General features: G+C 45.9%; 3 protein-coding genes across 14 annotated transcripts in view; 1 reads left to right on the top strand and 2 right to left on the bottom strand.

Moving 5' to 3' along the window:
- Nucleotides 1–895, top strand: part of LOC125537608 (BTB/POZ and MATH domain-containing protein 3) — an 8594-nt gene extending 7699 nt beyond the window's left edge. Inside the window, exon 5 of the mRNA XM_048700935.2 lies at nt 523–895. Coding sequence (XP_048556892.2) covers nt 523–719 — 197 coding nt within the window. The 3' untranslated portion in view covers nt 720–895. The remainder of the gene's footprint in view (nt 1–522) is intronic.
- A 20734-nt stretch (nt 896–21629) lies between these two features.
- Nucleotides 21630–25674, bottom strand: LOC125535939 (transcription factor EMB1444-like). Of its 4 annotated transcripts, none has more exons than XM_087544026.1 (10): nt 25441–25674; nt 25042–25236; nt 24879–24957; nt 24746–24787; nt 24572–24631; nt 23012–24235; nt 22833–22910; nt 22263–22373; nt 22046–22171; nt 21630–21957 (listed from the first exon to the last, which is right to left on the bottom strand). In XM_087544026.1, exons 1-10 carry the CDS (start codon nt 25530–25532, stop codon nt 21892–21894), a joined length of 2073 nt encoding a protein of 690 aa, XP_087400152.1. In that variant the 5' UTR covers nt 25533–25674; the 3' UTR covers nt 21630–21891. The 4 variants fall into 4 exon arrangements, with proteins under 4 accessions (XP_087400152.1, XP_048554977.2, XP_048554976.2 ...); XM_048699020.2 differs by having other exon boundaries at nt 22263–22376; XM_048699019.2 differs by having other exon boundaries at nt 23012–24241.
- A 1464-nt stretch (nt 25675–27138) lies between these two features.
- LOC125535938 (Pentatricopeptide repeat (PPR) superfamily protein) lies at nt 27139–32889 on the bottom strand. 9 transcript variants are annotated; one of them, XM_048699013.2, is made up of 5 exons: nt 30433–32889; nt 28012–28231; nt 27885–27927; nt 27640–27711; nt 27139–27542 (listed from the first exon to the last, which is right to left on the bottom strand). In XM_048699013.2, exon 1 carries the CDS (start codon nt 32809–32811, stop codon nt 30619–30621), a length of 2193 nt encoding a protein of 730 aa, XP_048554970.2. In that variant the 5' UTR covers nt 32812–32889; the 3' UTR covers nt 27139–27542; nt 27640–27711; nt 27885–27927; nt 28012–28231; nt 30433–30618. The 9 variants fall into 9 exon arrangements, with proteins under 9 accessions (XP_048554970.2, XP_087400151.1, XP_048554968.2 ...); XM_087544025.1 differs by having other exon boundaries at nt 27640–27720; XM_048699011.2 differs by having other exon boundaries at nt 27640–27765.
- Nucleotides 32890–72089: the final 39200 nt, after the last annotated feature.

Genomic DNA, 72089 nt, shown 5'->3' on the forward strand with positions numbered 1-72089 from the left:
TACTAAGACGTTGGGGCAGTTTAATCTAAACTGCCCCAACTTATTATTATTTAGGAATGGAGGTAGTATGATATAAGATGTTATTACAACCAATATACTCATATACTGGTTGTAATAACGTCTTATATTATGGGACAGAGGAGTATTTCACCTATTTCAAGATAAATGTGGGAGCATTACCTCCTTCAGTGAAGGAGAAGAATGCAAACCTTCAGCAGCATAATGCTGTTATCCCCATTCATTTGCCAAATGCCCTTCATATTAATTTTGAGCAGCTGATGCTCGCTTAGTACCTTCAGTTCCAGTAACCTCCCAATGTTGGGTTCGTGGTATTAGCTTTGCCTTTTGCAAATATAAGATGCCTTTTCATGGAAATTTTAGCTACCGTTGGGACTTCCCTGCTGTTTGGTGCCCAACGGAATTTTCACCATTTAGAGTCCTTTTAAAACATTTGTTTTGTTGTTATAAGAAGGGTTTAATTACCTTGAGTTGTCACCTTAGCTGTTTGGTTTTGTTGTGCAGCTGTGATGGAGACAGAAGGGTTTAATTACCTGGAGGAGACTTGCCCATCCTTGCTGTCTGATTTGTTAGCAACCGTCGCAGTAGTGGATGATGATCCTTCATCTGTTAACCGGAAAAGGGGAGTTTGTATCAACGAAGATGTGAATCCCGTTGAAAGCGTTGAGGCTAGTGACAGGCGCACCCGCAGGAGGGTTTAGGCGGAGGCTGTCAACTAATGTAGCTATTTGCTGTCTCCCATGAATTTTACTATGGCTGGAGTTATGTCAAGTGCTCTGTGACAGGAACTTTGATTTGAGTGAGAGCAACTTGTGAATAATCTCCAGCATTGACGGCTTTCTGTGGCATTAGTTGCAACTCTGCCTGTTCATTGACATATTGTATGCTGTATTTAGGTACTCCCTCCGTAAAGAAATATAAGAACATTTATAGATCACTAAAGTAGTGATCTCAACGCTCTTATATTTCTTTACGGAGGGAGTAATAAGTAATGCCGGATTCCACTGCTTTTCAAGATGGTTGTTTTCGAAATGAATGAATCTAATAAGGTAAGTTTCTATACTATGTCCAAATTGATTTTCCTCCCTTTGGGGATTTTTTGGGGCCTCCGGTTGGTTTTCCTCAGTTTGATGTATGTAATTTGGGGACATGGGTGCATCGTGTTGAAGTGTATACATGGATTGTATAGCTCTTTTCATAAGTTTGGACTTTTGGTTGTTTTTTGTAATTTATTTAAAAATTGATGTATTTGTGCTGGTCAGTGCATGAAAGCCTAACCCTCTTGAGGTTTTCTTTTTGATCGCTTTGTTTTGTTTAGTCTACCAATGGTTCTAAAATACTCACTCCGTCCCATAATATAAGATCATTTTTGAATAGGTGCCATCTGACTAGCGGGCCAAAAAACAGCCCTGATTGTCGTCAGAAGTGCAGTTCCTGGCTGCCTGACCCTCTCATGTTTTCCTTTTGCTTTCCCTCCCTCCTAGCAAAGCTTGTGCGGCACATGGTTCCTCCCTCTGGTGGTTTGTGTGTTCCCGCTGCAGCAGCCCTCTTGTGGCAGCCATTGCTGCAACATCGTGCATCCAACTCAGTGCGATTGTGGCAAAAAATGCGTTGATCCCCAAAGTGCCGGCTTGCAGTGGCGCCGAGTGCTTCGTCCCGAGGGCTGGCCTTAGAGCATCTCCAGTCGTTGGCCCCCAGGGGGGTCGCTTGAGGATGAGCCGGCGTAAAAAATCGGCATGGGGGCGAGTTGGTCCCTAGCCGCCGGCCCCAGGGCCGCCTTCAGGTGCGTTCAAAAAATAAAGGTATATAACAAATTTCGGCAAAGTTCGGCGAAGTTTGGCTAAACACGACAAATTTCGTTCAACTTGAGCATATATTTTGACAAAGTTTACGGATTTTCATTACATAGCAAATATATAAATATAACACCCACGATGCGGCTATATCTCCCACGTGTCGAGGCACGACTTAGAGACATAACCGTATGGTAACCATGTCGCAAGAGGGGCAATCTTTACACATCCCATGTACTGAATAAGGAAGGGATAAAGAGTTGCCTTACAATCGCCACTTCACACAATACATTAATATAGCATACATCATCCAGAATACAATCAAGGTCCGACTACAGAACCAACATAAATAAAAGACAATCCCAAATGCTAGATCCCCGATCGCCCCAACTAGGCTCCTCTACTGATCATCCGGAAAAGACATATAGTAACGTCCCGAATCCTCGTCGAACTCCCACTTGAGTTCGGTAGCGTCCCCTGCACTGGCATCATCGACACCTGCATCTGTGAGTCACGAGGACTCATCAAACTCATACCCTCACGATCAAGACTATTTAAGCTTAAAGGGGTAGGAAGGAGTAGTGAGGTGGAGCTGTAGCAAGCACTAGCATATATGGTGGCTAACTTACACAAAAAAGAGCGAGAAGAGAAGCAAAGCACGGTCGAGAAGTTAAAAGTGATCAAGAAGTGATCCTAAAGCTACTTACGTTCAATCACAACACGAGACCGTGTTCTCTTCCCGGACTCCGCCGAAAAGAGACCATCACAGCTACACACGCGGTTGATTCATTTTAATTAAGTTAAGTTCAAATTCTCTACAACCGGACATTAACAAATTCTCATCTGCCCATAACCGCGGGCATGGCTTTCAAAAGTTCAAAACCCTGCAGGGGTGTCCCAACTTAGCCCATCACAAGCTCTCACAGTCAACGAAGGATATTCCTTCTCGCGGGAAGACCCGATCAGTCTCGGAATCCCGGTTACAAGACATTTCGACAATGGTAAAACAAGACCAGCAAAGCCGCCTGATGTGCCGACAAATCCCGATAGGAGTCGCACGTATCTCGTTCTCAGGGCACACCGGGTGTGCTCAGATTGTCTGGGTACTACAATCGCTTGAATCAAGTGTGAGTTAATCTTCCAGATAAAATAGTGATTGACAGAATTCTCTAGTCATCATCACCAAGTTAGTAGAACTTCGTGATGAACTATAATGTGCAAGGGATAACAGAAATGATTCCCAAGCTCTTCGTGATGCTGAAATCGACGAAGGTAGAAATCAAGAAAAGCATCAAGTGTTGATGGTATACAAAACCATTAGTTTCAAGTAAAGGGACAAAGGAAGAAATGGGAACTTCAAGAAGAACGGCAAGCAAGTTGCTGCTCAAGTGAAAAAACCCAAGTCTGGACCTAAGCCTGAAACTAAGTGCTTCTACTGCAAAGGGACTTGTCACTGGAAGCGGAACTACCCCAAGTAATTGATGGATAAGAAGGATGGCAAAGTGAACATAGGTATATTTGATATACATGTTATTGATGTGTACTTTACTAGTGTTTATAGCAACCCCTCAGTATTTGATACTAGTTCACTTGCTAAGAATAGTAACTCGAAACAGGAGTTGTAGAATGAACAGAGACTAGTTAAGGGTGAAGTGACGATGTGTATTGGAAATGGTTCCAAGATTGATATGATCATCATCGCACACTCCCTATACTTTCGGGATTAGTGTTAAACCTAAAACAAATGTTATTTAGTATTTGCGTTGAGCATGAATATGATTGGATCATGTTTATTGCAATACGGTTATTCATGTAAGTTAGAGAATAATTGTTGTTCTATTTACATGAATAAAACCTTCTATGATCATACACCTAATGAAAATGGTTTGTTGGATCTCGATCATGGTGATACACATTTTCATAATATTAAAGCCAAAAGATGTAAAGTTAATAATGATAGTGCAACTTATTTGTGGCACTGCCGTTTAGGTTATATTGGTGTAAAGCGCATGAATAAAATCCATGCTGATGGGCTTTTGGAATCACTTGATTATGAATCAGTTGATACTTGCGAACCATGCCTCATGGGCAAGATGACTAAGACTCCGTTCTCCGGAACAATGGAGCGAGCAACAAATTTGTTGGAAATCATACATACTGATGTATGTGGTCCGATGAATATTGAGGCTCGCGGCAGGTATCATTATTTTCTGATCTTCACAGATGATTTGAGCAGATATGAATATATCTACTTGATGAAAGACAAGTCTGAAACATTTGAAAAGTTCAAAGAATTTCAGAGTGAAGTGAAGAATCATCGTAACAAAAATAAAAGTTTCTACGATATGATCACAGAAGTAAAATATTTGAGTTACGAGTTTGGCCTTCAGTTAAAACAATGTGAAATAGTTTCACTATTCACGCCACCTGGAACACCACAGTGTAATGGTGTGTCCGAACGTCGTAACCGTACTTTATTAGATATGGTGCGATCTATGATGTCTCTTACCAATTTACCACTACCGTTTTGGGGTTATGCATTAGAGACAGCTACATTCACGTTAAATAGGGCACCATCTAAATCCGTTGAGACAACACCGTATGAACTATGGTTTGGCAAGAAACCTAAGATGTCGTTTCTTAAAGTTTGAGGTTCCAATGCTTATGTGAAAAAGTTTCAACCTGATAAGCTCAAACCCAAATCGGAGAAGTGCGTCTTCATAGGATACCCAAAAAAAATGTTGGGTACACCTTCTATCATAGATCCGAAGGCAAGATATTCATTGCTGAGAATGGATCCTTTCTAGAGAAGGAGTTTCTCTCGAAAGAAGTGAGTGGGAGGAAATTAGAACTTGATGAGGTAACTGTACCTGCTCCCTTATTGGAAAGTAGTTCATCACAGAAATCTGTTCCTGTGACTACTACACCAATTAGTGAGGAAGCTAATGATGATGATCATGTAACTTCAAATCAAGTTACTACCGAACCTCGTAGGTAAACCAGAGTAAGATCCGCACCAGAGTGGTACGGTAATCCTGTTCTGGAGGTCATGTTACTTGACCATGACGAGCCTACGAACTATGAGGAAGCGATGATGAGCCCAGATTCCGCAAAATGGCTTGAGGCCATGAAATCTGAGATGAGATCCATGTATGAGAACAAAGTATGGACTTTGATTGACTTACCCATTGATTAGCGAGCCATTGAGATTAAATGGATCTTCAAGAGGAAGACGAACGCTGATAGTAGTGTTACTATCTACAAAGCTAGAATTGTCGCAAAAAGGTTTTCAAAAAGTTCAAGGTGTTGACTACGATGAGAGTTTCTCACTCGTATTTGTGCTTAAGTCTGTCCGAATCATGTTAGCAATTGCCGCATTTTATGAAATCTGGCAAATGGATAAACAAAACTGCATTCCTTAATGGATTTATTAAAAGAAGAGTTGTATATGATGCAACCAGAAGGTTTTGTCAATCCTAAAGGTACTAACAAAATATGTAAGCTCCAGCGATCCATCTATGGACTGGTGCAAGCATCTCGGAGTTGGAATATACGCTTTGATAAGTTGATCAACGCATATAGTTTTATACAGACTTACGGTGAAGCCTGTATTTACAAGAAAGTGAGTGGGAGCACTACAGCATTTCTGATAAGTATATGTGAATGACATATTGTTGATCGGAGATAATGTAGCATTATTCTACAAAGCATAAAGGAGTGTTTGAAAAGAGTTTTTCAAAAAAAGACCTCGGTGAAGCTGCTTACATATTGAGCATCAAGATCTATAGAGATAGATCAAGACGCTTGATAAGTTTTTCAATGAGTACATACCTTGACAAGATTTTGAAGTAGTTCAAAATGGAACAGTCAAAGAAAGAGTTCTTGCCTGTGTTACAAGGTGTGAAACTGAGTAAGACTCAAAGCCCGACCACGGGAGAAGATAGAAAGAGAATGAAAGTCATTCCCTATGCCTTGGCCATAGGTTCTATAAAATATGCCATGCTGTGTACCAGATCTATTGTATACCCTACATTGATTTTGGCAAGGGAGTACAATAGTGATCTAGGAGTAGATCACTGGACAGCGGTCAAAATTATCCTTAGTGGAATAAGGATATGTTTCTCGATTATGGAGGTGACAAAAAAAAGGTTTGTCGTAAAGGGTTACGTCGATGCAAATTTTGACACTGATCCAGATGACTCTAAATCTCAATCTGGATACATATTGAAAGTGGGAGCAATTAGCTAGAGTAGCTCCGTGCAGAGCATTGTTGACATAGACATTTACAAAATACTTACGGATCTGAATGTGGCAGACCCGTTGACTAAACTTCTCTCACAAGCAAAACATGATCACACCTTAGTACTCTTTAGGTGTTAATCACATAGCGATGTGAACTAGATTATTGACTCTAGTAAACCCTTTGGGTGTTGGTCACATGTCGATGTGAACTATGGGTGTTAATCACATGATGATGTGAACTATTGGTATTAAATCACATGGCGATGTGAACTAGATTATTGACTCTAGTGCAAGTGGGAGACTGAAGGAAATATGCCCTAGAGGCAATAATAAAGTTATTATTTATTTCCTTATATCATGATAAATGTTTATTATTCATGCTAGAATTGTATTAACCGGAAACATAATACATGTGTGAATACATAGACAAACAGAGTGTCACTAGTATGCCTCTACTTGACTAGCTCGTTGATCAAAGATGGTTATGTTTCCTAACCATAGACATGAGTTGTCATTTGATTAACGGGATCACATCATTAGGAGAATGATGTGATTGACTTGACCCATTCCGTTAGCATAGCACTTGATCGTTTAGTTTGTTGCTATTGCTTTCTTCATGACTTCTACATGTTCCTATGACTATGAGATTATGCAACTCCCGTTTACCGGAGGAACACTTTGTGTGCTACCAAACGTCACAACGTAACTGGGTGATTATAAAGGTGCTCTACAGGTGTCTCCGAAGGTACTTGTTGGGTTGGCGTATTTTGAGATTAGGATTTGTCACTCCGATTGTCGGAGAGGTATCTCTGAGCCCACTCGGTAATGCACATCACTATAAGCCTTGCAAGCATTGCAACTAATGAGTTAGTTGCGGGATGATGTGTTACAGAACGAGTAAAGAGACTTGCCGGTAACGAGATTGAACTAGGTATTGAGATACCGACGATCGAATCTCGGGCAAGTAACATACCGATGACAAAAGGAACAACGTATGTTGTTATGCGGTTTGACCGATAAAGATCTTCATAGAATATGTAGGAGCCAATATGAGCATCCAGGTTCTACTATTAGTTATTGACCGGAGACGTGTCTCGGTCATGTCTACATAGTTCTCGAACCCGTAGGGTCCGCACGCTTAAAGTTCGATGATGGTTATATTATGAGTTTATGTGTTTTGATGTACCGAAGGAGTTCGGAGTCCCGGATGAGATCGGGGACATGACGAGGAGTCTCGAAATGGTCGAGACGTAAAGATCGATATATTGGATGACTATATTCGGACATCGGAAAGGTTCCGAGTGATTCGGGTATTTTCAGGAGTACCAGGGAGTTACTGGAATTCGTATTGAGCCTTAATGGGCCATACGGGAAAGGAGAGAAAGGCCTCAAAGGGTGGCCGCACCCCTCCCCATGGGCCGGTCCGAATTGGACTAGGGAGGGGGGGGGCGCCCCCTTCCTTCCTTCTCCTTTTCCCTTCCCTTTCCTTCCCTCCTACTCCTACTACTTGGAAGGGCTCCTAGTTCTACTAGGAAAGGGGGAATCCTACTCCCGGTGGGAGTAGGACTCCCCTAGGGCGCGCCATAGAGAGGGCCGGCCCTCCTCCTCCTCCACTCCTTTATATACGGGGGCAGGGGGCACACCAAAGACACAACAATTGATCTGTGCGGTGCCCCCTCCACCATAATCCACCTCGATCATATCGTAGCGGTGCTTAGGCGAAGCCCTGCGTCGGTAGAACATCATCATCGTCACCACGCCCTCGTGCTGACGAAACTCTCCCTCAACACTCGAGTTGGATCGGAGTTCGAGGGACATCATCGAGTTGAACGTGTGCAGAACTCGGAGGTGCCGTGCGTTCGGTACTTGATCGGTCGGATCGTGAAGACGTATGACTACATCAACCGCGTTGTTCTAACGCTTCCGCTTTCGGTCTACGAGGGTACGTGGACATCACTCTCCCCTCTCGTTGCTGTGCATCACCATGATCTTGCATGTGCGTAGGAAATTTTTGAAATTACTACGTTCCCCAACACCCTCAAGTTGCCTCGAGGTGGCCCCGCAGGTTGCCCGTTTCGGACCAACACTCAAAGGAGCACTGGCCCGGAGGGGTTTAAAATAAAGATGACCCTTGAGTCTGCAGAACCCAAGGGAAGGTATATGGTGGTAGGTAGGCAAATGGTAAAACCAAGGTTGGGCCTTGCTGGAGGAGTTTTATTCAAAGCGAACTGTCAAGGGGTTCCCATAACACCCAACCGCGTAAGGAACGCAAAATCAAGGAACATAACATCGATATGACGGAAACTAGGGCGGCAAGAGTGGAACAAAACACCAGGCATAAGGCCGAGCCTTCCACCCTTTACCAAGTATATAGATGCATTAAAGTAAACAAGATATAATCATGATATCCCAACAATATCCATATTCCAACATGGAACAAACTTCAACTTCACCTGCAACTAGCAACGCTATAAGAGGGGCTGAGCAAAGCGGTAACATAGCCAAACAACGGTTTGCTAGGAAAGGTGGGTTAGAGGCTTGACATGGCAATATGGGAGGCATGATATAGCAAGTGGTAGGTATCGCGGCATAGCAATAGAGCGAGCAACTAGCAAGCAAAGATAGAAGTGATTTCGAGGGTATGATCATCTTGCCTGCAAAGTTCTCCGAGTTGACGAAAGCTTGATCCTCGTAAGCGTACTCAACGGGTTCCTCGATCACGTACTCGTCTCCCGGCTCTACCCAAAGCAAGAACACAAGCAAAGGAACAACAATCAACCACGGTGCAATGCGCAAGCAACATGATGCAAAACATGGCATGATATGCGAGATGTGATATGCAATGCATATGCGTGCTTCGGAAGGGAAAGATTGAACCAAACCTCAACTTGGAAAACTAAGTGTGCCGCTGGAAAGATGAGATGATTTCGGTCGAAATCGATATAAAGATCACCGGAATCGGATGCACGGTTTGCAAATGGCAAGAAAAACAAGAATGACACAATTCTGCGATTAACAGCACGATGCCATCTAGAATGCAACAAGAAATTAAGCTACTGCACTCCAACATAGCAACAAAGCACATGACAGTGATCTACTCCAGATGCTTGACAAAAGATGAACACTGAGCTACGACTAAATCACACAAGAGCGGGTTCAAACAAGCATGGCAAAAGTGCAAAAGATATCAGCTTCACAGACTTAGTAAAAAAAATACTAACATGCTAGGAATTAACATCAGGAAGCAATGTTTAGAGCAAGCAAACAACATGCTACATGAACTTATCATAGCAATACAAGGCATGGCATGAATCTACTAAATGCATATAACAAAAGTCCCTTACTGACCATGAGCCAAAAGGGTACAGAAAATATGATGGAGCTGGGACGGCGCGGGCGACGCAGATGGCAGGGGTGGCCGGCGGCGAGCGCGACACCGGTGAGAGGCGGGCGACAGCGGGCGCACCGCGCAACGACGGACGAGGGGAGGCGCGGGCGGCCCGGGCCGGGAGGGCCCGATCCGGGCTCCGGCGGGCCGCGAGACGGGGAGGCGGCAGCTGGCGGCGGAGCGCCAAGTGGCAGCTCAGGATTCGCGGATGGATTGGACATGTCCAGCGCGGAGAGAGGAGCGGGGCTAGGGTTGGACCCGGAATTTGGAGAGGGTTGCACATATTTATACCTAGAAGGAGGTGGGAGTGTCCAAATGGGGTGTAGTTTTTGACCACGCGATCGTGATCCGACGGCGGAGGACATGGGATAGGTTTGGAAGGGTTATTGGACTGTTTTGGAGGGGTGTTGGGCTGCAACACGCACGAGGCCTTTACGGTTCCCCGGTTAACCGTTGGAGTATCAAACGAACTCCAAATGGCACGAAACTTGACAAGAGGTCTACCGGTGGTGTACCAAGGCCGCTTGGCAAATCTCGGTCCATTCCGAGAACGTTTAACTGAAGGAAATATGCCTTAGAGGCAATAATAAAGTTATTATTTATTTCCTTATATCATGATAAATGTTTATTATTCATGCTAGAATTGTATTAACCGGAAACATAATACATGTGTGAATACATAGACAAACAGAGTGTCACTAGTATGCCTCTACTTGACTAGCTCGTTTAATCAAAGATGGTTATGTTTCCTAACCATGAACAAGGAGTTGTTATTTGATTAACGGGATCACATCATTAGGTGAATGATCTGATTGACATGACCCATTCCATTAGCTTAGCACCCGATCGTTTAGTATGTTGCTATTGCTTTCTTCATGACTTATACATGTTCCTATGACTATGAGATTATGCAACTCCCGTTTGCCGGAGGAACACTTTGTGTGCTACCAAACGTCACAACGTAAATGGGTGATTATAAAGGTGCTCTATAGGTGTCTCCAAAGGTACATGTTGGGTTGGCGTATTTCGAGATTAGGATTTGTCACTCCGATTGTCGGAGAGGTATCTCTGGGCCCTCTCGGTAATGCACATCACATAAGCCTTGCAAGCATTGCAACTAATGAATTAGTTGCGAGATGATGTATTACGGAACGAGTAAAGAGACTTGCCGGTAACGAGATTGAACTAGGTATTGAGATACTGACGATCGAATCTCGGGCAAGTAACATACCGATGACAAAGGGAACAACGTATGTTGTTATGCGGTCTGACCGATAAAGATCTTCGTAGAATATGTAGGAGCCAATATGAGCATCCAGGTTCCGCTATTGGTTATTAACCGGAGACGTGTCTCGGTCATGTCTACATTGTTCTCGAACCCGTAGGGTCCGCACGCTTAAGGTTTCGATGACAGTTATATTATGAGTTTATGAGTTTTGATGTACCGAAGTTAGTTCGGAGTCCCGGATGTGATCACGGACATGACGAGGAGTCTCGAAATGGCCGAGACATAAAGATTGATATATTGGACGGCTTTATTCGGACACCGGAAGTGTTCTGGGTGATTTCGGAGAAAACCGGAGAGTCGGAGGGTTACCGGAACCCCCCGGGAGAAGTAATGGGCCATATGGGCCTTAGTGGAGAGAGAGAGGGGCAGCCAAAGGTGGGACGCGCGCCTCCTCCCCCCTGGTCCGAATTGGACTAGGAGAGGGGGAGGGCGGCGCCCCCCTTTCCCTCTCCCTCCCCACTTCTTTCCCCCTCCTAGTAGGAGTCCTACTCCTACTAGGAGGAGGACTCCTTGGCGCGCCATAGAGGGCCAGCCGGCCTCCTCCCCTTGATCCTTTATATACGGGGGCAGGGGGCACCCCTTGACACACAAGTTGATCCATGTGATCATATTCTTAGCCGTGTGCGGTGCCCCCTTCCACCATAGTCCTCGATAATATTGTAGCGGTGCTTAGGCGAAGCCCTGCGACGGTAGTGCATCAAGATCATCACCACGCCGTCGTGCTGACGGAAATCTTCCCCGACACTTTGCTGGATCAGAGTCCGGGGATCGTCATCGAGCTGAACGTGTGCTAGAACTCGGAGGTGCCGTAGTTTCGGTGCTTGATCGGTCGGGCCATGGAGACGTATGACTACATCAACCAAACGCTTCCGTTGTCGATCTACAAGGGTAGGTAGATCACACTCTCCCCTCTCGTTGCTATGCATCACCATGATCTTGCGTGTGCGTAGGAATTTTTTTGAAATTGCTACGTTCCCCAACAGTGGCATCCGAGCCTAGGTTTTATATGTTGATGTTATATGCACGAGTAGAACACAAGTGAGTTGTGGGCGATATAAGTCATACTGCTTACCAGCATGTCATACTTTGGTTCGGCGGTATTGTTGGACGAAGCGGCCTGGACCGACATTACGCGTACGCTTACGCGAGACCGGTTCTCCCGACGTGCTTTGCACATAGGTGGCTTGCGGGTGACAGTTTCTCCAACTTTAGTTGAACCGAGTGTGGCTACGCCCGGTCCTTGCAAAGGTTAAAACAGCACCAACTTGACAAACTATCGTTGTGGTTTTGATGCGTAGGTAAGATTGGTTCTTGCTTAAGCCCGTAGCAGCCACGTAAAACTTGTAACAACAAAGTAGAGGACGTCTAACTTGTTTTTGCAGGGCATGTTGTGATGTGATATGGTCAAGACATGATGCTAAATTTTATTGTATGAGATGATCATGTTTTGTAACCGAGTTATCGGCAACTGGCAGGAGCCATATGGTTGTCGCTTTATTGTATGCAATGCAATCGCGCTGTAATGCTTTACTTTATCACTAAGCGGTAACGATAGTCGTGGAAGCATAAGATTGGCGAGACGACAACGATGCTACGATGGAGATCAAGGTGTCGCGCCGGTGACGATGGTGATCACGACGGTGCTTCGAAGATGGAGATCACAAGCACAAGATGATGATGGCCATATCATATCACTTATATTGATTGCATGTGATGTTTATCTTTTATGCATCTTATCTTGCTTTGATTGATGGTAGCATTATAAGATGATCTCTCACTAATTATCAAGAAGTGTTCTCCCTGAGTATGCACCGTTGCGAAAGTTCTTCGTGCTGAGACACCACGTGATGATCGGGTGTGATAGGCTCTACGTTCAAATACAACGGGTGCAAAACAGTTGCACACGCGGAATACTCAGGTTATACTTGACGAGCCAAGCATATACAGATATGGCCTCGGAACACGGAGACCGAAAGGTCGAGCGTGAATCATATAGTAAATATGATCAACATAGTGATGTTCACCAATAAAACTACTCCATCTCACGTGATGATCGGACATGGTTTAGTTGATTTGGATCACGTAATCACTTAGAGGATTAGAGGGATGTATATCTAAGTGGGAGTTCTCTAAGTAAATTAATTGAACCTAAATTTATCATGAAACTTAGTACCTGATAGTATCTTGCTTGTTTATGCTTGATTGTAGATAGATGGCTCGTGCTGTTGTTCCGTTGAATTTTAATGGTTCCTTGAGAAAGCAAAGTTGAAAGATGATGGTAGCAATTACACGGACTGGGTCCGTAACTTGAGGATTATCCTCATTGCTGCATAGAAGAATTACGTCCTGGAAGCACCGCTGGGTGCCAGGCCTGCTGCTGGAGCAACACCAGATGTTATGATCGTCTGGCAGAGCAAAGCCGATGACTACTCGATAGTTTAGTGTGCCATGCTTTACGGCTTAGAATCGGGACTTCAACGACGTTTTGAACGTCATGGAGCATATGAGATGTTTCAGGAGTTGAAGTTAATATTTCAAGCAAATTCCCGGATTGAGAGATATGAAGTCTCCAATAAGTTCTATAGCTGCAAGATGGAGGAGAACAGTTCTGTCAGTGAGCATATACTCAAAATGTCTGGGTATAATAATCACTTGATTCAATTGGGAGTTAATCTTCTAGATGATTGCGTCATTGACAGAATTCTCCAATCACTGCCACCAAGCTACAAGAGCTTCGTGATGAACTATAATATGCAAGGGATGAATAAGACTATTCCCGAGCTCTTCGCAATGCTGAAAGCTGCGGAGGTAGAAATCAAGAAGGAGCATCCAGTGTTGATGGTCAACAAGACCACTAGTTTCAAGAAAAAGGGCAAAGGGAAGAAGAAGGGGAACTTCAAAAAGAACGGCAAGCAAGTTGCTGCTCAAGAGAAGAAACACAAACCTGGACCTAATCCTGAAACTGAGTGCTTCTACTGCAAGCAGACTGGTCACTGGAAGCGGAACTGCCCCAAGTATTTGGCGGATAAGAAGGATGGCAAGGTGAACAAAGGTATATGTGATATACATGTTATTGATGTGTACCTTACTAATGCTCACAGTAGCACTTGGGTATTTGATACTGGTTCTGTTGCTAATATTTGCAACTCGAAACAGGGACTACGGATTAAGCGAAGATTGGCTAAGGACAAGGTGACGATGCGCGTGGGAAACGGTTCCAAAGTCGATGTGATCGCAGTCGGCACGCTACCTCTACATCTACCTTCGGGATTAATATTAGACCTAAATAATTGTTATTTGGTGTCAGCGTTAAGCATGAACATTATATCTGAATCTTGTTTGATGCGAGACGGTTATTCATTTAAATCTGAGAATAATGGTTGTTCTATTTATATGCGTAATATCTTTTATGGTCATGCACCCTTAAAGAGTGGTCTATTTTTGTTGAATCTTGATAGTAGTGACACACATATTCATAGTGTTGAAGCCAAAAGATGCAGAGTTGATAATGATAGTGCAACTTATTTGTGGCACTGCCGTTTAGGTCATATCGGTGTAAAGCGCATGAGGAAACTCCATACTGATGGACTTTTGGAGCCACTTGATTATGAATCACTTGGTACTTGCGAACCGTGCCTCATGGGCAAGATGACTAAAATACCATTCTCCGGTACTATGGAGAGAGCAACAAATTTGTTGGAAATCATACATACAGATGTATGTGGTCCGATGAATATTGAGGCTCGTGGCGGATATCGTTATTTTCTCACCTTCACAGATGACTTAAGCAGATATGGGTATATCTACTTAATGAAACATAAGTCTGAAACGTTTGAAAAGTTCAAAGAATTTTAGAGTGAAGTTGAAAATCATCGTAACAAGAAAATAAAGTTTCTACGATCTGATCGTAGAGGAGAATATTTGAGTTACGAGTTTGGTGTACATTTGAAATAATGCGGAATAGTTTCGCAACTCACGCCACCTGGAACACCACAGCGCAATGGTGTGTCCGAACGTCGTAATCGTACTTTACTAGATATGGTGCGATCTATGATGTCTCTTACTAATTTACCGCTATCGTTTTGGGGTTATGCTTTGGAGACGGCCGCATTCACGTTAAATAGGGCACCATCAAAATCCGTTGAGATGACGCCTTATGAACTATGGTTTGGCAAGAAACCAAAGTTATCGTTTCTGAAAGTTTGGGGCTGCGATGCTTATGTGAAAAAGCTTCAACCTGATAAGCTCGAACCCAAATCGGAGAAGTGTGTCTTCATAGGATATCCAAAGGAGACTATTGGATACACCTTCTATCACAGATCCGAAGGCAAGACTTTTGTTGCTAAGTTCGGAAACTTTCTGGAGAAGGAGTTTCTCTCGAAAGAAGTGAGTGGGAGGAAAGTAGAACTTGACGAGGTAACTGTACCTGCTCCCTTATTGGAAAGTAGTGCATCACAGAAAACTGTTTCAGTGACACCTACACCAGTCAGTGAGGAAGCGATGGTGAGCCCAGATTCCGCAAAATGGCTTGAAGCCATGAAATCTGAGATGGGATCCATGTATGAGAACAAAGTATGGACTTTGGTTGACTTGCCCGATGATCGGCAAGCAATTGAGAATAAATGGATCTTCAAGAAGAAGACTGACGCTGACGGTAATATTACTGTCTACAAAGCTCGACTTGTCGCAAAAGGTTTTCGGCAAGTTCAAGGAATTGACTACGATGAGACCTTCTCACCCGTAGCGATGCTTAAGTCTGTCCGAATCATGTTAGCAATTGCCGCATTTTATGATTATGAAATTTGGCAGATGGATGTCAAAACTGCATTCCTGAATGGATTTCTGGAAGAAGAGTTGTATATGATGCAACCAGAAGGTTTTGTCGATCCAAAGGGAGCTAACAAAGTGTGCAAGCTCCAGCGATCCATTTATGGACTGGTGCAAGCCTCTCGGAGTTGGAATAAACGCTTTGATAGTGTGATCAAAGCATTTGGTTTTATACAGACTTTTGGAGAAGTCTGTATTTACAAGAAAGTGAGTTGGAGCTCTGTAGCATTTCTGATGTTATATGTGGATGACATATTACTAATTGGAAATGATATAGAATTTCTGGATAGCATAAAGGGATACTTGAATAAGAGTTTTTCAATGAAAGACCTCGGTGAAGCTGCTTACATATTAGGCATTAAGATCTATAGAGATAGATCAAGACGCTTAATTGGACTTTCACAAAGCACATACCTTGACAAAGTTTTGAAGAAGTTCAAAATGGATCAAGCAAAGAAAGGGTTCTTGCTTGTGTTACAAGGTGTGAAGTTGAGCAAGACTCAATGCCCGACCACTGCAGAAGATAGAGAGAAAATGAAAGATGTTCCCTATGCTTCAGCCATAGGCTCTATCATGTATGCAATGTTGTGTACCAGACCTGATGTGTGCCTTGCTATAAGTCTAGCGGGGAGGTACCAAAGTGATCCAGGAGTGGATCACTGGACAGCGGTCAAGAACATCCTGAAATACCTGAAAAGGACTAAGGATATGTTTCTCATATATGGAGGTGACAAAGAGCTCATCGTAAAAGGTTGCGTTGATGCAAGCTTTGACACTGATCCGGACGATTCTAAATCGCAAACCGGATACGTGTTTACATTAAACGGTGGAGCTGTCAGTTGGTGCAGTTCTAAACAAAGCGTTGTAGCAGGATCTACATGTGAAGCGGAGTACATAGCTGCTTCGGAAGCAGCAAATGAAGGAGTCTGGATGAAGGAGTTCATATCCGATCTAGGTGTCATACCTAGTGCATCGGGTCCAATGAAAATCTTTTGTGACAATACTGGTGCAATTGCCTTGGCAAAGGAATCCAGATTTCACAAGAGAACCAAGCACATCAAGAGACGCTTCAATTCCATCCGGGATCTAGTCCAGGTGGGAGACATAGAGATTTGCAAGATACATATGGATCTGAATGTTGCAGACCCATTGACTAAGCCTCTTCCACGAGCAAAACATGATCAGCACCAAGGCTCCATGGGTGTTAGAATCATTACTGTGTAATCTAGATTATTGACTCTAGTGCAAGTGGGAGACTGAAGGAAATATGCCCTAGAGGCAATAATAAAGTTATTATTTATTTCCTTATATCATGATAAATGTTTATTATTCATGCTAGAATTGTATTAACCGGAAACATAATACATGTGTGAATACATAGACAAACAGAGTGTCACTAGTATGCCTCTACTTGACTAGCTCGTTTAATCAAAGATGGTTATGTTTCCTAACCATGAACAAGGATTTTTTATTTGATTAACGGGATCACATCATTAGGTGAATGATCTGATTGACATGACCCATTCCATTAGCTTAGCACTCGATCGTTTAGTATGTTGCTATTGCTTTCTTCATGACTTATACATGTTCCTATGACTATGAGATTATGCAACTCCCGTTTGCCGGAGGAACACTTTGTGTGCTACCAAACGTCACAACGTAAATGGGTGATTATAAAGATGCTCTACAGGTGTCTCCAAAGGTACATGTTGGGTTGGCGTATTTTGAGATTAGGATTTGTCACTCCGATTGTCGGAGAGGTATCTCTGGGCCCTCTCGGTAATGCACATCACATAAGCCTTGCAAGCATTGCAACTAATGAGTTAGTTGCGAGATGATGTATTACGGAACGAGTAAAGAGACTTGCCGGTAACGAGATTGAACTAGCTATTGAGATACCGACGATCGAATCTCGGGCAAGTAACATACCGATGACAAAGTGAACAACGTATGTTGTTATGCGGTCTGACCGATAAAGATCTTCGTAGAATATGTAGGAGCCAATATGAGCATCCAGGTTCCGCTATTGGTTATTGACCGAAGACGTGTCTCGGTCATGTCTACATTGTTGTCAAACCCGTAGGGTCCGCACGCTTAAGGTTTCGATGACAGTTATATTATGAGTTTATGAGTTTTGATGTACCGAAGTTAGTTCGGAGTCCCGGATGTGATCACGGACATGACGAGGAGTCTCAAAATGGTCGAGACATAAAGATTGATATATTGGACGGCTTTATTCGGACACCGGAAGTGTTCCGGATGATTTCGGAGAAAACCGGAGAGCCGGAGGGTTACCGGAAACCCCCCCCCCCCCCGGGAGAAGTAATGGGCCATATGGGCCTTAGTGGAGAGAGAGAGGGGCAGCCAAAGGTGGGCCACGCGCCTCCTCCCCCCTGGTCCGAATTGGACTAGGAGAGGGGGGGGCGGCGCCCCCCTTTCCCTCTCCCTCCCCACTGCTTTCCCCCTCCTAGTAGGAGTCCTACTCCTACTAGGAGGAAGACTCCTCCTTGGCGCGCCATAGAGGGCCGGCCCGCCTCCTCCCCTTGATCCTTTATATACGGGGGCAGTGGGCACCCCTTGACACACAAGTTGATCCACGTGATCATATTCTTAGCCGTGTGCGGTGCCCCTTTCCACCATAGTCCTCGATAATATTGTAGCGGTGCTTAGGCGAAGCCCTGCGATGGTAGTGCATCAAGATCGTCACCACGCCGTCGTGCTGACGGAACTCTTCCCCGACACTTTGCTGGATCGGAGTCCGGGGATCGTCATCGAGCTGAACGTGTGCTAGAACTCGGAGGTGCCGTAGTTTCGGTGCTTGATCGGTTGGGCCGTGGAGACGTACGACTACTTCAACCAAACGCTTCCGTTGTCGATCTACAAGGATACGTAGATCACACTCTCCCCTCTTGTTGCTATGCATCACCATGATCTTGCGTGTGCGTAGGAAATTTTTTGAAATTGCTACGTTCCCCAACATTAACACCCACACACGAAAAGAGACAAAAGGGGCGCCGGAGGACATAGGAGTGTCGGATTGCAAAACGGACAACGGAGAAAATGCTCGGATGCATGAGACGAACACGTATGCAAATGCGATACACATGATGACATGATATGAAAAGCATGACATGAACAAAATGCAAAACGAAGACAAGAACTCAACCACGAATCTCATAACTTAAAGCCAGAAATGGCAAGAGTCGGAGTACAAATATGACAAATTACATCCGGGGTGTTACAATAAACTAATCTAAAAAAGAAACTGTCTGAACACCGAGTAGCCATCGTCCTCGCCGCCATCGTCACCGCCGTCGTCATCGTCGGCCTTCTCCTCCTTGACGCGGGCGCCCCTGCTGGACCCGGCGTCGCCATGGCGGACTGGTGGCGGCGGCGGCGCGTCGCTGTCGTCGATGACGACGACTCCTTCGTCGCGGCCCCGGCGGCGCTCCGCGAAGCGCCGCAGGGCGGCGCACTGGCGCTCCCTCGCCATCTTCAGGGGGTCCTGGCGTGTCCATTCAAGGGTCACGTCATCGTCGAGCTCGACCTCGCCGTGCTCCGTCTTCACGGCGGGGAGACCCGGCTCCGCCTTCACCGATGCGAGCCCCGGCTCCGTATTTGGCTTGACGAAGTGCGGAGGAGGAGCTGATGAGGAGGCGCGCCGGCCGCCCTCGTTGATGACGATGCCAGCGCTGCGAGTGCGCCGGCCGAGCGGCGTGCCGAGTAGCGCCGGAGTGCCGGAGGAGTGCGAGGAAGAGCGCGAGGAGGAAGAGGTGGAGGAGCCGAAACTCCTTGGCGCCCATGGCATGTCGCGTCGGCGGTGCGCTGCGGCGGCCGCCCTCGCCGGGGGGTACGCCAACGGCGGGTTGTTGCCGACCTTGAGGTGCGTCAGCACGCCCTCGAGTGTGCGGCCGGGGACGCCCCACCACAGGTGGTGCCCCTTGCTGTTCTTCAGGCCGCCGACCACCGCCGCGCCGTTGGTGGATGCCAGCTGCTGCTGCTGACGACGTTGGAAGTACGCCACCCAAGCCGCGTGGTTGTCGGCGGCGTACTGGGGGAGGGAGCGCTGGGCGTTGGTGAGGGAGGAGCGCACGACCTCGACCTCGTCGGCAAAGTAGGAGGATTTAGCCACGGCGTCGGGCAACGGAGGAATGGGCACTCCCCCGTTGCTGAGCTTTCAGCCCGTCGGCCCGGCGCGCATGTCCGGCGGCGCCGGGATGTTCGCCTGGAACAGGATCCACGACTCCTGTTCGCGGAGAGTGTGGCGGCCGAAGCCGTTGGCCGCCGTCTCGTCTCCGGGGAAACACTCGGCCATCAGGAGAGGGGGAGGGAGAGGGAAGGGCTGGGCTGCGGCTCACGGGATAGGGATAGGGAGAGGGAGGGCTCGGCGGCGACGCTCGGGAGAGGTAAAGCTTGGCGGCGAGGGCGGGGCTGGTGTGGCCACAGGCGAGCGAGGCCACCGGCTCATATAGCCATGCCACGCCCGTGTGTACGCGTGCGAGGGAGGGAAGGCGTCGACGCGCCGTCCCGTGACGCGCCGCCCGTGAGGAATCAATGGCAAGGCTGACCGGCCTTGCCATTGATTCCCCTCGCGGGAAACCGAGGCGTTGGGGGAGGACGAGGTGCGGTGTCGCTGACGCGGCTGGCCCGCGGCTTTTTCGCGCCAAAACCGCTCGCCCCGGCGCCCTCGGGCCCCCCCCAGCGCGCCAGGTTCGGCCTGGGTCCGCCGGCGCTGGTTTCAGCCCAGGCCGGCGAAAATCGAGCTTCTGGGGCGCGACTGGGCCGTTTTTTCGGTGCCGACGCGAAAAAATCGTCTGGAAAGGCCTTTCTGGGGCCGCGGCTGGAGATGCTCTTATGCCCAATAGCATGGTGGCCCTTGCAGTATCAGCTCACATCATGACGGTTCCCTCACAATACCGGCTTGATGCAACGTCACCAATCGCGACAACTTCGATGACCTCGCAGTAGCGTTCCAACATCATTGGACAGCCTCGCAGCATCGAAGCGTGCTCGAAGCACTGCAACATCACCGGCTGGCGCCGCTCACAACAACACCACCTTCCACCATATAGTGGTCGCAACACCATTGCCCTGTCTTGCAGCGGCGGCCACTGGCTCTATCCTCGAGATCGCTTGGGGAGTTGCATGATGCTAGCCGGGCATGGCAACTCGTCGCGACCCATGTAGCTCCTGGCGGCCTACAGCAACGGGGCTGCCCAAGTCTTGTAGTAATCTATGCTTCGCAACTCAACTTCAGCAGCAACAATGATCCGCTCCCCTGACGTGCAGCAATCGGTGCTACGTTACGCAGCCGATGGTCTGAAGGTGGTGGGAGGAGAGCGGAAGCAGGGTGTAGTATGCTTCGTGTGAGAATAGGGATAAACGGTGGAGAAAACGATCGGTAGTGATGAGAGGATGTGGCTTTGTAGGAACACTTGTTGAAGCCAAATGCATGGGCTGAAAACTTGCTGAAAACCGCGCGTTATCAGCCAGTTAGAGTCAACTATATAAAAAAGGTTTTTTTTTCATTTTTTATTCGGTCCACCGCTCTGAGAAAGACTCTAGGTGAATCCGTGCCATCGCTGTGCCGTCCTTATTTTAATTCCAATGTTCAATTCAAAAGCCACAGCTTTCTTTGAAAATATTCAAAACCGAATCATTTGCACGTCATGTATCGTTTTGTGCATGCAATTTCCTAATATGTGTTACACAAAGAAATCACACAAACTAGACTGAGGGCAATGGAATCATTTTTCTGTTATAGACGCTCGAAAACAAGGGGCCAGATAATTTCGGATTTGGAAACCACGCGAGGACAAATGTTATAGACGCCTGGTACTTTCCTTTTTGAGGGGTCTGCTCATCCGCGCTAGCGAGCAAACATGCACTCGCTGTCACCTCCATGAATGAATAGTTTCTACTCCCTTCGTTCCGAATTACTTGTCACAGGTATGGATGTATCTAGATGTATTTTAGTTCTAGATACATCCATTTCTACGACGAGTAATTTGGAATGGAGGGAGTAGGTTGGTTGTTTTGAAATTGAATGCCCCCGCAAAAAAATCAAAAAAAATCAAATGAATAAGTAGTTTATAGGCATCTTTCATATGATGAACTTTTGGTACACAATGCATTCCTTTCACACCATAGCATTTCACAGTCCTGTGATCAAAGTATATTCTGTAACAGCATAAGCAACTCTGGGTTGCCATATGTCTCAGAGAAGGAAACAGATGTCTGCAATGAAACAGTATATTCTGTAACTGCACACTCTTATTGAAACGGAAACTGGACTAGCTGCAAGGCGGCACTTGTCTGAACACGCGGCAATGGAATCATCTCCTCTGCAAGAGGTGCATCAGTGGGCAAAGAATCTGCATCTGGTTTGTACATTTGGAAGCCTGCGAACACGCCACCAGATATGAGATTCTTAGAAACGTACGTGACTGGTCGCAGACATTCAAGCTACCAGGGAACTATGATACGTACCTCAACAACAAAGCAAGCCCAGAGCTGGCCAGAACGATGCTCCAGCTCTCCCTTCAGTATGCTGACCTCAAGGCCCTTGAACAGATGCGCAGTCTCGAAAAAGACGTCATACTCCTTGCACAATATCTGGGCACAAAATGATTTCTATGGTTCAGGTAACATGGACCGGTTACAAATGCAATGATGAAAACTAGTGCATGCAGCATTATATAGTGACCTCAATGAGAAGATGACCAGGTTCCTCGAGCTCTTCCACTCTCAGCGGGCAGTTTTCCAGCTTCTTCTTGGCCTCGTTACCGAACTTCTCATTTCTTGTTTTGTTCTGAAGCTGCTTCAGTGACATGGTATTCACTTGTTATTCGGCCACCACACTATCTTTTAAAAACTAACCTGTGGAAAAGTATGGTGCAAACTAACAGGCAATAGCACATCATGGTTTATAGATTAAGAAAATGAATAATTACTATCTCAGGAAATGAAGACAGGATACTGCACGCTTGTTTAAATATAGTAGCATACAGATCCAAGTCCAAGAAAAAAGGTTTAAATTCTCAAACTGGTCCTAACGGGTTCCACTCTAATTTTTCTCTTCTAAAATTTCTAAGTTGGAAAGACAAATGGTCAGATCTTTAGGTGGCCTTAGCTGGGAAGTACTCATAGTCCTATGGTGAGAATTCACTATGATATGAAAACGAATTCAATGAGCATTATAATTCATATCACACGATTTCTGCAAATCGTTGGTTTCTGATTTTTCAGTATCACACATAAATTTGAAGAAGCCCACCTTCTCAGCTTTCTCCGATACACTTTGGAGGAACAGCATTTGTGTTATTGTTTTGTCCAGGAGAGCATCAATGCTGCACTGTTTTTCGCAACAAGATACAATCAATGCACTTTTTGTTTGCAAACAAACACAATTGAAAAGAAGGAGATACATCAACTATTAGAACTCAGAAGCCAGACCTTTGATGCATTTGGAATGAGCTCCCTCAACTCCTTCATCCTGTCTTGAATCAGTTGCCTGTCTCTCGGTCTTGGTCTGTGCAGTTCTTTTTTTCCGCCTTCATGCTTTATTTCAACTGAAATTTCCCTGTGCATGTCTTGAATTGTATGAACCACGCATTCTTCAGTCATGGTCCTGTTGATTCCCTTCGGGAGCGAAACAGTCATTTTGGAAGTCATGAAGCCTTCTTCGACTGAGGTAAGTGAAAATTCTCGACCACCAAAGGGATCTGGGATTGCCGATTCCTCCAACCTCAGTGCATGATCTTCTCTCTGTATTTGTGTTCCGCATGAAGTCGAAGAATCCAACCTCAGTGCATGATCTTCTCTCTGTATTTGTGTTTCACTTGAAGTCGAAGAATCAGTCGAGTGATACGAGCAACTGTTTGGGATATTACCAACCTGGTTGGTTATAGCATCCACTAAGAATTCAGCATAATCATTGGTCTCGAGGTGTGAGTAAGAATATGCTTTATTTCCATTCGCTTGAAGGAGAGAGTGGCTTGTAGACTCTTGTTGTTTCAATCTACCATGCCACATGAAGCTCTCAATATCTTCCCTGGGAATTGCCTCAAGATCTTTGTGCATCTTTGAGTGAATTGAAGAATCTGAAGTTACAACATCATCATTTAAAACTAAAGTGCTGCCACATGTGTGCTCCTGATATTCTTGTGCCATATATGCCAGAATAAAATCATCAATATTATTATAATCCGCATCTTGTATGTTAATTACTGATGTGCAACTCAGTTTGCTGTTGGAATTGATCAACTTATCCATAAATGAGAGGTTTTTCATCTCCGGGTCGACCAGTGTCTTGCAGTGAGTGAGTTCAGATGGTGCTTCATGCACATTGGTCCACAGATCACTCTCATCTGAGCAAGTTGTTAGACCAATATCGTACGCTCCTGTAATGACATCTTCTAACATTGGAAACTCGGACGGAGTGAAGGGATGTGGTAGACTAAGGTGTTCAATGGTAAATAGCTGAGCAGAATTGTTGATCACATCGAATAAGTCATGGGCCAGAACATCTGCGGGATCCAACGATACATCTGCAGTAGGTCTTTTCAAAGAATTTGAGTAGCAGAACCCTGTGGCTGAAGGATTATGAGGAATTGAGGGATTGTAAATCTTATAGAACAGGTCCTTCATGTGTGTCGCCAGTGCTGAACTTTCCAAAACCTGAGGCTTGAGAATTTTTTACACTGATTAGTCACAAGTAAGAGACAGAGACCTTGTGAAGGAAGAGCCTCAATATATTCTATGTGAAGATTGTTGCACATCAAGTCTGAGCAATTGATGTTGTTTTTGCACACAATATGCTGATTATGCAGCAATAGTGTGAGTTCCCTAAACAATGCTGCTGGGGAGGTACAGAACCAGCTTGGTTTCAATCTAGAAATGGAACTGGAACTGGAACCCGCAAAAGTCTCTAAATCATGTTGATTCTCTTAAATATGATAAATGCACTAATGCATTTAGGAAACATGTGGGTACAATAATAACGACTGAACATACCATACATAAAGATCCCAGGTGAAGAACCCCATAAGGAATAACTGGTACAAGTAGAACTGTCTACAAATAAGAAATAAGAATTGCCACGTTAGCCATGCAAGTCTGCGTTTGCTGGTTGAACACAGACATACATTGTTGGAGAGGACAACTGAAGTGAAAATAAGTGGGTCTTACTTTGATTCCTGCTGCAAACTGAAATTGCCAGTCTTCGTGATACTGAAAAAAGTAAAGTTTGTGAAATCACTTAAAGTGCTATGCAAGTTCCAGAGAGTTGTGGTGTGGAACGAAAAGCGTAAATTTAGCTCACCTTGTACACCAAAGTTGAACGAAGATCACTGGAAGAAATCCAGCAATGTTGTCCCATAATGGCCACTTTACCAATAATTCTGTTGAAGTTAAAATCATTAGAGAATCAAACAGTTTATGTGACGTTGATTATAAGAAGTTGAACAACGCGCAATCATGCTTACTCTTCTCCAAGAGAATACAAATGACTAGACATGCGCAGTAATGCTGCCTCGATGGGGCAAAATGGATAGCTTTGATATTGGCCATCGTTAGAAGTAGGTGTTATTATCTGGTTGTCACCATCAGCTGGGCCCCCGTAATGATCTCTCGTGTTTTTGGTCATCTTGTCGACGTAGCCATCCTCCCAAGTCAAGATGCTGAAAGTTAATTTACAAATTATGCAACTGAAAGAGTGATAGTGATTAACGACAAATAAGACTAACAGTTGCAAAATTTTAGATGGTATTTACTTTATATGATAAGAATGTTTTTAGTCCTGTTACATTTGACGCACCAAGTTGGTTCAGTACTACTGTCCTACAGATAAGCAAAAAATCAAGAGAACAAACAGTAGGACTTACCCATGCTTCTCGCTTTTGATTGACCAAAATACTGCATACTTCCATAGACGATCAGAACACAAGCCTCGCAACGATTCTGTGTTCAACCCCATGTGCTCACAGCTCAAACATGCAACAAACACAGCAAAGAGAAGTTGCAGACTGGGAGCAAGCTGCCAGAAAATACTAGCTGCAACGGTAAGATGCGCGGCCTGCTTGCTTCCACCGTAGACAAGCTCGTCGTTTGATCAATTTGTGAGAGAAATCTAGAAGCACAACTCCCATAACTCTGCCTCCCTCACTACTCCCTTGCAGTGCAGGCCTTCCCTTTGAAGCACTTGCAAGATTAAAAGTAGGACCCACAAGAATTGCAACCACGGAAGGCAGATATCTTGGAGGTTCTGCAGGTCACTGCCATCCAAAAAACTCAGTGCCCGGGCTTATGTTCAAGCGGCAACATCTTGATGGCAGCTTGTAAAGACCTGAACACAAGAACATGAGGTTTCCCACTTGAGAGTCTGCTGCAGGTTTTTGGTTCAGAAATCATGAATAATTACTTCGAGAAACGTAGGAGAAATATAAGAGTGAAGAAATGTCCGTTGGGAAAATAGATGATCCGCTTATGCTCTCTAACTAGTACATATCTAAACATGTGGGTCATGAGATATGGAAGCTAACCAAGTTCGTACTTCTTACAGTTAATTGGCATGTCCCCTAAAGACAAAGGAATGGAGAAAAAAAAAGAGGGGGAGGCTTCACCAAGAAGAACGCTCCCCTCTTGATGTACAAGAAATCACAAAAAGGTCGCCAAGAAAAGAGTTGATTTGATTCTAGCTAGCAGAGGTTTTTATGAGACCTGGAACTTACTGGAATATGATGAATCCGCAGGAGTAAGCAAACGACAAACAGATGAGAGGTGGCGCCAAACAAGCAGGTGCTTTGAGAGTTTGAGGCGGGCCTCTTATCAACTCCACTTATATAATTTTCAAGGGAAATAACCCTTTCAGCCACCAGCTGTCCTGTTATTAGTTAAAATAAAAATAATACAGAATACGATCTACCAAAATACTAGTACTATATTCTCTGGTCTAGTAGAATTTGCAGTTAGTACAAAAGTTGAACAATCAACAATGTGCCCCAGAAAAATAGAACTGCTTTCTAGAGTATAAAAAAAACATAGAACTGCTAGTGCAGAGTGGAAGACATATCATATCATATCAGCATCAGGATATGAATATACTAATTCAAGTTGAAGACCCAAGGCAACGTGGCAGGGAAACGAGTTAGCACTAACGTTAAGCTTAAAACAAGGAGTTGGTAGGTACTGGACTCCAGCTAGCCCTGTGATAAGTCAAAACGTTCTATATTGGTTTGTGGTTTTCCTTTTGCAGAATGAGTCAACTTCTTCCATCACCAAACATGACATACAATAAGAAGCAACTGCACCGCCATACGACATCGAATAAAACACAGAACAATACAACAAGGTAGGGGTGGGGGGGGGGGGGGGGGTGGGGGGGGGGGGGATAAACACTCCATGATGTATCAGTAGTACCTAGTCCTGATTTTGATTGAAAAGGGCCAAAAGGCCTATATTTAGTATTCGCTCTCCTGTATATCGTGATGACATAAGCTAATAAGGATCCAGCACGGCCAAAGGGGATGCACCTGCTGATCAGTTTTAGAAAACGTCTAAATAAAGAAATGGAAACCACTCTCTGTCTGCATATGTGTTGTTTATTTTGATTCCATACTTGTGGTTCAGTTGGTCCAGTCGTAGAATACTTCAACTGGAGGATGATTACATTATCTGATGCCAACATCATTTCCCTACATTATCTCCTTTTATCAAATCATAACTCAGGCAACTCTTGAATGCCTTCTCAAGTCAGCCACAACTTCTTTCTGTCAAGAGTCAACCAAGCCTGGTAGCAAGTAGATGGGCATGCACTCAGATTTCTCATGGTATTTTACTTCCATAATTTACTCTTCTTCCAGACCCGGAATGAATTTAAGCGTGATGCCACATAATAGGCCTCTCAGTACAACTTTACAAAGTTACAGGTGCAGCTGGAAGTTAACTAAGGAAAATTCTGGTTCCTGGAATAGATATTGCAGCAAACCTGCAAGTTTAATAATGAACTATGAGTCATCTTGTTATGAGCGAGTGTAAAAACTATACATGTACAGTCATCAAGGCTAATAGCCAGTTATACACACCTCCTCGGTTCCAGCTACAAGGAAATAGGCACTGTCCTGCTGTTGATTCGACAAAATGAGCACAATGTTCAACTGTAAGAACTACTCAGTTAATCAGTTCCAAACTTGCAAACCAAGTGCTACATCCTGGTGAGATTTTATCACCTCAAAAGTAAACATCAGTCAAGTTTCAAGCTTGCACCTCTATGTATAGAGCCATGCTAGAACCTTGGAAGAAAACTATAACTAGAAGAAATTGTTTGTACCTTGTTTGAATCCTCAGCTCTTTGACTTTTTGAGCAAAGTTAGCTGGAAATTAAATATGAATCAGGGCAATTCATAATTTTTAAGAGAAGTCCAATAACAGTTGAAGTAGGCTCACCATTCTCTCACCAAAGATTATAGATGCTTCTTAGGGATATTTTCGCAGACTATTGAAGATTTTTATTTCCATGTATCTCCACCTAGAAGGACCTTGATACTTAGACCACTTCAATCTTCTTTGGAGGCATGACAGACTTGAAACATTTCCAGTTGCAGGGAAAACACAGTTCTTGTCGGCAAATAAACAAAGCACACAACAGCACTTACTTCTACTAGCATGGTTCTCCATCTGGACATGTAATATTAATTCACTAGTTAGTAGTCCCAGAAGACAATAACCGGCAATTGGGAAGCAAGTTTAGGAGCCATCTTCTACCTCAGAGATGGTACGGCATCTAAATTTTTTCCAGGACAACACTTTAAAACATGAGTAACAAGGGTGAAATCCTATATATGTTTAATGTCCCTGTTATGGTGCTGCTAGAAGGAGGGCGCGAGAGGGCCGGCCGGGGGCCTTTTGCCCACGGCCGGGCAAGATGGAAGGGATTTCCTTCTTAATTCTTGCTTGATTAGATTGATACATCTCCTCTCTTTATATAGAGAGGTTTACTTGACTCCCAAGCAAGGCTTACTTGACCCCTAAGCAAGCGACCCTTATCTCTAATTAACCCTAAGACTAACGGGCTATACCGGCAGCCCAGGCCATTAGGCCCATTACGTACTCTAACACTACACCCCACCTGGACATGCAGCTTGTCCTTGAGCTACAGCGTAGCCAACTTATAACCATGACTCGACGCAACACAAACCTAACACCTAAAAACAAGCCTTTTACATCTCGGCTTGTTTTATTACTCTCAACCTGAAATGGACCGGAACGCTTTATTTTGGACCCCTTAACAGAAAGTGGACACCATCCGCACGTCGGACATGCACGTGTACAGCCACCTGGATCCCATGGACATCACCTGGACAAAAGGAGTGCATGTGTATGGCCACCTGGAAGTGGTCACAAGAGCGACCAGCAGAGGCGCCCTCGCGGCGGCCGGCGGCGGAATGCAGTGGTGCTACGCGGTGTGCTCCTGTCGGTGACACCCTGCCTTCTCCCCGCCGGACGGCTGTTGGTCTGCACCGCACTGGGAAGAGTGGAGGGCTTGCGATGGAGAATGACGAGGAGGGGAGCGCCCCCCCAAACCGCCGATGTCACAGACTTTGAGGTCGCTGCCCGGGGGAAAAACAGCATGCCCGCCGCCCATGGGGGAAACCGTATGCCCAAGATCCCCGACGCAGTGGACGAGATTGAGGTCCTTTGCACAGCGAAGGGCAATTTGGACGAGCAGCAGCTGCAGACCACGCATCTCCCGCACACGCCGACGCGCTAGGAGGCCGCGCGCAGCAGCCTGCAGCCTCACCGCCGCCGACACGTGGCGGGTAGTGATCCAAGCCGGAAGCGGTGACGGCGACGGCGGGAACTTGATCTGCTGGATGGGGACGCCCTGGGGAAGCGGTGATGGCGACGACGGGAACATGATCTGGTGGATCGGGACTCCCACCGGCGCGGTCGATGCAGGGCCGGAGCTGAACGACGGTGGCTGCTGCAGCGGAGCGCCGGGCGCGGCGGAGGCCGCCAAGAGCGGCGGCTGCCATTGCAACCAGGGCGGGGCGGTGGTGGCGGTGGATGGAAGCTGCAGCGGCTGCTGCAGCGGCCCAGCGAGCGCGGCGGGGACGCCCTGGGGCAGTAGCAGCGACTGCTGCGACGGATCGCCGGGCGTGGCGGAGGCCGCCAGGAGCGGCGGCTGCCACTGCAGCCAGGGCGGGGCGGTGGATGGCAGCTGCACCGGCTGCTGCAGTGACCCGGCGAGCGCGGCGGAGGCCGCCTGGTGCGGCGGCTGCCACGGCAGCCACGGCGGCACGGTGGCGGCGATGGGCGGCGCAGCTGGGTGCGGCCCGTAGGACCCGGCCAAGAACAGGCGGATCTCCTGGACCGCCTGGGTTAGGTCCCGCAGCGCCCCGAACACCTCCTCCGGGGTGAGGACGGCGGGGGCGGGTGTGACGGAGGATCCCGGCAGCGGAAGAGACGGGTTGGGCGGCGGTGAAGACATGATCGAACCGAAGCTGGCTGATACCAAATTGTTATGGTGCTGCTAGAAGGAGGGCGCGAGAGGGCCGGCCGGGGGCCTTTTGCCCACGTCCGGGCAAGATGGAAGGGATTTCCTTCTTAATTCTTGCTTGATTAGATTGATACATCTCCTCTCTTTATATAGAGAGGTTTACTTGACTCCCAAGCAAGGCTTACTTGACCCCTAAGCAAGCGACCCTTATCTCTAATTAACCCTAAGACTAACGGGATATACCGGCAGCCCAGGCCATTAGGCCCATTACGTACTCTAACAGTCCCACACCACTAAACTTTTAACGTGAAGCAGATTGAAACTTAATGCAGGAAACTCTTAATACAAGAAGTGTGAAGCATAGAGATTTACCACAGACCTTTGTATTCTTGCATCTAAGAACAGATGATCTCCCTATTCTGAGCAGAAATATGAAAGTATAACCTTGAGGTGATCAAGTTTGTTGCATCCAAGATTTTGCGGACCTAATGACATAAGCACTTGTGGTTTCTCTCAAACAAGTACTTGTGGTTGAGTGAATGACTGATGTTGTGAGGCAACCATGCTAAATATATTTATTCTGTTCCTGTTTTCTATTTAGTTTGTTATCTCTCACTCCTTCATGCAGTACTTCATAAGTAGGGTAACTAATGTGACCCTTCTTCATCAAGTCCTCAACAAGTATCTTTGGTGCAGCTATCTTCTTCTTATCAGCACTCAAGATGGTATCTACAACCTCGGGAACAACTCCAATTCTAACCATGACACGAATAACGCCCACAGCTTCCGTAATCTGATGGTTCACTGCGAGTGTATTTATTACACGGCCAAAAGTAGCCATTGATGGAATGAAACCCCCATTTATCATTTCCACGAGATGCTCGTATGCACGGTCAACATTTGCAGTCTTGCATGATCCATCAATTAGGACGCGATAAGTATACGAATCAGGTCTATATCCCTTCTGGACCATCTTCTCAAAAATACTTTCAGCCATTTGCATGTTCAGTTGACTGCAATATGCGCTAATTAGGATATTAAATGTATCAGCTGTTGTGGAGTACCCCTTTTCCTCCAATTTTTGAAAAAGTATGTACGCTCCCTCAATCTCACCATTCCTACAAAATCCATGAATAAGTGTGTTGAAGCTAACTGCATCAGGAGCTAGTCCTTCTTGACTCATCCTCACTATCACCCCAGAGGCCTCTTCCAATTTATTGGACTTGCAGAAATTCTCTATCAGTATGTTGTAGGTAATAGTGTTTGGGCGACATCCTTTAAGTGTCATCTCTTTGAATGTTTCGTTAACTTCATTGGCCTTCCCAGACTTGCAGAGACCATTAAGGACCGAATTGTATGTGATAGCATCAGGGGTGATGCCATATGTCCACATCCTTTCAACAAGCTGAAGAGCACTGTCCAGCTTCAACCTCTTGCAGTACCCATCAATCAATGTGTTGAAGGTGAACACATCAGGAAGGTATCCTTTCAAAATGGCATCGTTCATCACAACTGTGGCATCCGAAATATTCCCCATTTTGCACAGCCCATTGATAACAATGTTGTATGTCCAAATGTCAGGATGACAACCGTCCTCGGACATCTCATTCATGACCTGCAAGGCCTGCAAGATCAGCCCCTGGCGACAGAGTCCCTTGATAAGAGAATTGTACACTACCAGATCAGGTTTCAGTTCTTTTGCTTGGGCCTCATTAAACAGCTCCAGCGCCCTCTCGATATCACCCTTGGCACATAGGCCATTGATCAAGGAGCAATATGTGACCCGGTCCGGTACAAAACCTTTAAAGACAGCATCCTTAAGGAGCTCAGTAGCTTCTTGCATCATTCCCATCTTGCAGTACCCATCAATAATGGTGTTATAGGTGAAATCATCTGGCATGCAGCCCCGGTTCATCATCCTACGAAGGTAGTGTGCAGCCTCCTGGGCTCTGTAGCCCTTGCAAAGGCCACGGATGAGCGTGTTGTAGGTCACAACGTCTGGTGTGATGTAGTCGTCCATCTCTTTTACAAGTGCAACGGCTTGGGCCAACCTCCCACATTCGCAGAGCCCCCTGATCCAAATATTGTAGGTGAACCTGTTCACAGACATCCCCCGCTTGAGAACCTTGGCGAGAAGCGCGGCAGCCTCAGAGATATCCCCTTTCTTGCAAAGATCATGCAGGACCTTGTTAAAAGTGGCAGTATCAAGGAACACCGGTCCCTGGAGCATTTCATCGAACAGGCGACGTGCGTCGTGGGGGTGGCCGTGCGCATAGAGTCCAGACACGACGGTGCAGTATGCGACGGCTCTGGCATGGCATCCACGGTCTGGCAGAGTGCGCAGGAGTCTGAGGGCAACATGCGGGCGGGCGGTGAGGCAGAAGGAGCGGAGGCGGATGGTGTGGGTGTGAAGGTCGGGGGCAAGCCCGGTGGCGAGCATCCTGACGTAGACCTTGTGAGCCTGGTGGTGGTGGTGGGCGTGGACGAGGGCGTCCATTATGGCGTTATAGGCGGTGGCTTGGGGCGGGCAGGCGAAGAGGTCCATGCGCTCGAAGGCGTCGACGGCGGCCTGGAGGCGGCCGGCCCGGGCGAAGGCGCGTATGGAGGCGACGTAGAGCGGGTGGAGGGAGGCGGGGGCGAGGGCCGAGCGCGCGGAGGCGAGGGCGGCGTGGACGGCATCGACGCGGCCGGTGGAGGCGAGGCGGTGGATCAGAGCGCCGTACGCCGGGGCCGTCAAAGCGACGGCTTCGCCTGGCATTCGCCGATATCGAATTCGCGCGCGCGCACGCAACGGCTGACACTGCTCTTCTGAATTTCTGATGCTGCTGCTGCAATGTCAATGTCTACTGGGCTGGACTTAAAGCCTACGTTAACAATTATGGATTTTAAGAGCAACTTTAGTGGAGCGATCCATTTTATCCATTTGGGTCATCCGCATATAAAAATTGACCCAACAAGCAGCGTCCACCTGCTGTCCATTTTGTGTCCGCGCGGACCCATTTTCGTCTCAAATTTGAGAAAATTTGGGTCAAAAGCGGACATAAAGCGGGCGCTATCTATGCCCTCCCCGTCCGCCTCTATCCGGTTGCATGTGCTGCCTGCCCCACTTGCCATCCACCCATCCATCCCATCCTGTCTCTCTCCTCCTTTTTCTTCTCCCACCCACCCACCCCGCTCGTTCTTCTCCGGCGCTGGTGCTCCGCCGTGGTGGGCTCGTGCTCCCCCGGCCGCGCCCGTCGACTCGCCTTGCCTGGCCTTGCCTCGCCGCGCCCAAGCTCGCGGGATGCGGCGCGCACGAGCGAGGCACGGGCAGGGCGAGGATGCCTCCGGCCAGCGCGGGGCCGGAGCGGCAGCGCGCGGGACGCGGCGAGTTACAGCGCGAGCGAGGCACGGGCGGAGGCGCGCGAGGCACGACGAGGATGGCTCCGACGAGCTACAGCGCGAGCGGGGCGCGGCGCGCAGGGCGCGGCAGCGCGCGGGGCGGCTCCGTCGGGCGCAAGGGTGGCGAGCTGCAGCGCGAGCGGTGCGCGGCCAGATGCAACACATGGGAAACGCGGCGAGCTGCAGCATGAGACGCGGGGGCGGGGGCGCAACTAGATGCGGCAGGCAGGAGCGGTGGCGGGCGCGAGCTGGCGCAGCGGCCGCGGTGAGCTGCGGCGAGCGCGGCGGGCATGCTGCTCCGACAGTGCAGGTGGCTGCGTGCGTGCGTGCATGCACAACGCATGCTACCCCGCGTGCGTAGCTAGCCGCTCCCGTGCTCGCCGTGGCCTTCGCTCGCCCTGCTTGTCGTGGCCTTCGCTCGCCCCGCTTGCGACCTCCCCTCCAATACATGGAACTCGCCACGGTGCGCCAAGCTTGCGTTGCCGCGCAGCAGAGCCATGGCGGGCTCCAGCTCGTCCGCTCGCCCGGGCGGCGCTACTGCAGCCGTTGGTCTCGCCCTGCGCCGAACCCGGCCTGGCCTCGCCTCCCCGCGCCCAGCTGCTGCACGGTCTCGCCCACCGCCCGACCTCAAGCAGCAGGCTCCAGCTCGTCCAGGCCATGGCCAAAGTGCACCGGCGTTTGCGAGCTCTATGTGTTTGACGAAATGCCGACCCGGACATGCATAAAATGGGTCTGCCTTCCGTAGAGCGCACTTGCCGACCTAAACGAAAAAGCGGATACGGACGGGCGACCCAAACGGACAAAAAGCGGACAAAATCGGTGTCTGTTTGGGTCGCTCCGTTGGAGTTGTTCTAAATATGTTCATGAATTTATAGGAACTATTCAGGTTTCTTTAAAACACATGAATTCGTAAAAAAACTGTTGATGATTTTTTTTTTACTTTTTTATGGATTTAAAAATATTCATGAATTAGAAAAAATGATAAAAGAAATGGGAAAAAAGAAATAAAATCAAACAGGAAGCTATATAAAAACAAAAAATTGTAGGAAAAATATCAATCTATAAACAAAGAAAAGAAAACCAATGGATAAACTCTCAACTTGTACCGAGAAAAAACTAAAATAGCCATCTCAGAGATTAGCCACCGATTTGGTGCTGTGTGGTACAAGACAAGAGAAAGAACGAGACAAAAGCCTAAATGGCCAAACTTAATGGAGGAAGGAGTATGTGATTTATACCAAAAGAGTATTATTATTTGCTATGAGCGAAGAATATGGAATTCCGGTTCAAGAACTCCTCGCATAATACAATCTCGGAAGAACTTGTTTTTCAATCCATAACTCAGCCATTTGAGGCACCGATGGGTCGAAGGCGGCCAACTTTAACTACCAATATACAAATATGCTATTGCAACTTAAAATAGCTATTGAAACTAAAAACTGCTACAAAAATACTTATTCATTTGCAATGGTAATTACAATGGAAGCTCCTCATTGCCTAGTTGTCATACTTGCTAAACGAGACACATCTGTTGTGGGGTAATGCCGAAAGAGTAAATTTGTAGGTGCTCTGAGTCGGAGAGTTAGTTAACCAGAAGGAATGGCCTTAGGGGAGTCATGACTCTCCTTCCCTTCCTCTTCACTAGGCATCATGCCATCCTCTGCGTTAGTGTTCTAGGATCTAGAAGGAATGGTCGCTAAACATTGGATAGAACCTCTGATGATGTCTAGGTAACGACAAGTAATCCTGGATAGTTGTAAATCTAGGCTAGCCTTTGGTGAGGGCTCTAGCCATCTGATAGTTATGAAGGCAATTACAGCGGGGTTTGAAAGGGCAGTGCCTTTCGAGGCGAGTTGTCAAGTCGGTTAGCCGGTGACCTTCGAAGAGACAAAGCTCAAAACCTCAGCGGCAAATGGCGTGTGCATCCATGTCTTCAACAAGGTTTGCGGGTCTATGTCCTCGAATGCATCCATAGGTTCTTGTCCACACCATCAATCGAGGAAGAAGTCCGCCATCCACCCCTTCTATTGGTGGAAGAAATTGTCCAGCAACCCATGCCCTCGGTGAAAGAAGTCGTACCGCTTCGAGGAGAGTCACGACATGCTCCTCCATGGGAAGTTGTGCCACACCGCTCCTATGTGAGAGTGTGGGGTGTGATGCCTAGTCCGACCACGCTCGTTTGTTGCACCCGGGCCAAGTCACAATGTCTCCACTCCACAAGGTTGCCTACTAGTAGGCCTCACCCCCACCGCTCCCTTTCTCCCAAGGCACAACGCGAGGGAGAGAGTAAGCACACAATGTTGCCCCCTCTCCAATTGACAGGAGACCCTCTATTTATAGGGAGATAGTTGGGGAATATACATGGCATGATATTGGGTGTTCTACAAGCTTACACTTGCTTTTCCTCTAACCTAAGGGTGTGATCATAAATCCAAAAGGGGATAATCCTATGGCATCTAGCATATCCCATTAAGGTTACAACAACCCCCCCCCCCCCACCTTCTTGAAATATTGCATTTGTCCTCTCATGCATGAGAGAGAGAGTGTGTACACAAGTTCCCCTTTAGAATTTCTTATTCTCCCCTTTTATGGGGTATTTTGTAATTTGAGGGCCTCCTAATTTCTATTAGCTCTATGTGCCTTGCCTCACTCATGGCTTTATCTTGGGGCATCCCATTTGCAGTGGTGGAGCATGAACCAAATTCAGGGTGGGAGAGGAGCAAGTGGTAGCATAGCCTAGAAACAAGTAGGAAGATCAGGGAGGCTGAAAGATTACTAGGGAGTTTAGCACGATGAGAAGGATCTTATCCTTTCAAACAATGTGTGTGTGTGTGCGTGTGTGTGTGCGTGTGTGCGCGCGCGCGCGCGCGTGTGTGTGTGTGTGCGTGTGTGTGTGTGTGTGTGTGTGTGTGAGCTTGAGCTAGAAACAAGTAGGGATATTAAAAAGGCCAGAAGTGAGTAGCTGAAAGCATCACTAGCTTACGCTTTGACCCGAGTAGCACGGGGCACGTGGAATCCCGTGTGGATCAACAAGGACCACCTTGCAAGGCAAAATATTCCTAGGTGACCGATAGCGAAGTAGTACCATGAGGGAAAGCGGTGAAAAGAATTCCCAATGGGTAGTGAAATAGAACGTAAAACCATGCCGAGCTCCAAGCAGTGGGAGGGGACTTAGTAGGGAGTTTAGCAGCAACATGAGAAGCTTATCCTTTTAAATGGGGTTTTATCAGCTTTGCCACTAGTTGTGTCACGCTACTCAATTATGCCACTAGAAATTTGAACTACTTAAAAATGTCAATCTTAACCTTGTGCTAAAAAATCCACACAACATCATTACCATTTGGTCAAATGCCATTGACCGGGGTGAAGTGACCAAAGTACCCTTGGACCCCACTTGTCAGCGGTCCCCTATAACACGTGGCTCCTAGTTGTCAGCACCCAGAGAATTTAATTAGAATAAAAATAACGACACACTGTGATTTTCTTTCTAATTTCATGGCTTATGTGCTGAAAGCTAGCACCAACTGGTTTCAGTGAGTTGCAGAGGAAAACATTGACAAATGGGGTCTAAGGGTATTTTGATCAATTCACCCCCGTCAATGGCCTTTGACTGAACGGTAACGGTGATGAGTGTCATTTTTTAGCACACTCTTAACAGAAAGATGGCATTTGAGTAGTAGAAACTTCTAGTGGAAAAATTGAATATTGTGACACAACTAGTGGCAAAATTGATCAAAACCCTTTTAAATGTTTCTTTTGGAAGGCTGTGCGGGTAGGGGATAGTCCTGGTGACGCGCCACCACTTCCCACTTGCTCCTTGCACCCGAGGCTCATGGGAATCTACAAGCTAGCACGGGCCTTTGACAATGTGAGAAAACCTATATCTTTTTTGAGGCTAAACCTGGGTCCTTACGATCAAATGGTTGAATAGTAAACATGTGTGAGGAATCAATTGTGTCTAAGATATTGTATATGACGTTTGCACCAACTGGAGGCACTTGGGTGGAGGTGGCCAGGTTGCCCAAGTTTGGTCTTGCCCTGTTGCAAGCCACCCCCTGTCTTCAATGGCGCCACCTCCGAGCGGTGGTTGCGACTTCTATGCGTGTGGTTACGGTGGTTTCTCCTCGTCAATGTTGTTGGTATCACGATTTTATTGTATGATTCTATGACTTTACAATCCAAACTAACCACTGCGATTCTATGATTTTGGTCAGTAGAATCTACATTTTTACGACTCTAATAGTTAAGATTCTACAATGTGCGATCCTACCATCGGAGCTCCAATCCGATTCAGAATCATGATTTTGACAACCTTGCTCTTGGTAGATGGCCGAAGCATCGTGGTGGATCCTTATCGGCACCGCTTCGGTCCTGGCGACCACGAAGCTGCGTTCTCCAGTGTGTGTGGTTGTCCAGCGTCCTCCACTGGTGCAGTTTCCGCCCCTAAGCTTAGGTTGTTGTGCCCCTTCCAGCTTCTTCGGCTCATTGGTGTTCCGGCGGCTCCGCTTCCAGCGCCCGGATCTATGTTTCCTTCTGTTCCTGCTTGTCAACAACGTCGGTCACCATCCTAATCTTCACGTCGGATCTCCACCCTGCTACCTTCCCGACCCAGTCCGCCTATACTCCATGTTAGTTTTAAGCTCGCATTTTTTCGGCGGTTGCAGGTGCAACCTCACCTCCCCTTATGAGGTGGCGATCGCCTGGCGGGTTGACTTCCTCATCTTTGGATCTTGATCTGACGGCCATGGGATTTCTCGGACTCAGGCCAGACAAAGTTCATGCTCGGCTTGTCGATGCTGGCAGTAATGACACTCGTGGGTAGTCATTTCCCTTCTTGAAGGCGCTTTCGTGCCCTTTATCTATGCCCCTCTTCGGGCATCGAAGGAAACCCTAGGTCTGGTTCTCCGGATCGGATGGCAGCGGCATCACGACACCATTCCCCTTCTTGAAGGCGCTATCTTAATCGCTCACGGTGTCCCTCGTGTGGATTTGAAGATGTTTGATGTCATGCCGGTTCGGCCTGCCTCCCTAGTTCTAGGCTTGGTAGGTTTAGTTGTATCTATCCCATGTTTAGTCGGAGCATCCCTTGTCTCTCTACTCTGGGTTTCATGTTCATGCCTTCCCGCGTTCATGCCATGTGGTGTACCTTTATTAAACTTATTTTTTTCTATCAATGGAATGATATACAAGCTTTGCATATTTGCGAAAAGGAGTTAACAAACATATCTAGCCATTGCTTTGCTAGGCCCTCATCATTATTTGGACGACAACATACATACTTTCAAGATAGTTCGTCTAATACCAACGATGACGTGACAACCTAACAATAATAAATAATGCTAGATCACAAGATGCAATAAATTTATTTGGTCTAATATCACGATACAAACTACAGATATGATCATCAAAATTATGAAGGAACTATCTCAAAACTTGTCAATCATGAATGGTCAACGGAGACACTATTGTATACTACTCCTACGTCTTATATTTACGGAGGTTAGAGCAACTCCAAAGGGCCGACCCATTTCGTTCGCCTGCGTCCGTTTGGATCGGCGCGGACAAAAGTGGCGGCCCAACGCGTCGATCAAAATCCAAATCACGTCCGTGTCGCGTCCGCACCGACGCATTTGTGGCCCAAATTTGCGCCCCAAATGCGTCGGCGCGGACGCTGAACGGACGCTTCGCGCACCTTCTCGCTGTTCGCCGCGTCCCCACATGGCGGTCGTCCAACTACCCGCTGTCCACGCAGTCAGCTTAATTTATGACGACGGGCTCACGCGTCAGCGACGGCGCTCGTCCTTTTTTAAGCCGACCGTGCGGCGGGGCCATCCTCATTCAAACTCGCCGTCCCTATCTGCCCACCCTTGCTCCCTCGTCGCCGGCAAACCCTAGCCACCGCAACCACATCGACGATGGGCCTCTTCTCCGGCGCCAGCGGCAGCAAGGCCAAGGGCGCTGGCTGGCAGAGGAGCGCCGGCAAGACGAGTACGAGGAGATGCTCGAGCGCGATCTCGAGGAGGAGGCGCGCGAGGCCGAGGAGGAGGCGCGCCAGGCCGCGGCTGCACAGGCGGCCGCACAGCCCCCCGCTCCGGCACTGCCTGCGACGGCACAGCCCGATGGCAGCGCTCTGGAACACGGCGTTCGCCTGGGCCGGGCCGTCGCCGACGCTCATCGACCTCATGGACCCCGAGGACGACGACGACGCCCAGGGCAGCGCGCCGCCTCGTAGTTTAGGCTGTTTTTATTTTTTTAAATACAAATGTGAACGCGTGGACTCTCGCCGGCCTTCGTGGCCGGCTTTAATGTTTAATTAATATAGTTTCTCTTTTTTTAAATATGCATGCGTTCATTTTTTTAGCGTCGTCTAAAATGGGTCAGGCTAGCATTGGGCGTAGGTGTCGACCCAAATGCAAAAGCGGGCATCCGTATCCGTCTGGCTGATCCAAACGGACAAAAAGCGGACAAAATCAACGTCCATTTGTGTCGGCCCGTTAGAGTTGCTCTTAGTATTTTATGACCAGTTAGTAAATGGATGACCATTATCTTTCTTAGAAGATAATGGAGTTTCCTCCCCAGTTCCGTCGCATGAATGAAACCCGACATACACTCATGCAAAGGGGGATGGGATTTGGGGCACGCAAGTGCAGGGGCACCGAGTCCCCATCACGTGCTTTTATTTTTGGCTTCCAATTTTTAAACCTTTATATCTTTTGAATGAATAGTCTAAATTAAATTTTATTTTTATATCCATGTTTCTTGTGACAAGGGCTTTCAACCAAGATCCATTTTAAATATGTTTTGAAGACTTTTAAAAATAAATGTTAAGTTTCAACTCTTGAAGCTTAATATGAGCGACCGATAAAATCTAATGTTAGGGATATCGTTTATCGGGAACTTATCGGCCGACTCAAGATAAGAGGTAAATCGGCCAATTTATCAGCATATCGGCCGATTTATCACCCTAACGTCCAATTTATGTTAATGACTATACACCGGTAAGCGATAAATTGGCTAGTTTATCTGAATACCGGCCGATATCTCAAACAGTGATAGAATCATGATTTTTTGTGCCTACAAACGACAAAAGAATGTCTTCAAAATTCATCTATGAAACTTGGTAAGAGCGAGCGAGAAAACGCAAGTTTTAGATAAAAAGTCATAAGTTTCAATGACTGAAACTTAAAACTAATTGTTCCCTCGTGTGGGATTCAACTACTTCACGAATCGCGAGGTAATCAAGCGGCCATGCAGAACTTGGTAGGTGTGTACCCTGGCACTTGCATGGCTCTGCGAATTTCCGCTCTTGCAAAGCCACAACTTGGCTTGTTTGAGGGATTTGGAAGCTATTCGTGCCTTGGGGTAACCAGAGAGGCGGTGACGACGGCGGCCATATGATATGTCTTATCCTTTCTCTCTTTTTGATCTTACTGAAAAAAGCTTTTGCCCCGCTTTATATATAAAGCATCACAGCCGAACCAATACAAAGTGATGAGGGAAACCTCTTACAAAGCAGATCAAAGATAGAACAAGATTACAAGAGCACACACACTCCATCAAGACACACCCAAGGCTACTAACTAGAAGACAGACCGCGCCTCCAAGAGAAACCACCGGACATCGATGCAACACACACACACACACACACACACACACACACTAAGTTGTCGCTGGAGAGGACACCCTGCCCTCTCGCTCCGGACCGTGGAGCACTGATCCTGCCTGCAGACAACAAGGACCAAGAGCGATGCCCTCGACGTCACGTGTAAAGGATAGGAAGCTGTCGGTATCACCCCAAGCGAGAGCTGAAGGAGCTTCGAGATAGGATCTGAGCTCGCCCGCCAATGGTGAAGAAATGCAACCGGTGGGTACCTACGCTCCACGACGATGCCCCTAAGAGGGTGGCGACACAACAGATCGCTGCCGTTGAGACTGAAGACACGATCAAGGGTTTTCACCCGGAGCCCTGACGCGGGGAGAGATACCACAACGACGCCCCCAACAGGGACACGACACTCGCAGGCATCACCGCCGTCGGCGCCGTCGGCGCCGAGCTTTCGCCCGAAGACACTCGCGCCACATCGAAGTACCACGGTGAAAATCCGTTGGCACCAAAACAGGCCTCCACACCACGATCTGGACGATACCCCTGCCGTAGCAATGCCATCGTTAGGATCGCCGCCGCCTCGCTCCTCGCTGCCCGCACAGCCAAGGAGAAACACCACCACCGCAATGCCGCTCGCCTAAGAGCCGATCGCGTAGACCACCTTCCAGTGACGCCGCCCCGGCATCCCAGATCTCGCTGCCTCCAAGCCCCGCCGAGCCCTCGGTCACCGCCCACCAAAGAAACGAGACGGAAGGGACCACCTTTACGCCCCTGGACGACCCCGACAGCTCGTCGCGCAGCTCCCGTCGACCATGGCCTACAACCATGGACCCGAGCCCTCAGATCGGTGGCAGCATTGCGAGGCCGGATCTAGCAGGACCCGACCAACCCACCCCTGGGCTGGGACGAAGGAGCCATCCACCGACGCGAGAGCAGAGAAGCACCACACAAGGAGGCCATCCCCTCTGAATCAATCTGATGTAATTCTTGTGGTGTGTTTGTTGGGGTCCTATGATTTGTGGATTTGTGATCAGATTGTTCATTGAATATAATTGAATCTTTTGAAGTTTCTTTGCTGTATGATCGAGTAACTATGTATACTTCCTGAGTTGTTTGTCTTCTCTGGTCAAGATAGATGGGTAATTCTTCAGATGGAGTGGTGCATAGTAGTGGGTTCAATCTCACTGTGATCTACTCCCTCCGTCCTAAAATAAATGTCTCAACTTTGTACTAACTTTAGTATAAAGTTGTACTAAATTTGAGACACTTATTTTGGGACAGTGGGAGTACATCCCAGTGACAGAATGGGGAGAAGGCACGTGATGTGTTATTGCTACTAAGGATAAAACGATGAAGATTGATCTTATTGCTAGGTTTATTTCTATCTACATCATGCCATCTTGCTTATTGCGTTTTTCTATTTTTCATTAAACTTAATACCTTGACATGCATGCTGGATAGCGGTTTCGAGGCGGAGTAATAGTAGTAGATGCAGTTGGATTATGGTGTACTTGTCACGAACACGACGCCTATACGAGATTATGACATGAATGATCAGAGTTATGAATGTTGCTTATCTGTCAGTTGCCCAATAGTAATTTGTTTATCATGCCACTACCTATTTTCGAGAGAGATGCCACTAGTGAACCTATGGTCCCCGGGTCCATTCTCTATTAATACTTGCGTTGCTCTATTGCTCTTTTATTTACCTTTACTATTTTACCGTTTTAACATACCACTATCTATCACCATTTTCTTTTAACCTTGCAACTAGCAAGACAAGAGGATTTGAAAAACCCCTTGTCAAGTTGGGTGCAAGCATTTATTTTGTTTGTGTTCATGTGCTGCTTTTCTTGTTAGCTTGTAGACTCCTACTGATTCAATTAAACCTTGGTTCTTAACTGAGGTAAATACTTTCTGCTGATGTGCTACATCACCCTTTTTCTTCGGGGAAATTCAACAACTCCTATGGAAGTAGAACCCTATGGGATTTTGGTTTTCCAACTCTGTCCCCGTCTCAGTGACATGTCCTTCGATATCACCAGAGGGCTGAGGGATTCTGTATAGGAGTGAAGTTGGTGGCTAGCGGGCGGTGCTCTGGGCGGCGTCGACGATGCACGGGGAAAGATGTCGACAGACCCAATGCTTCTTCCCAACTTCATTAGTGTGTGGGCATGGATTTGGGATCCGAGATCCAGCATGCGGATGAGCCTCGATCGGTGTGCCACATCATCAATGGCTTTGCTACGTCGGCAAGCCTCTCCATCGACTAACAAAGCCCACGACGGTGATGGTGCTGCCTCGGCTCCGGTGACGATGAAAGGATCTGGTTGCAGGCCCCAAGCCTCTCGTTGTAATTTTCTTTCTTTCAAGGCATTTTCTGCATTTTCTTCTAGACTCGTGGTCTTTCCCTGTCTTTCTAGTGGTGTTTGCGTGTGTGGCTGTACTACTCTGGCTTGGTTAATATAAGGGAAAAGTTTGTAACCGGTGGGCCGGCCGGACTTTCGGTCGGTCCGCGTTAGCTCTGTCGCGCACTCGCACCACTTTCTTCACGCTCGCCCACACGTCCCAGTCCCACGTGCACCAGTCCTTATCCACAGGCCACATCACCGCTCATTCACACAATCTCCATCTCGATAGCTTTTTATTCATCTTTCTTCTCTTTTCCCCTCCAGAGTTCGTCTGCCTACCCTTGCCTCTCACCCGCGCCACCGCATCTTTAGCTCCGGCGAGCCTCACCACCGCTGGACTCCCCTAAACTACCTTTCCTCCCTCCCCTTCCTGCTTCCCAACACCCCCCTCATTGATGGAGCTACTACAAGCCATCACCGGGTGTTACCATGATGACTAGCTACAACGCAACTTACGGTGAAGCTGCAACCGGCGCCCCGTTTTGCTGGGACCGGCAACGCAATTTTCTGCATAGGGTGGGGGAGCTGCCACCATGGACGACGAGTGTGGCGACTATGGTGGGCGACGACGGCGGCACTGGTCCGAGCGGCACTGCACCCCTACTACAACCAGTGTCACATGTTGCTACCACCAGCATCGCACCTTGCTACAACTGTCATCGTGATTTGCACAACCAGGTTTCGGCGTCACTTTTTCTTCTTGCTACAACCAGCCGCCGTACTGCTACAACCGGCTTCATCCTTTGCTAGAACTGATGCAAAATTTCTCTACAATTGGCATCGTGTTTTGCTACAATGCAGGAACTGGCGTCGTGCCTTTTGCTGCATCCGGCTTCATGTTTTGCTGCAACCAACACCTTGATTTGCGACAACCGGCGGCGCGGTTTGTTACCACCGGTGCCATGTTTGCACAATCAGCATCACGCTTTTGCTACAATTTGCATCTCATCCTGCTACAACCGGTGTCAAGTTATGCTACAGTCGGCGTCGCACCAGCAATGGGATGGGTGTGACCGTGCCTCGGTGACACTACAACGGCCACATGTTGCTGGGAACGGCGACGCCCCTGTGTTGCAATGTACGCAGCCAGGGGTGGCAGCGACAACGACCAATGATGCGAGGGACGATGGCACCCATTCTACAACAGACGCTGCCTAGGTTGCGACGACGACCTCGGGAACGACAATGGCGACCTCGCGCACGACAACTGCGACTTGTTGCGACGCACCGACACAAGCAACTGGCGGCAAGCGTGTGTCATGGGCCGCCGCCGAGAGCATGTTGCGCTAGGCTCTATCCTCTTTTTTTGTCCTTTTTTGCTTTTTTCCTTGAGATGAATGAAGGATCGTACTGTTTAAAAGTGGTGTATCGTGTGGTGGCGCAACGACCGGTTCAAATTTAGGCCGGCGCATCACTCGCCTTGATATAATGCGCATGTACTTTCTCAAAAAAAGAAAGCATGTTGAACTCAGTCAATCAAAAAGGCAGATAAAAACTGAAATCAAAACTACCAAAGGAGAATAGACGAAGGGCATGTTTGGTTGCAGTTTGCAATAGTAGTTGCATTGCATGTCCATCTCCAGCCAGCCTGGTTCTTCAAATGCAGCCTCATATGCAGCAGATGCAACATGTTTGGTTGCCTGCATCGCATGGAGGGGCACTTACCCCCTGGTGTTTGTTTGCCATTTTTGTGCTTAGGGTGTGAGCAGATGCAGACTTCAACTGTTTGGTTGCAAACAACGTTTGTGTTCTGCTCACCCCATTCAAATATGGTGGCCTTACCACCACATGATCAGCACAACAGCAAGATTGAACAAAGCAAACACCCAAATGAAATCAAACACAACAAGCAAGGAAATGAAAGCAAACTACTTAACTACATAGCATAAGTCTAGATTAACAGCAGGGGCATCCTCCTTCCCTGCTCGAAACCAGGGTGATGCTCCTGGCCAAAATATGAACAAGTTCCCAGCACAAGTCTCGCCACACACCATAAAAGTTCTCCACTAACACCTTACTTAACTTAACTACATAGCATGCTCGATGTTACCAACGCAATTGTGCCTGCTGCAAAGAAACCTGTACATGACCGAGGAGTCGTGGTTGTAGATCTGAACCTTGAGTCCAAGTCCTGAGATGCGTACAATAATGAGGTCACCGGGGACGATCTGGTGGCGGCGGCAGAAGTAGTTCCAGTCCCGGCCAAGCACCATGTGCCCCTCGAAGTTTTGGACCTGCACCCAGAACACGCACCCTTGTTCACCGACAGCCTGACCACGCGCGGGAGCCGCTTGATGACCAGCCAAGTGTTCATCATCTCCACGAACTTGCGAGGGACGACGAGCATGGCAAGGTCCTCATTGTCCTTGATCTGCTGGTAGAAGCGTAGCGGCTCCCTGGCCCCCTCCTCATGGCCCTGCCTCAGAGATCGTCCCCTTGAACGAGGCAGGGTCATGAAGGTGATCCTGCCAGGCAGGTCCACCATCCTGAGCCACCTGTTCGTGGGGATGAAATCCTCGGCGCACTCAGCTCCGACCAGCACCTGAGCTCCTCCTCCCACCACATCCCAGTCAGTCTTAATTATCTTGTCAGGTAAGATGACAAGTATTAGTGCACAAACTCTTTGCAAAATTGCATTGATTAGAGACATTTATCCAAGAGCAAATGCCACTGATCAGTGCACATACTCTTTTAGGTAATGCCACTTATCAATGGCACTTGCTGTTAGGCAAATGCCACTGATCAGTGGCAAACGCCACTTATCAATGACACTTGCTGTTGGGAAAGATCAGTGGCACTGATTAATGGACTTCCCAATAGCAAGTGCCATTGATAAGTGGCATTTTGCCCAACAGCAAGTGCCATTGATAAGTGGCATTTTGCCCAATAGCAAGTGCCATTGATAAGTGGGATTTGCCTATGGGGGCAAATGCCACTTATCAATGACACTTGTTGTTGGGCAAATGCCACTGATCAGTGGACTTGCTGTTGGGCAAGTCCACTGATCAGTGGCATCTGCTTTGCTGCAACTGCCACTCATCAGTGCACTATCCTAAACATGGAAGCATCTAAAAATAGCAATAGCAAGTGCCAATAGCACCCATGTGCAGCCATGCACATTTGGCAGCATCCTAAAATGGTCCTACTACATGCACATATAACATTCAACACAAACCCTAGCTTGAACATGTATATTAGCAACAGGAACAACAACATGAACATGATCCTAGCTTGAACATGAACATGCCATCAGTCAACATGATTCTAGCATTCATCAGTCAAATGAACATGCCATCAGTATAACATTCATCAGTCAACATGAACATGATTCTAGCATCAACACAGCTACTAGCATGAACACAGATCATAGGACACACTAGCAGTAGCACAAGAAAATTATCCTAGCACACACATTGTACAAAACAAGAACATATCAGCCCAATTGGATTTGATTGGGTTCGCATCCAATCGGATCTGCTAGAATCCTATCTAATCCTATCGAATCCACTAACTACTAGCACATGCCTAAGGAATAAACCCCTAATCTACATCTACAAGCAAGCATTGAGAGGGTTTGACTCACCGAAGCATGCGCAACGGCGGAAAACCGAGGCCGGGGTGAAAACCCCGGTGGGAAGGAGAGAGGTGGCGGAGCAGAGGAGGAGCCGGCCCTGGCGACGGCCTACGACATCGGCCCTGTGCTCATCGCCACGCCGTAGGTCGAGGAGGACGGCCCGCCGATAGGATTAAACCCTTGGACGGGGGTCAAGAAAACCCCCTGCCTAATGGGGTCCCAAGAAGGGGCGGCTCCGTGGACGACACCGGCGCCGAGCCCAGGATCACAAGGTCCGAAATCGGCGGCGGAGCAGGAGCGGCCGGCACCGCATTGGCCGGCGCTCGTGGTGGCCGGCAGCAGATGGGGGACGGCACTCGCATCATCGACGCCAGGTCACAACCCGAGTACTGGAGCCCGGCCAGCCAACGCTCCTGGATGCTGGCGATGCGCTGGTCGACGGGGGTCAGTGGGCGGCGCAGCGGTGGGCGTGGCGGAGCCATCGGAGGAGAGGAGAGGGAGGGGCGGTGAGGGTGTTGTGGTGGGCGCACGGCAGATGCCAAGGGATGGCTAAAGATAGGAGGAGGCTCGAGGGCACTGGTGGGCTCTAGAGGGGAGGTCGGCATGAGCGAGCGCGGGATGCAAGACATACCCAGGTTCGGGGCTCTCCGGAGAGATAATACCCCTAGTCCTGCCGAGTGTGGTTGATGTGTATCAGTATAGAGTTGCTCCTTGAGCTGTGTCGGGGGAGAAGGAAGGCTGGCCAAGGCTTAGGCCGCTCCCTCCCCGTGTGTGTGTGCGTTCTACTGATCGGTTTCTTCACCCCCGTCCCGTGCATGGAGGCCTCCTGGGGGTTTTATAGGTCAACCACCTAGGGGTACAATGGTAATGTTACAAGGCCGTGGGGCCGGGTTGTCATTGTCCGGGGAGCCGGCGCTGGGACCCGCCGGGGGCCCGGGCTCGCCAGGTTCTCCGGCCGCGGGGCCCGCCGGGTACCGGGGCACTGTTGGCCATCTTGTCGATCGTCAGGGAGTGGCCGGGTTGAGTCAGCTACAGTGGTGCTCCGTCAGGTCGCCACTTGTTGGCGTCATTGATGACGGTGGTTGCACTGTTGCCACGCCGGCCCTAGTCAGTGGGTAGGTGGGGCACTATTGCCACGCCCTGGCTGACCAGATGCATGGGCGGGGCACTGTTGCCTCGGTCATCGGTAGGTGGAGACTCGTCCCATTGTACGACTAGGATGGGACGGGAGCTGACCCGTGGCCGGGTTTAGGAACGCACCAAGGGTGGAGCTGGCTTGTTGACGAAGTCTTTACGTGTCGGGTTCGACTGTCTTGAGCTGGTTGTTGGGGCCGAGTCGAGGAGTCCGGCCGGGTTGCAGAGTTCGGCCGGGTCGAGCGACCCGGCCAAGAGTGAGCCGGCTCGAGGGGCATTGCTGATCCCGTTGTTTTTGAAAAAGGATCCGGGTTCCGTTGCCTGTCTGGGGTTCATCCCCCCGACAGTAGTCCCCGAAGCTGTGAAGGTCCACCATCTTCGGATGGGAGGGCCTTCGCAGTCCCCCCCCCTCGAGGAGGTGAATTTCGCGGTCGCCGGGTCCGGCAACACCCACTGTGTGCCGGCTTTCGGAAGCCGGGTCGCGGCACCCCGGCAGGGGCGGGAAACCGAAGAGTCCGTCGAATATTGGGGTGATCTTTTGAACTTCGCGCGGACGCCACGTGGCGGCCGGAAGCTGTAGAGGCCTGACAGGCCACGCGCGCGATAGGACGGGGCGACGCACTGGGACCCGTGGCCGCGCGCCCTCGTCCCATGTGCACGGATTTATTGCGGCGTCTACGGGCCAGTTGCCATTCTCGATGCAGTTACTGTGCGCGTACGTGCACAGTTATTGCGGGGAAGTGGGAGGGGCGAGCACAAACGATCCCACCTCCCCACGTTTCGACTTGTGGGCTATAAATTGGGGGAGGGGGCGGCGGAAGTCATTCTCGCACGCGCTCCCCTACTTCTTCTTCCTTCCTCTGCTTCTTGCGACCGCCGCACACCGCGACGCCCACTGCCTCGAGCAGAGCTTCGTCGTTATCTTTTTCCTTTCCCTCTTTCGCCTTCATCCATGGCGCTGCCGTCGGGCTCGTGGATGGGCTTGACCGTCACCCCTGATGACATCACCTATCTTCGCACCTCCAGGCGCTTGCTGGGGAGACGGAGGTTGCCGTGCGCCTGCCGCGGGGCGAGCGAGAGCCGCGTCCAGAGGGCATGGAGCGCGTAGTCTTCTACCCGCACTTCAAGCGCGGGTTCAGGCTTCCGGCGAGTGATGACCCACAAGTGTAGGGGATCTATCGTAGCTTTTCGATAAGTAAGAGTGTTGAACCCAACGAGGAGCAGAAGGAAATGATAAGCAGTTTTCAGTAAGGTATTCTCTGCAAGCACTGAAATTATTGGTAACAGATAGTTTTGTGATAACATAAATTGTAACGAGCAACAAGTAATAAAAGTAAATAAGGTGCAGCAAGATGGCCCAATCCTTTTGGTAGCAAAGTACAAGCCTGGACAAACTCTTATATGAAGGAAAGCGCTCCCGAGGACACATGGGAATTATCGTCAAGCTAGTTTTCATCACGATTATATGATTCGCGTTCGATACTTTGATAATTTGATATGTGGGTGGACCGGTGCTTGGGTGCTGTCCTTACTTGGACAAGCATCCCACTTATGATTAACCCCCATTGCAAGCATCCGCAACTACACCATAAGTATTAAGGTAAACCTAACCATAGCATGAAACATATGGATCCAAATCAGACCCTTACGAAGCAACACATAAACTAGGGTTTAAGCTTCTGTCACTCTAGCAACCCATCATCTACTTATTACTTCCCAATGCCTCCCTCTAGGCCCAAACAATGGTGAAGTGTCATGTAGTCGATGTTCACATGACACCACTAGAGGGATAACAACATACATCTCATCAAAATATCGAACAAATACCAAATTTACATGACTACTAATAGCAAGACTTCTTCCATGTTCTCAGGAACAAACGTAACTACTCACAAAGAATATTCATGTTCATAATCAGAGGGGTATTAATATGCATAATGGATCTGAACATATGATCTTCCACCAAGTAAACCAACTAGCATCAACTATAAGGAGTAAACAACACTAGCAACCCACATGTACCAATCTGAGGTTTGGATACAAAGATTGGATACAAGAGATGAACTAGGGTTTGAGATGAGATTGTGCTGGTGAAGATGTTGATGGAGATTTACCCCTCCCGATGAGAGGATCGTTGGTGATGATGATGGTGATGATTTCCCCCTCCCGGAGGGAAGTTTCCACGGCAGAACAGCTCTGCCAGAGCCCTAGATTGGTTCCACCAAGGTTCCGCCTCGTGACGGCGGATTTTCGTCCCGAAAGCTTGCTTATTATTTTTCCTCGGACGAAAGACCTCATATAGCAGAAGATGGGCATCTGAGGGCCACCAGGGAGCCCACGAGGCAGGGAGGCGCGCCCAGGGGGGTAGGGCGCGCCCCCACCCTCGTGGCCAGGGTGTGCCCCCCCTCTGGAACTTTCTTCGCTCAATATTTTATATATATTCTGGAAATAACTCCCGTGAATTTTTAGGACTTTTGGATCTATGCAGAATAGGTCTCTAATATTTGCCCCTTTTCCAGCCCAGCATCCCAGCTGTCAGCATTCTCCCTCTTCATGTAAACCTTGTAAAATAAGAGAGAATAGGCATAAGTATTGTGACATAATGTGTAATAACAGCCCATAATGCAATAAATATCGATATAAAAGCATGATGCAAAATGGACGTATCAACTCCCCCAAGCTTAGATCTCGCTTGTCCTCAAGCGAAAGTCGAAATCGAAAAATATGTCCACATGTTTGGAGGGTCGATAAAATAAAATACGAACATGAGGGCATCATGATCGTTCTTAGAACAGTTATATATATTGTCATATGATCTCTTATGCTAAAGTAACAATTCAATCACAATTTCAAGTATGAATCATAAACTTCATTGAAAACTAACAAACTCTAATCTCAGTCATTGAGGCAATTGCAATTTATCATAACATAGGAAAGAGTCAATATAAGAGCTTTTCAGCAAGTCCACATACTCAACTATCATTTAGTCTTTCACAATTGCTAACACTCACGCAATATTTATGGGTATGGAGTTTTAATCGGACATAGAGAAAGATAGGGGCTTATAGTTTTGCCTCCCAACATTTTACCTCAAGGGTAATGTCAACAATAATAGCTCATGCAGACTCACATCCAATTAGCTATATGTATCAACACATTGTGCTTGCCAAAGGGTAAAATGTAAAAAGGAAAGGTGAAGATCACCATGACTCTTATATAAGGTGGAAGATAAAATTAAAAGATAGTCCCTTCGCAGAGGGAAGCAGAGGTTGTCATGCGCTTTTATGGTTGGATGCACAAAATCTTAATGCAAAAGAACATCACTTTATATTGCCACTTGTGATATGGACCTTTATTATGCAGTTCGTCACTTTTATTTCTTCCATATCACAAGATCATATAAAGCTTATTTTCTCCACACTAATAAGTCATACATATTTAGAGAGCAATTTTTATTGCTTGCACCGATGGGAACTTACTTGATGGATCTTACTCAATCCATAGGTAGATATGGTGGACTCTCATGGCAAAATTGGGTTTAAGGATATTTGGAAGCACAAGTAGTATCTCTACTTGGTGCAAAGAAATTGTCTAGCAAGAGAGGGAAAGGCAAGCTTAACATGTTGGATGATCCATGACAATATAATTTATCTCAGATGTAAGAAAACATAACCCATTATGTTGTCTTCCTTGTCCAACCTCAACTCTTTAGCATGTCATACTTTAATGAGTGCTCACAATCATAAAAGATGTCCAAGATAGTATATTTATATGTGAACCTCTCTTTCTTTATTACTTTCTATTAATTGCAACGATGACCAAAACTGTGTTTGTCAACTCTCAACAACTTTTACTCATCATACTCTTTATATGTGAGCTCATTACTCTCCATAAGATCCATATGATCTCTTTATTTCTTTTTATTTCTTCTCTTTTATTTTATTCCATCAAGATCATAGCAAAATAATCAAGCCCTTGACTCAACACTAATCTTTATTATATATAGCTCACGGACTCGATTACATAGGAAGATCATAAAGCAAAACTCACAACTAGATCATACTAAAACTTTACTCTACTAGATCAAGATATTATCAAAAGGATCGAACTAAGAAAAATGGTAAAGGTAAAAGTGATGGTGATACGATACCGGGCACTCCCCCAAGCTTGGCAGTTGCCAAGGGGAGTGCCCATACCCAATGTGTTTATGTTTCCTTCCTCGGAGGTGGTGATGAAGGAGTTGTTGATGATGTAGGCTTGTCGTCCATCTTCCAAGGCATAGGCTCACCATCATAGAAGGATGATCGAGTCTCCACAATCCTCAAATCTACAGCCAAACTCATCCTCTTGAATCTATACTCATACTCACAGTTTTGGTTTTGTAGGTCATAGATCTGGGCTTGGAGGCACTCGATTTTCTCATGAAGCTTGAAGATGGCCTCCCCAATGTCCTTGGCATCCAGCTTGTGGTTGTTGGTGAACTCCGTGATCATTATGTGATTGGAGTCGAGTCCACGCTGATACGTCTCCAACGTATCTATAATTTTTGATTGCTCCATGCTATATTATCTACTGTTTTGGATGTTTACAGGCTTTATTATACACTTATATCATTTTTGGGACTAACCTATTAACCCAGAGCCGAGTGCCAGTTTATGTTTTTACCTTGTTTTAGGGTTTCGAAGAAAAGGAAAACCAAACGGAGTCCAATTGACCTGAAACTTCACGGAACCCATTTTTGGAAGGAAAGAAGCCCAGAAGTCTTGAAGTGCACGTAAGGAAAGCTTCGAGGAGGCCACGAGGTAGGGGGCACGCCCACCCCCCTGGGCGCGCCCTCCACCCTCGTGGACCCCCTGACATACTTCTTCCTCCTATATATATCCCATATACCCTAAAAACATCGGGGAGAGCAATAGATCGGGAGTTCCGCTGCCAGAAGCCTCCGTAGCCACCGAAAACCAATCTAGACCCGTTCCGGCACCCTGCCGGAGGGGGAATGCCTCTCCGGTGGCCATCTTCATCATCCTGGTGCTCTCCATGACGAGGAGGGAGTAGTTCTCCCTCGGGGCTGAGGGTATGTACTAGTAGCTATGTGTTTGATCTCTCTCTCTCTCCCTCGTGTTCTTGAGATGATACGATCTTGATGTATCGCGAGCTTTGCTATTATATTTGGATCCTATGATGTTTTCTGCCCCCTCTACTCTCTTGTAATGGATTGAGTTTCCCATTTGAAGTTATCTTATCGGATTGAGTCTTTAAAGATTTGAGAGCACTTGATGTATGTCTTGTCGTGCGTATCTGTGGTGACAATGGGATACCACGTGATTCACTTGATGTATGTTTTGGTGATCAACTTGCAGGTTCCTCCCATGAACCTATGCATAGGGGTTGGCACACGTTTTCGTCATGATTCTCCGGTAGAAACTTTGGGGCACTCTTTGAGGTCCTATGTGTTGGTCGAATAGATGAATCTGAGATTGTGTGATGCATATCGTATAATCATGCCCACAGATACTTGAGGTGACATTGGAGTATCTAGGTGACATTAGGGTTTTGGTTGATTTGTGTCTTAAGGTGTTATTCTAGTACGAACTCTAGGGCTGTTTGTGACACTTATAGGAATAGCCCAACGGATTGATTGGAAAGAATAACTTTGAGGTGGTTTCGTACCCTACCATAATCTCTTCGTTTGTTCTCCGCTATTAGTGACTTTGGAGTGACTCTTTGTTGCATGTTGAGGGATAGTTATGTGATCCAATTATGCTATTATTGCTGAGAGGACTTGCACTAGTGAAAGTATGAGCCCTAGGCCTTGTTTCCTATCATTGCAATACCGTTTATGCTCACTTTTATCACTTGTTACCTTGCTGTTTTTATAATTTCAGATTACAAAAACTATTATCTACTATCCATATACCACTTGTATCACCATCTCTTCGCCGAACTAGTGCACCTATACAATTTACCATTGTATTGGGTGTGTTGGGGACACAAGAGACTCTTTGTTATTTGGTTGCAGGGTTGCTTGAGAGAGACCATGTTCATCCTACACCTCCTACGGATTGATAAACCTTAGGCCATCCACTTCAGGGAAATTTGCTACTGTCCTACAAACCTCTGCACTTGTAGGCCCAACAACGTCTACAAGAAGAAGGTTGTGTAGTAGACTAATGTTGAGTCCATGGATTATACGCACTCTCACCCTTCCATCCTTGCTAGCCTCTTCGGTACCGTGCATTTCCCTTTCTCACATTGAGAGTTGGTGCAAACTTCGCCGGTGCATCCAAACCCTGTGATATGATACGCTCTGTCACACATAAATCTCCTTATATCTTCCTCAAAACAGCCACCATACCTACCTATTGTGGCATTTCCATAGCCATTCCGAGATATATTGCCATGCAAATTTCCACCATTTAGTTTATCATGACACATTCATCATTGTCATATTGCTTTGCATGATCATGTAGTTGGCATCGTATTTGTGGCAAAGCCACCGTTCATAATTTTTCATACATGTCACACTTGATTCATCGCAATCCTGGTACACCGCTGGAGGCATTCATATAGAGTCATATCTTGTTCTAGTATCGAGTTGTAATCATTGAGTTGTAAATAAATAGAAGTGTGACGATCATCATTTTCTAGAGCATTGTCCCAAGTGAGGAATTATATAAACAAATAGAAAGGCCAAAAAAAAGAGAAGGCCAAAAAAAGAAAAGAAAAGAGAAAGGCCATAAAAAAAGAAAGGCCAAATAAAAAAATGAGAGAAAAAGAGAGAAGGGACAATGCTACTATCCTTTTACCACACTTGTGCTTCAAAGTAGCACCTTAATCTTCATGATAGAGAGTCTCTTGTTTTGTCACTTTCACATACTAGTGGGAATTTTTCATTATAGAACTTGGCTTGTATATTCCAACAATGGGCCTCCTCAAGTGCCCTAGGTCTTCGTTAGTAAGCAAGTTGGATGCACACCCACTTAGTTTCTTTTGTTGAGCTTTCATACATTTATAGCTCTAGTGCATCCGTTGCATGGCAATCCCTACTCCTTACATTAACATCAATCGATGGGCATCTCCATAGCTCATTGATTAGCCTCGTTGATGTGAGACTTTCTCCTTTTTGTCTTCTTCACATAACCCCCTCATTATTCTATTCCATCCATAGTGCTATATCCATGGCTCGCGCTCATATATTGCATGAAAGTTTATAGGTTTGAGATTACTAAAGTATGAAACAATTGCTTGGCTTGTCATCGGGGTTGTGCATGATGAGAGCATTCTTGTGTGACGAAAATGGAGCATGACTAAACTATATGATTTTGTAGGGATGAACTTTCTTTGGCCATGTTATTTTGAGAAGACATAATTGCTTAGTTAGTATGCTTGATGTATTATCATTTTTATGTCAATATGAACTTTTGTCTTGGATCTTTCGGATCTGAATATTCATGCCACAATTAAGAAGAATTACATTGAAATTATGCCAAGTAGCACTCTGCATCAAAAATTCCGTTTTTATCATTTACCTACTCGAGGACGAGCAGGAATTAAGCTTGGGGATGCTGATACGTCTCCAACGTATCTATAATTTTTGATTGCTCCATGCTATATTATCTACTGTTTTGGATGTTTACGGGCTTTATTGTACACTTTTATATAATTTTTGGGACTAACCTATTAACTCAGAGCCCAGTGCCGGTTTCTGTTTTTACCTTGTTTTAGGGTTTCGGAGAAAAGGAAAACCAAACGGAGTCCAATTGACCTGAAACTTCACGGAACCCATTTTTGGAAGGAAAGAAGCCCAGAAGTCTTGAAGTGCACGTAAGGGAAGCTTCGAGGAGGCCACGAGGTAGGGGGCGCGCCCACCCCCCTTGGGCGCGCCCTCCACCCTCGTGGGCCCCTCGTGGCCCCCCTGACGTACTTCTTCCTCCTATATATCCCATATACCCTAAAACATCAGGGAGAACAATAGATCGGGAGTTCCGCCGCCATAAGCCTCCGTAGCCACCGAAAACCAATCTAGACCCGTTCCGGCACCCTGCCAGAGGGGGAATGCCTCTCCGGTGGCCATCTTCATCATCCCGGTGCTCTCCATGACGAGGAGGGAGTAGTTCTCCCTTGGGGCTGAGGGTATGTACCAGTAGCTATGTGTTTGATCTCTCTCTCTCTCTCTCTCTCTCTCTCTCTCTCTCTCTTTCTCGTGTTCTTGAGGTGATACGATCTTGATGTATCGCGAGCTTTGCTATTATATTTGGATCCTATGATGTTTTCTCCCCCCTCTACTCTCTTGTAATGGATCGAGTTTCCCCTTTGAAGTTATCTTATCGGATTGAGTCTTTAAAGATTTGAGAACAGTTGATGTATGTCTTGCCGTGCGTATCTGTGGTGACAATGGGATACCACGTGATTCACTTGATGTATGTTTTGGTGATCAACTTGCGGGTTCCGCCCATGAACCTATGCATAGGGGTTGGCACACGTTTTCGTCATGATTCTCCGGTAGAAACTTTGGGGCACTCTTTGAGGTCCTATGTGTTGGTCGAATAGATGAATCTAAGATTGTGTGATGCATATCGTATAATCATGCCCACGGATACTTGAGGTGACATTGGAGTATCTAGGTGACATTAGGGTTTTGGTTGATTTGTGTCTTAAGGTGTTATTCTAGTACGAACACTAGGGCTGTTTGTGACACTTATAGGAATAGCCCAACGGATTGATTGGAAAGAATAACTTTGAGGTGGTTTCGTACCCTACCATAATCTCTTCGTTTGTTCTCCGCTATTAGTGACTTTGGAGTGACTCTTTGTTGCATGTTGAGGGATAGTTATGTGATCCAATTATGCTATTATTGCTGAGAGGACTTGCACTAGTGAAAGTATGAACCCTAGGCCTTGTTTCCTATCATTGCAATACCATTTATGCTCACTTTTATCACTTGTTACCTTGCTGTTTTTATAATTTTAGATTACAAAAACTATTATCTACTATCCATATACCACTTGTATCACCATCTCTTCGCCGAACTAGTGCACCTATACAATTTACCATTGTATTGGGTGTGTTGGGGACACAAGAGACTCTTTGTTATTTGGTTGCAGGGTTGCTTGAGAGAGACCATCTTCATCCTACGCCTCCTACGGATTGATAAACCTTAGGTCATCCACTTGAGGGAAATTTGCTACTGTCCTACAAACCTCTGCACTTGGAGGCCCAACAACGTCTACAAGAAGAAGGTTGTGTAGTAGACATCACATGCTCCACCATCTACCGACACTTGAAAACTTGTTGCTCCATCGCCTCGAGCCTTGTCTCCACGCTTCCGGTCCTCCTTGGTCCCTCCACATCGTGAATGTGCAACAGCCCCTCACGCATCTCAATGGTTTGAGGGTGTTGTAGCACCTCCGTGAGGTAGGGGTTGATGACCTTCTCGAAGAACTTGTCCTTGGGGGCACTTGAAGACGCCATGGTGATCTAGATCTGTCAGAAAAACAGCTCGAAACAAAGACAGGAGATATTTGCGTGATACGGTGGTCAAAACCTTCGGGAGATTATATAATGAATTTTTACCGACCAAAAGAAGTATCATGCAAGAAAATGGAGTCCGGAGAGCACACGAGGTGCCCACGAGGTAGGGGGGCGTGCCCAGGGGGGTAGGGCGCTCCCTCCACCCTCGTGGAAGCCCCGTGTCCTTTCCGGTCTGCTTCTTATTTTCCTATTTTTTATATATTCCAAAACGGAGAAATATTGCCATTAGAACTGTTTTGGAGTCGGTTTACTTACCGTACCACATACCTATTCCTTTTCGGAGTCTGAAACGTTCCGGAAAGTGTCCCTTATGTATTCCTCCAGGGTTACGGTTTCAATAGTATTAGTCTCAACATTTATAGGATTACTTGAGATATAATGTTTGATTCTTTGGCCGTTCACCACCTTCGGATTTGTGCCTTCGAAGTTGTTGATTTTTATGGCACCGGAATGATAGACCTCCTCGATAACGTAAGGACCTCCCCATTTAGAGAGAAGTTTGCCTGCAAAAAAAATCTTAAACGAGAGTTGTATAACAATACATAATCACCTACATTGAACTCACGTTTTTGTATCCTTTTATCATGCCATCTTTTAACTTTTTCTTTAAACAATTTGGCATTTTCATAGGCTTGGGTTCTCCATTCATCAAGTGAGCTAATGTCAAATAACCTCTTCTCACCGGCAAGTTTGAAATCATAATTGAGCTCTTTAATGGCCCAATATGCCTTATGTTCTAGTTCGAGAGGTAAGTGACGTGATTCTCCATAAACCATTTTATACGGAGACATACCCATAGGGTTTTTATATGCAGTTCTGTAGGCCCATAATGCATCATCAAGTTTCTTGGACCAATTCTTTCTAGATCTATTAACAGTCTTTTGCAAAATTAATTTGAGCTCTCTGTTACTCAATTCTACTTGACCACTAGACTGTGGGTGATAAGGAGATGCAATTCTATGATTAACATCATACTTAGCAAGAATTTTACGAAAGGCACCATGAATAAAATGTGAACCACCATCAGTCATTAAATATCTAGGGACTCCAAACCTCGGAAAAATAACTTCTTTAAGCATCTTAGTAGAGGTGTTATGCTCAGCACTACTAGTTGTAATAGCTTCTACCCACTTAGTAACGTAATCAACAACAACTAAAATATGTGTATACCCATTAGAGGAAGGAAAAGGTCCCATATAATCAAAGCCCCAAACATCAAATGGTTCAATAACAAGTGAATAATTCATATGCATTTCTTGACGTCTACTAATATTACTGTGGGATCTAGAAGGAGATGTGTCTAGAGGGGGGGGAGGTGATTAGACACTTAGTGCTAAAGTTGCAATTTTTAAGCTTTTTCGGTTTAAGTAGAGTTTAGGCACATTTTCAACACACACAACACATATCAAGCAAGCATGCAAAGAGTATATGAGCAGCGGAATGTAAAGCATGCAACTTGCAAGAATGTAAAGGGAAGGGTTTGGAGAATTCAAACGCTATTGGAGACACGGATGTTTTTCCCGTGGTTCGGATAGGTGGTGCTATCCTACATCCACGTTGATGGAGACTTCAACACACGAAGGGTAACGGTTGCGTGAGTCCACACAGGGCTCCACCCAAGGGCAACGGTTGCGCGAGTCCACGAAGGGCTCCACCCACGAAGGGTCCACGAAGAAGCAACCACCCACAAAGGGTCCACGAAGAAGCAACCTTGTCTATCCCACCATGGCCATCACCCACGAAGGACTTGCCTCACTAGCGGTAGATCTTCATGAAGTAGGCGATCTCCTTGCCCTTACAAACTCCTTGGTTCAACTCCACAATCTTGTCGGAGGCTCCCAAGTGACACCTAGCCAATCTAGGAGACACCACTCTCCAAGAAGTAACAAATGGTGTGTAGGTAATGAACTCCTTGCTCTTGTGCTTCAAATGATAGTCTCCCCAACACTCAACTCTCTCTCATATGATTTGGATTTGGTGGAAAGAAGATTTGAGTGGAAAGCAACTTGGGAAGGCTAGAGATCAAGATTCATATGGTAGGAATGGAATGTCTTGGTCTCAACACATGAGTAGGTGGTTCTCTCTCAGAACATGTGAGTTGGAATGATGTGTGTGTTCTGATGGCTCTCTCACTGAATGAGAAAGAGGTGGAGGGGTATATATAGCCTCCACACAAAATCCAACCGTTACACACAATTTACCAATCTCGGTGGGACCGAATCAGAAAACTCGGTCTGACCGAAATAGTAAACCTAGTGACCGTTAGGAATTTCGGTGGGACTGACATGCAACTCGGTAGGACCGATTCGGTTAGGGTTTGGGCATAATGTAATCTCGGTGAGACCGATTACACAAACTCGGTGAGGCCGAATTTGGTAATTAGCTAACCAGAGAGTTGGTCAGGCAAACTCGGTGGGACCGATTTGCTCTTTCGGTGAGACCGAGTGGAACTCGGTGAGACCGAAAAGTTACAAAGGGGAAACACTGAGTTTACATTGCAATCTCGGTGGGACCGATTCGCTCTTTCGATGGGACCAAAAAGTTACGAAAGGGAAACAGAGAGTTTGCAACCCCATCTCGGTGAGACCGAGATCCTTATCGGTAGAACCGAATTGCTAGGGTTTGGCAGTGGCTAATGACAAGTGAAACTCGGTGGCGCCGGATAGGAAAAATCGGTAGGACCGAGTTTGGCTTAGGGTTTAGGTCATATGTGGAAGTGGGAAAGTAGCTGAGGATTTTGGAGCATATCATTAAGCACATGAAGCAAGAGGCTCATTAAGCAACACCTCATCCCTCCTTGATAGTATTGGCTTTTCCTATGGACTCAATGTGATCTTGGATCACTAAAATGTAAAAGTGAAGAGTCTTGAGCTTGAAGCTTTAGCCAATCCCTTGTCCTTAGCATCTTGAAGGAATTCCCACAACCTTTAGTCCATGCCACTCCATTGTTGAACTTATCTGAAACATGCTAGATAGAAGTGTTAGTCCAACAAGAGATATGTTGTCATCAATTATCAAAACCACTTAGGGAGCACTTGTGCTTTCAATCTCCCCCTTTTTGGTAATTGATGGCAACATACATCAAAGCTTTAGATAAAGATATAAAGAACAACAAGTAAAGCTTTGGAAGAACATGTAGCAAGCATAGGCTCCCCCTACATGTATGCACTCATGTAAATATGAAATATAGAGGCATGTGAGAGCATAATCATGACAGAGTAGGCAATGTGTTACATGTATTTTGGCCATATGCATCAGAGCAAAAGATTGTCAAGGAAAATACCTTCATGCTCATGAGTCCTTCTTGCAAACAGTATGTACATAAGCAAGAGCTCCTCATACTCATGATTTTGATGCATATACTTACCTTGTGGTCTCGAGTTGGCTTAGGATGGAATGAACCTGCAAACAAGGTTAGATAACACAGGTACGTCCACTAGCCAGAGCAAACAAAAGAAACCACAAGAATACCAAGACTGGGATGACATGTAGAGAGTGAGTATAGGTACCACATTGGATTCAACATGTCCCCAAGAATAAAGATATGCAATGAATTTGGCTGATTTCTTTTCCCTTAGGTGTCTTGCTCCCCCTGAATCTTACATGGGATATTGGGAGAAGATAGGAAATAGAAAATCAGAGCTGAAGGATATGAATAGAACTTAATTCAAATGAGTTCATATGAACATGTCTTTCCCCCAAAAAGACATGTGGCATCTCTCCTCTTGAACATCAAGCATCTGGGATCCTTGAGACTTTCTCTCCCCCTTGAGGTCTCTCTCTCCCCCTTAATACTTTCTCTCTTGTAGGTTTGGTCCTTGAGACTGTTTCTCTCCCTGATGTGATCTCTTTATCCTACAAGATTTGATGTGATCTCTCTCCCCCCCTTTGACATCAATTTCCAAGAAGGTTTTTCCTGGAATCCGTCGAATAGGTTTGGTCCTTGAGATTCAGCACAAAGTAGAGGATAAAAATGTGATGCTTGTGGAGGACAAGATTTATTGAGTGGAGCTGGATCAGAAGAAATGTAGAACAAGTGGCAAACTGTTTTTCTGATTGCAAAGTCGGTGGCACCGAGTGGCATATTTCGGTGGTACCGAAAAGATTCGGTTGGACCGAAATTTGCAAGTCGGTGAAACCGAGTTTACAAAGAAAAACACTTGTCACCTCAGCTCACTAGTCAAGTAAGATCTCACAAAGATTTGCAATGAATTAGCTGAAGGATTTGCAAGGAATTTGATGCAGAAATATGCAGAACAAGAACAAAAAGGAAAAGAGTGAAAGTTTCTAGATGAAGTTTTTTTTTGTTTTTGTTTTGTTTGAGAAAAGAAGGAAACAAATATGCAAGAGACAAATGCAATAACTCAGAAAAGAACACAAGAGAACTTCATCTAGAATTGGGCGGTGACATAGTCACCTATGTTAGAGTATATTGACTTAGGAGTCAAGTGAGGACACTTGATCATAGGTCATACTCACCGTTTAAGCTCAAAATGGGGTTACCATTTTTCGTTTAAGCATCTTGATGTATTCACATCTTCTTGAGTTGCTTTGACTCATGTCTTGGAGTAAAGCTTCTCTAAGATGGAATGACATACCTTGGGTGGTGATGTGGTTCTTGCTCATGTAGTTGAACTTGTGTGGGTGCTCAGGGTTGATGTAGTTCATCAAGAGTTGGGAGCACCACTTGGAGTTTGAGTTCATCTACCTACATGGGTTAGTTCTTGCAAGGAAGAGCACTTGTGTATCCAAAAATGTTAATCATGAAGCTTAATATAGAATTTGTCAAAGGATATGTTTGAATGGTTTTGTGCTTCCTTGTCTTCAACCACTATTGTGTAGAGTCTTGGTCTTGTAGAGATTGCTCAAGATGTGAGTGAGTTGCAATCTCATGGAATTAGATTCAACCAAGCACCTACATGGGTTAGACAACATGCAAGGTGCAAATATATCCAAGACACAAGATAGTTATCATAAGAGATACATCATGGATTAGTCATAAGCTCATGTCTTGCATGTATCCCATGGAGTTTCTACTCCAAGTTCGAAGCATCAATGATGTTCAATTCTCCTCTCAACCTGCAAAACGCTTTTTCATCAAGTGGTTTAGTAAATATATCCGCTAATTGCTTATCAGTGCGAACATGCTTAAGATTGATGTCACCCTTAGCAACATGATCTCGAATGAAATGATGACGAACTTCAATATGCTTAGTTCGAGAATGTTGTACAGGATTATGACCAATTTTGATAGCACTTTCATTGTCACAAAGCAGTGGAACATGTTTCACATAAATCCCATAATCTTTAAGAGTTTGGGTCATCCAAAGTAATTGAGCACAACATGAACCAGCGGCAATGTATTCCGCTTCGGCGGTGGATAAGGATACCGAGTTTTGTTTCTTGGAAGACCAAGACACAAGAGATCTACCAAGAAATTGACAAGTACCCGAAGTGGACTTTCTATCAACCTTGTCTCCGGCATAATCCAAGTCGGAATAGCCAACAAGATCAAAAGAAGACCTCTTAGGATACCAAATGCCAAAATTTGGTGTATGGATTAAATATCTCACTATCCTTTTCACAGCCTTAAGATGACAATCTTTAGGAGCAGCTTGATATCGTGCACACATGCACACACTTAGCATAATATCGGGACGTGAAGCACATAGGTATAACAATGAACCAATCATAGAGCGATAAACCTTTTGATCAATCGGTTCACCATCTTTGGTCAAATCATTATGTCCACTAGTAGGCATGGGTGTAGACATACCTTTGCATTCTTGCATATTGAACTTCTTGAACAAGTCCTTGGTGTACTTTGTTTGAGAGACAAATGTACCTTCCTTAGTTTGCTTGATTTGCAACCCGAGAAAGAATTTGAGTTCACTCATCATAGACATCTCAAACTTCTCTGACATTAGCTTTCCAAACTTTTCACTAAAGAGAGGGTTAGTTGAACCAAATATGATGTCATCAACATAAATTTGGCATACAAATAGTTCTCCATTAACCCTTTTAGTAAAAAGAGTAGAATCAATTTTACCAATTTCAAAACCACTTGTAGTAAGGAACTTGGTCAAGCATTTATACCATGCTCTAGGAGCTTGTTTAAGACCATAAAGAGCTTTGTGAAGTTTGTAAACATGATTTGGTTTCTTAGGATTGACAAAGCCGGGAGGTTGTTTGACATAAACTTCCTCCTCTATTTCTCCATTTAGAAAAGCACTTTTAATGTCCATTTGGTACAAGGTGATATTATGGTGATTAGCATAGGCAAGTAAGATGCGAATGGACTCAAGTCTAGCAACGGGAGCATACGTCTCACCATAGTCCATACCTTCGACTTGTGTGTACCCTTGGGCGACGAGACGTGCTTTGTTGCGAACCACTTGTCCATCTTCATCTTGCTTGTTGCGAAACACCCATTTGGTACCAATGATGTTGTGGTTGTTGTCGGGCTTCTCAACCAATGTCCAAACTTGGTTTCTCTCAAAATTATGTAGCTCTTCATGCATAGCGTTTATCCAATCCGGATCTTCCAATGCTTCTTCAACCTTCATAGGTTCAATGCTAGAGATGAATGAATAGTTTTCACAAAAGTTAGCTAAACGAGTTTTTGAGCAAGTGATTCTCCCGGTTTGTATATCATTGAGGATTTGCTCGACGGGATGATCTTTGGCAATTCTTGCTCGAACTCGTGAGAGCTTTTGCTTGGGTCTTGGTTGAACATCTTCTTCATCTTGTTCTTCTTCTTGGCCTTCTTCATTGTTGACGTCGTCGTTCTCTTGTCGTGGTGGAGAAGGAGGTTGTTGATGTTCATCTTGACGTACTTCCTCGTTATCTTCATCTTGGTGTGTCCCACTTGTGGATGCTTCCGTGTCAATTCTTGGTTCACCTTGTCGTGAAGTAGAAGCTTCCACTTGGACGGATGAAGTACTCTCCTTCACCTCCGTTGGACGAATTTTGCCAATGGACAAGTCTTGAATTGCTTCTGAAGGCTCTTTGTCTCCTACATCAATTGGCAATTGCTCTACTTGCGAGCCATTAGATTCATCAAACTTCACATCTACCGTCTCTTCAACCTTTCGGGTGAAATTGTTGTAGACACGGTAAGTGTGAGAGTTTGATCCATAACCAAGTAGAAAACCTTCATGAGATTTAGGAGCAAACTTTGAACGACGATGCTTATCAAGAATGTAGCACTTTGAGCCGAATACTCGAAAGTATCCAACTTGGGGTTTGTTACCGGTGAGAAGCTCATATGCCGTCTTGCCGAGTAGCTTGTGAAGATATAAGCGATTTGTTGCGTGACAAGCTGTCTCAACCGCTTCTGCCCAAAAGTGCTTTGGCGTCTTGTATTCATCAAGCATCGTTCTTGCCATTTCGATGAGCGTCCGGTTCTTCCTCTCAACAACTCCATTTTGTTGAGGTGTGTATGTAGCCGAGAACTCGTGTGAAATCCCTTCTTCGTCAAGAAAGGTGTCCACATTTGCGTTCTTGAACTCCGTTCCGTTGTCACTCCGAACCTTCTTGATCTTCACATCAAACTGATTTTGGGCTTTCCTAGCGAAGTTTCTGAAGATCTTCTGGACCTGCGACTTGTCATTAAGAAAGAACACCCACGTAAATCTTGAAAAATCATCAACTATAACTAGACCAAAAGAATTTCCACCGAGACTCTTGTAGGCGTTGGGACCAAAAAGATCCATGTGAAGTAGCTCGAGTGGCCTCCTTGTGGTCATGATGTTCTTCACGGGATGTCTTCCTCCAACCTGTTTACCTGCTTGACAAGCACTGCAAAGTCTATCCTTATCAAATATGACATCGTTAATTCCAAGGATATGATTTCCTTTAATAAGCTTGTCAAGGTTTCTCATGCCAACGTGACCTAGTCGTCTATGCCACAACCAACCTTTTGAGGATTTAGCTACAAAACAAGTTTTAGGTTGTGCCTTTTTAGAGAAATCGACAATGTAAAGATCACCTCTACGCATACCCGTAAAGACCATTTTATGATTGTCTCGACGAAATACTTGGCAATCTACCTCAGTAAATAGGACATTCAAACCGAAATCAGCAAGTCTAGATACTGAAAGTAAGTTGTAGCCAAGAGATTCAACGAGCATGACATTTTGAATGGAACTATCATGTGAGATGGCCACCTTACCAAGGCCAACCACTTTACCCTTTGAATTATCACCAAAGGTGACATATTTTCGAGGACCGTTGTTTTCAGCAAGCTCACGAAACATCTCTTCATCTCCGGTCATGTGATCAGTACATCCACTATCAAGAACCCATTCCTTTCCTCCTAATTCATATCCCCGAAGATTTGCCATAAGACCAAAATGTCTCATTGCATCATCAAGATCGAAGTCACTATCATCATCATCATCATCATCATCATCATAATATTCATGTTCATCATGATCTTGTGACTCATCATTTCCTAGAGAGGGTAATTCATTAGACAAATGATCAAAGTGGTTACTTTTATGAATTCGTATAGCTTTGGATATGATATCATTAATGATTCCAACATCTCCTTTAGCATGCTTAAGATTGGCAAGTTCAAGAAGACATTTACCAAAACTAGGATCACTAGAGTTCATCTTATACAACGCAATAGATTTATGGAGAATTTCACCCAAAGTTTTCAAGGAATGATTGGGAAACCGTTCCTCAAGAAATTTCCATATAGTATAGGCGCAATTTTGAGTAGGCAAACTAGCAATCAAATTTTTGGGCAATCCTCTAATGATAAGCTCAATAGTTCTAAGATTGCGAATCATGTCAATATCTTCATCTAGGGTAGGATGCAAGGGATCAATATGGGGTGCACAAGGGCTAGCAATATACTTGTTCAAATGATATTGATTGAATATTACAAGCATCTCATTTTTCCACTCATGAAAATACTTTCCATCAAGAATAGGCACTCTATGTCTAAGACTCCCTAGAGTAGACACATCCATCTTCCTCCAATGGTGATTAAACCAAGGCAATGGAGACCAAAGCTCTGATACCACTTGTGGGATCTAGAAGGAGATGTGTCTAGAGGGGGGGGGGGTGATTAGACACTTAGTGCTAAAGTTGCAATTTTTAAGCTTTTTCGGTTTAAGTAGAGTTTAGGCACATTTTCAACACACACAACACATATCAAGCAAGCATGCAAAGAGTATATGAGCAGCAGAATGTAAAGCATGCAACTTGGAAGAATGTAAAGGGAAGGGTTTGGAGAATTCAAACGCTATTGGAGACACGGATGTTTTTCCCGTGGTTCGGATAGGTGGTGCTATCCTACATCCACGTTGATGGAGACTTCAACCCACGAAGGGTAACGGTTGCGCGAGTCCACACAGGGCTCCACCAAGGGCAACGGTTGCGTGAGTCCACGAAGGGCTCCACCCACGAAGGGTCCACGAAGAAGCAACCACCCACAAAGGGTCCACGAAGAAGCAACCTTGTCTATCCCACCATGGCCATCGCCCACGAAGGACTTGCCTCACTAGTGGTAGATCTTCACGAAGTAGGCGATCTCCTTGCCCTTACAAACTCCTTGGTTCAACTCCACAATCTTGTCGGAGGCTCCCAAGTGACACCTAGCCAATCTAGGAGACACCACTCTCCAAGAAGTAACAAATGGTGTGTAGGTAATGAACTCCTTGCTCTTGTGCTTCAAATGATAGTCTCCCCAACACTCAACTCTCTCTCATATGATTTGGATTTGGTGGAAAGAAGATTTGAGTGGAAAGCAACTTGGGAAGGCTAGAGATCAAGATTCATATGGTAGGAATGGAATGTCTTGGTCTCAACACATGAGTAGGTGGTTCTCTCTCAGAACATGTGAGTTGGAATGATGTGTGTGTTCTGATGGCTCTCTCACTGAATGAGAAAGAGGTGGAGGGGTATATATAGCCTCCACACAAAATCCAACCGTTACACACAATTTACCAATCTCGGTGGGACCGAATCAGAAAACTCGGTCTGACCGAAATAGTAAACCTAGTGACCGTTAGGAATTTCGGTGGGACTGACATGCAACTCGGTAGGACCGATTCGGTTAGGGTTTGGGCATAATGTAATCTCGGTGAGACCGATTACACAAACTCGGTGAGGCCGAATTTGGTAATTAGCTAACCAGAGAGTTGGTCAGGCAAACTCGGTGGGACCGATTTGCTCTTTCGGTGAGACCGAGTGGAACTCGGTGAGACCGAAAAGTTACAAAGGGGAAACACTGAGTTTACATTGCAATCTCGGTGGGACCGATTCGCTCTTTCGATGGGACCAAAAAGTTACGAAAGGGAAACAGAGAGTTTGCAACCCCATCTCGGTGAGACCGAGATCCTTATCGGTAGAACCGAATTGCTAGGGTTTGGCAGTGGCTAATGACAAGTGAAACTCGGTGGCGCCGGATAGGAAAAATCGGTAGGACCGAGTTTGGCTTAGGGTTTAGGTCATATGTGGAAGTGGGAAAGTAGCTGAGGATTTTGGAGCATATCATTAAGCACATGAAGCAAGAGGCTCATTAAGCAACACCTCATCCCTCCTTGATAGTATTGGCTTTTCCTATGGACTCAATGTGATCTTGGATCACTAAAATGTAAAAGTGAAGAGTCTTGAGCTTGAAGCTTTAGCCAATCCCTTGTCATTAGCATCTTGAAGGAATTCCCACAACCTTTAGTCCATGCCACTCCATTGTTGAACTTATCTGAAACATGCTAGATAGAAGTGTTAGTCCAACAAGAGATATGTTGTCATCAATTATCAAAACCACTTAGGGAGCACTTGTGCTTTCAATCTCCCCCTTTTTGGTAATTGCTGGCAACATACATCAAAGCTTTAGATAAAGATATAAAGAACAACAAGTAAAGCTTTGGAAGAACATGTAGCAAGCATAGGCTCCCCCTACATGTATGCACTCATGTAAATATGAAATATAGAGGCATGTGAGAGCATAATCATGACAGAGTAGGCAATGTGTTACATGTATTTTGGCCATATGCATCAGAGCAAAAGATTGTCAAGGAAAATACCTTCATGCTCATGAGTCCTTCTTGCAAACAGTATGTACATAAGCAAGAGCTCCTCATACTCATGATTTTGATGCATATACTTACCTTGTGGTCTCGAGTTGGCTTAGGATGGAATGAACCTGCAAACAAGGTTAGATAACACAGGTACGTCCACTAGCCAGAGCAAACAAAAGAAACCACAAGAATACCAAGACTGGGATGACATGTAGAGAGTGAGTATAGGTACCACATTGGATTCAACATGTCCCCAAGAATAAAGATATGCAATGAATTTGGCTGATTTCTTTTCCCTTAGGTGTCTTGCTCCCCCTGAATCTTACATGGGATATTGGGAGAAGATAGGAAATAGAAAATCAGAGCTGAAGGATATGAATAGAACTTAATTCAAATGAGTTCATATGAACATGTCTTTCCCCCAAAAAGACATGTGGCATCTCTCCTCTTGAACATCAAGCATCTGGGATCCTTGAGACTTTCTCTCCCCCTTGAGGTCTCTCTCTCCCCCTTAATACTTTCTCTCTTGTAGGTTTGGTCCTTGAGACTGTTTCTCTCCCTGATGTGATCTCTTTATCCTACAAGATTTGATGTGATCTCTCTCCCCCCCTTTGACATCAATTTCCAAGAAGGTTTTTCCTGGAATCCGTCGAATAGGTTTGGTCCTTGAGATTCAGCACAAAGTAGAGGATAAAAATGTGATGCTTGTGGAGGACAAGATTTATTGAGTGGAGCTGGATCAGAAGAAATGTAGAACAAGTGGCAAACTGTTTTTCTGATTGCAAAGTCGGTGGCACCGAGTGGCATATTTCGGTGGTACCGAAAAGATTCGGTTGGACCGAAATTTGCAAGTCGGTGAAACCGAGTTTACAAAGAAAAACACTTGTCACCTCAGCTCACTAGTCAAGTAAGATCTCACAAAGATTTGCAATGAATTAGCTGAAGGATTTGCAAGGAATTTGATGCAGAAATATGCAGAACAAGAACAAAAAGGAAAAGAGTGAAAGTTTCTAGATGAAGTTTTTTTTGTTTTTGTTTTGTTTGAGAAAAGAAGGAAACAAATATGCAAGAGACAAATGCAATAACTCAGAAAAGAACACAAGAGAACTTCATCTAGAATTGGGCGGTGACATAGTCACCTATGTTAGAGTATATTGACTTAGGAGTCAAGTGAGGACACTTGATCATAGGTCATACTCACCGTTTAAGCTCAAAATGGGGTTACCATTTTTCGTTTAAGCATCTTGATGTATTCACATCTTCTTGAGTTGCTTTGACTCATGTCTTGGAGTAAAGCTTCTCTAAGATGGAATGACATACCTTGGGTGGTGATGTGGTTCTTGCTCATGTAGTTGAACTTGTGTGGGTGCTCAGGGTTGATGTAGTTCATCAAGAGTTGGGAGCACCACTTGGAGTTTGAGTTCATCTACCTACATGGGTTAGTTCTTGCAAGGAAGAGCACTTGTGTATCCAAAAATGTTAATCATGAAGCTTAATATAGAATTTGTCAAAGGATATGTTTGAATGGTTTTGTGCTTCCTTGTCTTCAACCACTATTGTGTAGAGTCTTGGTCTTGTAGAGATTGCTCAAGATGTGAGTGAGTTGCAATCTCATGGAATTAGATTCAACCAAGCACCTACATGGGTTAGACAACATGCAAGGTGCAAATATATCCAAGACACAAGATAGTTATCATAAGAGATACATCATGGATTAGTCATAAGCTCATGTCTTGCATGTATCCCATGGAGTTTCTACTCCAAGTTCGAAGCATCAATGATGTTCAATTCTCCTCTCAACCTGCAAAACGCTTTTTCATCAAGTGGTTTAGTAAATATATCCGCTAATTGCTTATCAGTGCGAACATGCTTAAGATTGATGTCACCCTTAGCAACATGATCTCGAATGAAATGATGACGAACTTCAATATGCTTAGTTCGAGAATGTTGTACAGGATTATGACCAATTTTGATAGCACTTTCATTGTCACAAAGCAGTGGAACATGTTTCACATAAATCCCATAATCTTTAAGAGTTTGGGTCATCCAAAGTAATTGAGCACAACATGAACCAGCGGCAATGTATTCCGCTTCGGCGGTGGATAAGGATACCGAGTTTTGTTTCTTGGAAGACCAAGACACAAGAGATCTACCAAGAAATTGACAAGTACCCGAAGTGGACTTTCTATCAACCTTGTCTCCGGCATAATCCGAGTCGGAATAGCCAACAAGATCAAAAGAAGACCTCTTAGGATACCAAATGCCAAAATTTGGTGTATGGATTAAATATCTCACTATCCTTTTCACAGCCTTAAGATGACAATCTTTAGGAGCAGCTTGATATCGTGCACACATGCACACACTTAGCATAATATCGGGACGTGAAGCACATAGGTATAACAATGAACCAATCATAGAGCGATAAACCTTTTGATCAATCGGTTCACCATCTTTGGTCAAATCATTATGTCCACTAGTAGGCATGGGTGTAGACATACCTTTGCATTCTTGCATATTGAACTTCTTGAACAAGTCCTTGGTGTACTTTGTTTGAGAGACAAATGTACCTTCCTTAGTTTGCTTGATTTGCAACCCGAGAAAGAATTTGAGTTCACTCATCATAGACATCTCAAACTTCTCTGACATTAGCTTTCCAAACTTTTCACTAAAGAGAGGGTTAGTTGAACCAAATATGATGTCATCAACATAAATTTGGCATACAAATAGTTCTCCATTAACCCTTTTAGTAAAAAGAGTAGAATCAATTTTACCAATTTCAAAACCACTTGTAGTAAGGAACTTGGTCAAGCATTTATACCATGCTCTAGGAGCTTGTTTAAGACCATAAAGAGCTTTGTGAAGTTTGTAAACATGATTTGGTTTCTTAGGATTGACAAAGCCGGGAGGTTGTTTGACATAAACTTCCTCCTCTATTTCTCCATTTAGAAAAGCACTTTTAATGTCCATTTGGTACAAGGTGATATTATGGTGATTAGCATAGGCAAGTAAGATGCGAATGGACTCAAGTCTAGCAACGGGAGCATACGTCTCACCATAGTCCATACCTTCGACTTGTGTGTACCCTTGGGCGACGAGACGTGCTTTGTTGCGAACCACTTGTCCATCTTCATCTTGCTTGTTGCGAAACACCCATTTGGTACCAATGATGTTGTGGTTGTTGTCGGGCTTCTCAACCAATGTCCAAACTTGGTTTCTCTCAAAATTATGTAGCTCTTCATGCATAGCGTTTATCCAATCCGGATCTTCCAATGCTTCTTCAACCTTCATAGGTTCAATGCTAGAGATGAATGAATAGTTTTCACAAAAGTTAGCTAAACGAGTTTTTGAGCAAGTGATTCTCCC

Source organism: Triticum urartu, chromosome 2A (assembly GCF_056163025.1).
Source record: "Triticum urartu cultivar PI428250 chromosome 2A, HENAU_Tu73, whole genome shotgun sequence".
Lineage (NCBI taxonomy): Eukaryota > Viridiplantae > Streptophyta > Magnoliopsida > Poales > Poaceae > Triticum > Triticum urartu.

Bases quoted from the DNA above. Each gene is read 5' to 3' on its own strand.
- LOC125535939 (XM_048699014.2), bottom strand. From the start codon at position 25,532: ATGGGGTTGAACACAGAATCGTTGCGAGGCTTGTGTTCTGATCGTCTA. The intron at 25,237-25,440 runs GTAAGTCCTACT...ATTAACTTTCAG, and splicing joins ATCAAAAGCGAGAAGCATGG to CATCTTGACTTGGGAGGATG. The intron at 22,911-23,011 runs GTCTGGCTTCTG...TGCGAAAAACAG, and splicing joins TCATTCCAAATGCATCAAAG to TGCAGCATTGATGCTCTCCT.
- LOC125535938 (XM_048699013.2), bottom strand. From the start codon at position 32,811: ATGCCAGGCGAAGCCGTCGCTTTGACGGCCCCGGCGTACGGCGCTCTG.